General features: G+C 48.5%; 5 protein-coding genes across 11 annotated transcripts; 4 read left to right on the forward strand and 1 right to left on the reverse strand.

Annotated features, from left to right (window-relative positions):
- Positions 1-2996: 2996 nt before the first annotated feature.
- On the forward strand, positions 2997-3494 carry LOC138377902 (ribonuclease 7-like). Its single transcript, XM_069463014.1, has one exon. The coding sequence runs from the start codon at positions 3021-3023 to the stop codon at positions 3492-3494; it is 474 nt and encodes a 157-aa protein (XP_069319115.1). The 5' UTR covers positions 2997-3020.
- Positions 3495-14563: 11069 nt separating this feature from the next.
- On the forward strand, positions 14564-15120 carry LOC138377906 (ribonuclease 8-like). Its single transcript, XM_069463029.1, has one exon. The coding sequence runs from the start codon at positions 14644-14646 to the stop codon at positions 15118-15120; it is 477 nt and encodes a 158-aa protein (XP_069319130.1). The 5' UTR covers positions 14564-14643.
- A 14617-nt stretch (positions 15121-29737) lies between these two features.
- On the forward strand, positions 29738-44466 carry ARHGEF40 (Rho guanine nucleotide exchange factor 40). Its single transcript, XM_069485154.1, has 22 exons — positions 29738-30651; positions 30799-30966; positions 31098-31218; positions 31806-31902; positions 32001-32081; positions 32214-32330; positions 33660-33755; positions 33855-33970; positions 34364-34490; positions 36072-36194; positions 36297-36440; positions 36921-37531; positions 37669-37903; positions 38444-38530; positions 39125-39340; positions 40043-40213; positions 41373-41550; positions 42334-42438; positions 42665-42808; positions 43314-43444; positions 43846-43892; positions 44006-44466. The coding sequence occupies exons 1-21, from the start codon at positions 29796-29798 to the stop codon at positions 43885-43887; spliced, it is 3966 nt and encodes a 1321-aa protein (XP_069341255.1). The 5' UTR covers positions 29738-29795; the 3' UTR covers positions 43888-43892; positions 44006-44466.
- A 508-nt stretch (positions 44467-44974) lies between these two features.
- On the reverse strand, positions 44975-59313 carry ZNF219 (zinc finger protein 219). Of its 6 annotated transcripts, XM_069485178.1 has the most exons (6): positions 53192-53208; positions 52194-52272; positions 48430-48518; positions 46751-48155; positions 46311-46442; positions 44980-46038 (listed from the first exon to the last, which is right to left on the reverse strand). In XM_069485178.1, exons 3-6 carry the CDS (start codon positions 48433-48435, stop codon positions 45434-45436), a joined length of 2148 nt encoding a protein of 715 aa, XP_069341279.1. In that variant the 5' UTR covers positions 48436-48518; positions 52194-52272; positions 53192-53208; the 3' UTR covers positions 44980-45433. The 6 variants fall into 6 exon arrangements, with proteins under 6 accessions (XP_069341315.1, XP_069341305.1, XP_069341296.1 ...); XM_069485214.1 differs by lacking the exons at positions 52194-52272; positions 53192-53208 and adding an exon at positions 59105-59313 and having other exon boundaries at positions 44975-46038; XM_069485204.1 differs by lacking the exons at positions 52194-52272; positions 53192-53208 and adding an exon at positions 53694-53744 and having other exon boundaries at positions 44975-46038.
- TMEM253 (transmembrane protein 253) lies at positions 53719-58339 on the forward strand. Of its 2 annotated transcripts, XM_069485225.1 has the most exons (7): positions 55780-55820; positions 55945-56083; positions 56484-56594; positions 56688-56744; positions 57033-57143; positions 57263-57409; positions 57757-58031. In XM_069485225.1, the coding sequence occupies exons 2-7, from the start codon at positions 55976-55978 to the stop codon at positions 57823-57825; spliced, it is 603 nt and encodes a 200-aa protein (XP_069341326.1). In that variant the 5' UTR covers positions 55780-55820; positions 55945-55975; the 3' UTR covers positions 57826-58031. The 2 variants fall into 2 exon arrangements, with proteins under 2 accessions (XP_069341334.1, XP_069341326.1); XM_069485233.1 differs by lacking the exons at positions 55780-55820; positions 55945-56083 and adding an exon at positions 53719-54095 and having other exon boundaries at positions 56688-56821; positions 57757-58339.
- Positions 59314-69294: the final 9981 nt, after the last annotated feature.

Raw genomic sequence — 69294 nt, forward strand, 5'->3', positions numbered from 1 at the left:
AGCAAACAAACAACATCACCTCCCTTACCCAAATGATTGAATCAGAGCAAAGGTTTCAGCTTGAATTGTACAGATGGTAGGTTCAACTCTTCTACTTCAATTTTCATATGCCAGCCTAAACCTTTATTCTCTTTTCCCTTGGACCTGATAGAGTAGGGCCATGTTTATTTCACTTTCACGCAGTACTAAGGCAGCCTTTTGGACAGCCCAGCATAATGGAATTGAAGAGCAAACTGGGATAAGTGTAATGACAGGAAAACACAAGAGCAGAGGGCAGTTCAAATCGTGGTTTGGAAACATCTCACTTTAGGATAATGGGAAGTGGAAAGGGAACTGGGCTTGGAATTCAAATGAGCTCGCAGCTTCCCACCCAGCCTCCATTCCGGGTTAGACTGGCCCGTGCCAGCAGGCATTGGATCCACAGTCTGCTGTGGTTTAAACTGTGGATATCTCCTAACATTGGTGTTTCTACAGCAGCAGGGACACGATACTCTACCCAGAAGTTCAGTTTGCAAAGATTCAAGCACCTTAACAAAGAAGTGAACTACGGTCCCCTCAGCCAAAGCCTTGGGTGAGGGGAAACCAGAAGAGCCACAGGCCCATGTGAACTTGTTCTTGACTCTCTTTTGCCATCTAGTGGCTCTCCCCATCTCCAACACTACTTTTTCTTCTAAAGACCCTTCATCCTGACCCATGGCTATGCTCTCCATCTACTAAAATTATGTCCCCCTGGCCTCAAGACGAACCCCCATCTTCCTGACTCGAAATCCTAACTTCTGGACCAGAACATAAACCTTATGATCAAGATGGTGGTTTATGTGACCTCTCTACAATTGTAATCCACACAACAGATAGGCCCTTTACTGCTCTGCTTAGAACCCTCCCAGGGCTCCCCATTGCTCCTGGTGCCTGGAGTAAAAGTCAGAGCCCTTCTAATGGTCTCTAAGGCTTCCCATGACCTTGCCTCCGGTCCCTCTCTGAACCCCCTGCTCACCTGCTCCAGCCACACTGGACACCCTTCTGTTCCTCCAACACCACAGACATCCGTCTGCTCTAGAGCTTTTTTTTTTTTTTTAATTTTTTTTTTTTAATTTCAGCATATTACAGGGGTACAAATGTTTAGGTCACATATATTGTTATAGGGATTTTGCGGTGCTGTTCTTTTTACCTGGAACATTCTTCCTCCAGACAAACACAAATTCACTCTCTAATATTCAACTCTGTCCCAGAGTCACCTACTTCAATGACCCTACATAGAAATCACTGCCCTCCAACCCCTATCCTGTTCTACTTTTTTCCTTTCCTTACTGACTTTCCCCAATGGAATGTAAGCTCCACAAAGGCAGGGATTTTTCTCTCTTTTGCTCATTGATGGATCTCAAGTACCTTGGCACATAGTAGGTACTCAATAAATTCTTGTTAGTCAACATAGTCATATGAATGAAGCACACCTACTACTTACAGGTAAATTCTGAAAACAAAAATACTGTTCATCTCAGTTTTCCTGGCCTTCCCACCCACAATCAGCAATGCTTCTCTGCCTCAGCATGTCGGTTCTCCTGAGTGTCATATTCCAAGCTCATGGGAACCCCAGAGCAGCCTTGACCCTGACTTTCCACACAGCTGTTACCACCACAAGGAACACGGCATACAAGGTGAAGGGAGGGTTAAGGCAGGGTGTTGAAAGAAACACCAACACCTTTTTCAAACACAAACATTCAGACAGTGTTTAAGTCTTGCAACTTTCAATAAATAAAGGAGGGAAAGAATAAAGTTGAGAGGTGTTGCGTGCCTTCTCTAGGTAAAGCCAAGTGGTCTTGGTTGGCACCTGGAACTGGAGGGGCCCAGAGGAATGACTTCTTGTAGACTAACTGAGCTGTTGGGGATGTTGATGGGCATCTTGGCGGTACTGAGTCATCCACTTCCCTTGTCTCCACCATCTCCTCAGAAAGATAAGCAGTAGCCCCGGATGACAAGGAACCATACAAGGCAACTTTCTAGGCTATTCTGTCAGAGGAAAAGCAATCCTTAACACGGCAATGATTGACTCTTCCCAGTATCATGGACCAGAGGTGTATATAGGAGATAAATGACAACTCTCCCTGAAATTGATTTGGGTTGACACCTAGGTCAGGTGCTTTATTAAAGAGTCATTAAAACCATGTGGCCAGGGGCTAAATATAGGCTTTGAATGCAAGGATTCAAGCTTCCGCATTGCTGAACACATCTAGGCAGGTACAGGTATCCATAGGTATCCACTTATCTGGGACATGTAAGTGGAGAGGCATGAACCTGATTCATTTCCTGATCCAGGAATTACTGCCCGGCCCACCCCTAAACAGAAGCAGCATCACCTGGGCCAGCTCTTAAGGCCATAGGCAGTGAGAAGAGGCACTCAGAAGTCTGAGAGTCCAGCAGTGCGTGGACATAGCCTCAGCCCACTGAGCAGGAGTCACAGCACGAGGACTAAGTGAAGAGGTGCAGCTGCGGCAGGACCCAGTGAGGAGACAGGACATAGAAGGAGGGATTGGTTCTGACCAGGCGAGAGTACCCTCAGGTGAGTGATAAGATGAACAAGGAAGGGACTCCACTCAGGGGAGATGAGAACTCACATGGGGAGAGGGGAGAATGGTATTGGGGGTAGAGAAACAAAATGGCAAAAAATGGGAACACAGAGGAGATGGGATTGGGGGTGTGGAGGGGATGAGACACAGACATAAGGACATGGGGCCACAAAGGGGAGGGGACTTGAGGGAGAGGAGATGGAACAGAGCAGAAGGCAACAGGGACAGAATGAAGGGAGTAGAGCTACAAGGCCAGGGTCATGGGGCCACAGTGGATGTGCACACAGAGGGAGAGGAAGAGGCGAGAAACAGAGTAAGGAAAGGACACAGTAGGACAAGGAGATGGGTGACCCACTAGAATAATCAGGTATAGGAAGGCTGACTTCTCAACTGAACACCTCCTGCTCTCTGTCCCAGTGACCCCAGCCCTCCATTCTGACTGCTCCCCCAAGAAAGATGGCACTAGCCAGGACAGAGTTCCAGTCCCTGCTGCTGCTCCTGCTGCTGGGGCTGTGGGTGGCCGAGACCCCAGTCAGTGCCAAGCCCAGCCACATGACTTCATCTCAGTGGTTTCAAACTCAGCATGTGCAGCCCAGCCCTCAAGCATGCAACTCAGCAATGCGCAACATCAACAAGTACACAAAACATTGCAAAAACCTCAACACCTTCCTGCATGAATCCTTCTCCAGTGTGGCGACCACCTGCCAGAGCCCCAATATAGCCTGCAAGAAGAAGGGCCATAGTAACTGCCACCAGAGCCATGGGCCCGTGTCCCTAACCCTATGTGAGCTCACCTCAGGGAAGTACCCGAACTGCAGGTACAAAGAGAAGCGCCTGAACAAGGCTTACATAGTGGCCTGTGACCCTCCCCAGAAAAGGGACTCTCAGCAATTCCAGCTGGTTCCTGTGCACTTGGACAAAATCCTTTAGGTTTCCAGACTGCCTCACTCTTTGGCTGAAGCTGAATTCTCTCTCCAGGCCTCTGCACCACTCTGCCTCTCCTACACTCAGAGCATTCTCTTCCCCTCATCTCTTGGAGCTCTTCCTGGTTCAGCCTCTTCTGGGAAGCTGAGGGGGAACTAAGGCTGACACCTTGGTGGGCTGAGCTCCTGAGGATATGGTCTTTCATCTTTTTGTTGCTGTTTTCCCAAAAGCTTACCCCCCAGAGGCAATCTGAGCAGGATCAGGGGTCTGGAGTCCCTGGTCTATGCCCTTGTACATCTCTCCCCTGTCCCGTGTTATCATGGCAGCATGACAAGGGGAGGAAACAAATGGAAAAAGGGCACATGGGATTTCTGCACAGAGCTTTTCCGGTTCCTAGACTAGTAGTCTTACCCAGCTCTGACGTGGTAGTGAGGTGACCTGTGTGGAGAGAGGTGGTCAGAAGGAAAGAAGACAAAGAAATGCCACTTCATATTTACATAGAACTTCATGCTCTTCACAGTAATTGTCTAATCCCTTGTGACAAAGACTTGACAGGGATTACTCGCTTTCTTTATGGATGAGGAAACTGAGATTTCAGAAAGCTTAATTAGTTAGAGAGCTTGTCTCATTGCTTAGTAGCAGAACCGGGACTTGAACCTAGGTCTCCTTATTCTAAATGTGGTGCACTTTCTACTATACCAGTTGTACAAGAAAGGAGAGACCATTGCAGGGACAAGAGGAGAACTAGGTGAGAGTTCACACATGAAGAAATGTACCCTGAGAGCTCTGAAGAGCCAGTTAACCAGTGTTGGCTGCAATAAATGTCATTACCTCTCCAGCCAAGAGACTGTTTATGAGGTGCCCAGGGATCTTCATTCATTCATTCTCTCTCTATTTCTCTCTTCCTCTCTAACTGCCCCTCCCCCTTCTCTTGTCCACTGCTCTTTCGACCTGGGCCCTGGGCCTGGCTCTGGCTAGATCCCCTTGGCCTGAAGGCATAAGGTAAAGGGAGTGTCCCAGCTTCAACCTCCTGATCCAGGATCACATTTCCCTTGACCTTAAGGGACTTCCGTGGCTCTGAGCCTGCTTGTCACAAACAGGCTGGTGGGAGCTGCCAGAGCTTCCTTCCTCCTGATAATATCTCCCCTGCCTCAATGCTTCCCTGGCTCTCCGCTCTGGCAGTCTGCCCAGGCCTGAGGGGTTGAGATGTGAAAATGCCATCTCCTTGTGCCCCTGGGCTGCAGACACCATTACTCCCTCTCTGGTAAGCAGAGCTGGAGAAGGTCTGGCTTTGTATAGCCGAGTCCTAAAGGCCCCTCTGGCAGCACTGTCTACAACCCTGACCACCACCCTCCCCTTCTCTCTTTCTTTATGTCAGTCCCAGACAAACTGCACTGTGCCCCATGACTACCCTAATCCAGACCCCAATACATTGTCAGCCCTTCCTGCCCCTGCTGGGGATTCTATTCTACTTATCTCTTCCCACCAACTGCGGTGACCACAATCAGAGTGAGCTTTGGAGCCAGTCAGAATTAGGTACAAATCCTGGCTCAGTTGTTCCTGGCTGTGTGACCTAAAGCAAGAGGCAGATCTGTTTCCCCATAGCAAAATGAGAGTAATCTCACCTGCCAAACAGGATTGCAGGAAGATTTAGAAATGACATTTATGAAGCTCTACTCAGCCCCAGGTACTGTAGGCATTAGATAATGATAACTAGTCGGTGCTGGTAGCAGTAGTAGCAATATCCACCTTTGGAAAACACACAGACCAAGGCAAATGCCCCACTCAAGTCTCTAGTTCTGTTCTGCTGGATGGGTGTTCATGCCTGGACTAGGGGACAAGCCTGCAAGCAGAGTCCTGCCAGGGCAGCCGGGTTGTTTGAGATGATGAGGGGAGAAGGTAGGGAAAAGATGATCAAAAGAAAGGGGAGCAGATCATTGAGCAATTCAAACAGAATGTGGGCCAGTAAGTTGATGAGGTGGCCATCACAGAGGCTTGAAAATAGAGGAACACTAAAAGCATGTTGTGGCCAAATGCCAAATGACTGCATGTAAAGATAAGTATTCCCTGGAAACAGAACATTGCCATCATAGAATTGACTTCTGGGATACTCAAATAAATCTGAAGTTTTATCCAAAATCTGAATGTGTTTGGAACTCCTGTGGTCACCATACTATACATTTGCCTTCTAAATAGATGATTTTCGACTGAGGTGCATGGAAAAGCAAGATGCTTGGGGGTAGCTGATTTTTCTCTTCACTTTATTCTTTTTTCAAAACTCTTTATTTTCTTTATTGGTGACTTTTCTTATGGATATTATGGTTTTAGATACAATCTCTTCACAAAATTTGAAATGGATAAAATTATGCCTTTAATGCATCCTCCAAAATAAGAATTTCCAAATGGGACTTTTTCTTGAAAGACTTGACCTAAATAACACTAAATACCTAAAAAGTTCTAAAGTAATCTGTGGTGATAAAGGTCAGAATAGTTGTAGCCTTGGGGAAGTACTAACTGCAAAGGGGTCTTGGGGAGCCTTCTGAGGGTTTGGAAATGTTCTATTCTCCGTCTATATATGTTTACTGTGTGAAAACTCATTGAACTATACACTTAAGACTTATGTGATTTGCTATATATAAGTTACACCTCAATTTTTAAAAATCTTCCAAAAAAGTATTCTTCTTAAGGATTATTTTATTTACATGATAAATAATAATACACCAATCAATTCTAAAAACAATATGATATAATTAATCATAGACAGAACTATGATATAATCTAATTTCTATTGTTCTGCCTTACACTATTTGCTAAATTAAATAGTACTGGTACCATTTATTAAATTGTCATAAATACTTTGGGCTTAAAAAGTATAGTTGACCCTTGAATAACATGGGGGGTTGGGGCACTGACCCCTTGTGCAATCAAAAACCTAAGTATAACTTTGACTCCTCCAAGGCTTAACTACTAATAGCCTATTATTGACTGGCTATTTATTAACACATATTTTGTAAATTAAGTATATTATATACTGTGTTCTTACAATAAAGTAAGCTAGAGGAAAGGAAATGTTATTAAGAAAATCATAGGGAAGGGAAAAAATATTTACTCCACAAAGTGGAAGTGGATCATCATAAAGGTCTTCATCCTCATCGTCTTCATATTGAGTAGGTTGAGGAGGGGGAGGAAAAGGGGGGGGTTGGTCTTACTGTCTTAGGGGTAGCAGAGGTGGGAGAAAATCCACATATTAAGTGGACCTGCACAATTCAAACCCATGTTGTTCCAGGGTCAACTGTATATAACGTTTTTCCTGTGTATAAGGTTTTTCCTGACTAACACATTCTCTCCTATTATTTATATTACCTGTCAATTAATTTTCCTATTTTTTAGCTATGTGAAAATTCTTATTAATAACTGTTTTATATGTAATATTATAAGCTTTCACAACCATTCATTGTGGCATTTTTCTTAAAGTATTTAGTATGCATTTGTATGTCCACTGACTAATAGAATTTCACATTTTTAAAAGTTCATAAGGCCAGGCATGGTGGCTCAAGCCTGTAATCCTAGCACTCTGGGAGGCCAAGGTGGGAAGATTGCTTGAGCTCAAGAGTTGAGACCAGCCTGAGCAAGAGCGAGACCCTGTCTCTACTAAAATTAGAAAAAATTAGCCAGGTTTGGTGGCACGTGCTTGTAGTCCCAGGCACTCGAGAGGCTGAGACAAGAAGATTGCTTGAGCCCAGGAGTTTGAGGTTGCTGTGAGCTAGGCTGATGCCACAGCACTCTAACCTGGGAAACAGAGCAAGACTGTGTCTCAAAAATAAATAAATAAATATAAAAGTTCATAAGGAAAATTTTATTCCAAGTTACATCTAGAATGCTTATCAATATTTGAAAGTGACTATTCAGATATTAACAATGAATCCAAATGACCTGCCTTGTTCTCATTACTGATGCTTTAACTGATTAGACTTGACAGTCACTCATTCCTTCACATGGTCTTGATCACAGCCAAGTTCAGGGATGCCAGGACTAATGTTGAAATAGACATTTGACTATTCAAGCCTTCCAAAAGCCAAAGCTGAGTCCAAGATGGTAATAATTTAGGCCAAATACCAAAGCTGACTGAACCATGATGAATTCCTACCTGAAAGTTGAAGAATGGGAAAAGAAAACCAATCAGTTATGAGAGATTTCTGTTGCTGGGTCTGAGAGCTTGGAGAGAGGAGGAGGGTGTCCAGGGGAACACTGCCTAGCTTTGTGTAGATGGCTTTAAACATGGACCTAAGGAGCAGAAATGGAGTCCAGTAAAGAAAGTCACCCCAAGAACTGGAGCTAGGTTGAGCCGGCTTTCCTAGGAGTGAGGTAGATTAGGTAGGAGATTTTTGCACATGACTCTGGTTCCCAGAAGTCTCCACACAGTATAATAAATGAGCCTATGAAGAAGGCCAACAGAATGAACGTGAAGAAAATTTCTGATCTCCAGGGCATTTCCTCTTCCTACCTACACCCTGCCCTTGAGATCAGAACCCTTTGGGCCTCTTCATAGTGTCTAGGGCTCTACGAAATAACCCTAGAGCTACGGCCCCCAAAAACGTAGCTGTAGCCACAACACCCAGGGAGCCTTCTCTTTGGGAGAGACTTGCCCCACTTCATTACATTTCTCCTGTACTCCTGCACAGCTGGGCTTCCCAAAGTGCTTCAAAAACTTCAGAACCTCATTTTAAAGTCCTCTTCCTCCCCCCACCCCACAATGGAGGGGCAGAAAGAAGAGCAGTTATAGCTCTTACCAGGATGTTTACCTGTGCGGGACCCCAAAGCCAGTAAGCTTGGGAGCATTCGTGGAGCCATAGGGACATGAGAAAGCCCACATTGCTGATGAGACCTTGTAAGAGGTCCACAGTTCATAAGAGGAGAGGTAAGGAAAGCTGTCTGCCCATGACAGAAATACACACTATGATAGAAAGGCCTCTTAACTCAGGGAGGCGGGAGTTTCCTCACCTATGTGAAGGTACTTACTTCATAGGCATACTATGTGGATTAAATGTGACAATACATATAAAGCACTTAGTACAGTGGCTAGCACGCAGGGAAAGTTTGAGAGATGTTAGCACTTGTATTTATTATTGTGGTGTCAAATGTTGAGCGGCCAAACCTGTGATGAATAGAGCAGGCCTGACTTCCTTTACAGAAGAACAAAGGATTTAAACAGAAGCCAAACTCCTCCTCATCCTCCTCTTGCCAAAAAGCTCCTAGCCAAGAGTAAATAAGGTAAGGTTCAAGGTCAGACGAAAAGGACAATATGCATTAATTTCTCTAGATAACATAATTTGAGGGGAGTAGAAGAGTGCTTTCAATCGGAAGGGAAAGAAGGCTATCAAGAATTTCTGTTAAGACTACTTAAGGGAGGTTTGTCTAATCTCTACCCTCCATGAATCCAAAGATATGAAAATAAGTTGGAGAATTTAGGGCCACTAACTTTTGAGGGTGCCCTCTGTATCCCTTCAAATCTAAAGTATTCAATTATCACAGCAATTGATGGCTCTCGTGACATTTCCAACTTCCCCTCCTGAGATATTTAAACCAGTCCTTAGATAAGCTTACTATCCTTTCATCTCCATCACGGAAATCTCTTATATTTTTCCCACCCTCCGATTCAGCTCCATTTCCTAGTTCATCTTCCATTACTCAAAACCTCCACCAATGCCCATGGCTCGTGTCCAATGAACTGGTAATAGTGGGAAAACATTATGGTCACTACTTTCTCTGGCCTTTGCATAGAAACTTAGTTGAATTTATACATGTAAAACATAAACTGACCCTGGTATGAATGAGTACAGATGCTTGTGCCATGGCATTTAGCACAAGATGAAACTTCACATCTACATGGCTTTAGGGCTCTTTCAGTAGATAGTCATAAAATTATAATGCTGCAGGACTTCTTGTCCAATTATCTCAGAGACCATCCAGTCCTGCCTTCTTCATTTTGCAAATAAGAAAAATAAGACTCAGAGGGCTTAAACACTTTGCCCAAGACCACATGGCTAGTTTAGGCAAGAATTCAGGTTTTTAAAAAGAGTCCAGTGTTCTTTCCAAACTGGCACTCCAATTAATGGTCCCAAATTGATCTCAGGCATTTTTCAAGGTCAAATTCACCATACATAAACTGGCAAATCAATCTGCAAATGGACAGACTCCTGGATGTGAGACAAAAGCATTTTCATCCAAAAGAGTGTTTAGTGCACAAGATCCTGACCATTTGCATTTCTGCCATTCATCTGAATGCACATATTGTAACAGTGAGATAGAGAAAAAAAAAAATAGTACCCAAGAACTTGATGGTAAACTAGTCAAGCATGTCCCTGGCTATGCCATTGGCTGTTGGAAACATAAATAAGGACAGGCATCAAGAAAAGAAGGCCTTAGGCTGGGCGCGGTGGCTCACGCCTGTAATCCTAGCACCCTGGGAGGCAGAAGCGGGAAGATCTCTCAAGGTCAGGAGTTCGAGACCAGCCTGAGCAAGAGTGAGACCCCCGTCTTTACTAAAAATAGAAAGAAATTAGCTGGACAACTAAAAACATATATATATAAAAAAATTAGCCGGGTATGGTGGCATATGCCTGTAGTCCCAGCTACTTGGGAGGCTGAGGCAGAAGGATTGCTTGAGCCCAGGAGTTTGAGGTTGCTGTGAGCTAGGCTGATGCCACAGCACTCTAGCCCGGGCAACAGAGTGAGACTCTGTCTCAAAAAAAGAAAGAAAGAAAGAAGAAAGAAAGGAAGGAAGGAAGGAAGGAAGGAAGGAAGGAAGGAAGGAAAGAAAGAAAAGAAAGAAAGAAAAGACGGCCTTGATCTCCCATTTGCTATTTGGGACCAGGGTGAAAACATTATAGAGATCCTTTGGTGGAGCTCTAGGTGGGCCAGAGACATTCCAAAGCATTTATCATTGGTAAGGGTGACCATTCTCTGCCGTCAAAGTTGGCACATCCAGAAATGGATCTTTATGACCAACTAGAGCCTGCAGAGCAGTGCTTCCCAGACTTTCCCCTGAAGTGCTAGTAACTGCAGAAGAGAATTAATTATAATAAAACACCCCAAGTAGTGCCCAACGAGTTTGAGCTTTCTCTGATGTCTCCTTCTTTCACTTAACTAATATTTATAAAATAGCCATGTGTATGGATGTTTTATATGCTATCTTAAAATTTCATTTGTGGTAATGACAGATCAATGTTAATTTCCTGGTGTTGATGGCTGTATTCTGGCTATGCAGGCAAAGGTACTTGTAATTAGGAAATTGTCACTGAAGTATTAGGGAGTAATGGGCAGCATGTCTGTACCTTGTTCTCAAATAGCTCAGCAATATTAACAATTGGGGAATCTGGGTGAAGCAGATAGGGGAGTTCTGTGTACTATTTCTGAAACTTTTATGTAATTTTGAAATTATTTCCAAGTAAAAATATTTTAAGTTATTTTAAAAATGTAATTCATTTAAATTTTTCCATCATACAATTTTATTTTCTGTAAAAATAATGCCTTAAATTAATCCATCACCATGCCCAAAAACATAGTTTTAGTAAAATTAGGAAAGAAGATATTTATCTTGTGACTTTGAGCACCCCCTGCATACATCTGCATACTGCTTAGGGTAGGAGTATGCTGGCCTTAACTTGCTCTCTGTGGGTTCCCATCTCTGACCAGTGTTTGTCTTCAAGAACTAGGTGAGGAAGGTAGGATAGTCATGAAGCCAGAGCAGTAGGAAGGTCCTTACGTGCTGAAAAATGAGAAAATCAACCCAGCACTAGGAACAGTGGCTGGGACACAGAAAACCCTCAGTAAACATTAGCTATGATTGTTTTTGTCATCCCTGGGAGGTCTGAAGACTGCACGCAGGCTTGTTGTGGTAAGTCAAAGGTCATGTGAGGGGAGCCACATGCCTCAGCTCTGGCTGGGTTGAAGACTGCATCCTCTCCCTCATGAGGACAAATCTGGGAGTCAGGAACAAAGGGAGACAGTCCACCCACAGAGGCAAGATCATGGTGCAAATGGGCACCCTAAGCCCCAAAACCATTTGTTGGGAATGTTATAGAGAATATACCTCTGGTCAGTGCAAGAGATGGGGTTCCATGAACTCCGAAGTGCCTTCCAGCTTTGGTATTCTATGAAACTGGGTCCATGTAAAGTTGAAGTGCCTTGCACAAGATCATGCAGCTAATTAGTGACAGAAGTGGGGTGAGAATTTGGGGTTAATAGTGTGTAATTTGGGGAAATTGGCTATTTTTGTATATACAATCATACACAAAGCACAATGCCTTGGCACATGAAGCACTTTTAAAATGATAGCTATTATTTTTAACAAAGCAGCTAGCACTGCGCCAAGCACATATTAGATGTTCATTAAATAGTGGTTGGTAGCATCCTTTCTTCCTGTTGATGTTGTACAGCCCTGTGCTGACCAGAACCTTGAGTAATGTGGTGTATGTTATCCTGCCTGCCTTTAGTAAAATAGTTAATATTACACTCTATATACTATACTCCTAGGCATTTTAATATTCACCACACCATATGAAATATGTAAAATATATATTCCTCGTATAATATCATTTTTGCAGAAATGTATCTGAAAAGATTTTTAAAGTTTTACATTTGAAATTATTTGACTGTAAGTAAGTTGTGATTGGCACTGTTTTTTCTGCAATCATGGTACTTGGAAATTCCTGTAAAATGAGAAAGTCTAACCTAAGATTGTTTTCCAATGTAATGAACCTTTTATGTGTGCCAAATTTCAAAATAAGTGAAATAAACTCTATGTCACTTTGGTAGCAAGTAAGTACGTTTTTCTTTAAAGACAGGTTCTTGCTCTGTTGCCCAAGCTAGAGTGTAGTGGTGCAATCATAGTTCACTGTAACCTCAAATCTCTGGGCTTAAGCAATCCTCCTGCCTCAGCCTCCCAAAGCACTGGGATTATAGGTGTGAGCCACTGTACCCAGCCAGTAAATATTTTTAATTTGATTCTGCATTTGACTTTTCCTGTATTGGAGCCTATATGTATATATATATATATATATATTTTTTTTTTTTTTTGGTCTCAAATAGGCACTTGAAAACTTCCCAGGCCCTAGGCACTGAGCCTCTAGTGCTTAATGGATAAAACAGCCCTGAGAGTGTGGCAGTTAGGAAAACTCATGACGAATTACTAGGCTCAAAATACACAATCAAAGGAACCCCTTCCCCAGGCTTCCCTGAATGAGGCTAGCCAGCTGCAGGGCCAGTACCTACTTGAGGGAAAGCATGTTTGCAACTTAATTGGATTCAGAGCTCACGAAGTCTCTGGTCAGTCATCTTGGTCAGGAGGAAATGTTTAGGCCAGGCCTGGGCTCCTGCTGCCATCCCCACTCTCTCACTTTAAAGCCTTGCAGCTTGGGGTCTGCCACTGTTAATGAATAATCACTTGGCAATCCTTCCATCCCAATGGGAGAGGCTCAGATGAGGGCCTCAAGAGAGAAATGACTTCCTGGGGGAAAAAAAAAAGATTTGCTCCCTGCTGCCCAAGTTAACTGCTTTCTGGGTAATGTTTTCCTGGGTTCAAAAATCAATGTTTTGTTTGCTTTGTGGGGAGGAGTGCATGAAGGGATCCCCACGGCAGAAAGGGTGAGTTCTGTTGGTGAACAGGGCTCCACCTTAGGGCAGAGGGACAAACATCTCAGAAATTTTACTTTCAGAAATGCAGATACTAGGAGGCTTAGTGATTTTTTGCCACTTTGGGGAGCATTTTATCTCAAAGGCAGAGAAGTCACACAAATCCCAGAGGTTTAGATGCTGGGTGGGGCCCAACACACGAACACAGACCTGAGAAACTGCAGTTCAGAGTAAGTTCCCCCAGCTGCAGTCATTTGCTTTATTACTTTACAGTTTTTGCAATATCTTCTTACCACCAGTATTATAATTTGCTAAATATATATTTGCTCATTTAATTGACATAATTATTTGAAAATGAAACTGTGTAATACCATCTTTCAAAGAATACTAGCGTTAATAAATAGAATTTAAAAATAAATACAATGAATGTCATCCAATTTTTTAAAATTGTATCCAGATACTGTTTTCAGCTGAAGACTCAGCCTGAGGCCTGTTACCTCTATTGTAAAGGAGAAACAAACATTAGAAAGAATAAAAGAATTTACCTTCTTGCTCTAAGAGGAGACTTTCTCCTAAATGTTATCAGAAGAGTTAGAAGACAATTACTCAAGGCAATGTTCATGTACCACCTAAAACCACAGAGACACACTCACTATGCTCTGCCTCTATGGGAAACTTTTTCTCCTTCCCTTCTCAGGTTGGCAGGAGCCAAAAGGGATGGGTTGAAAGTCAGGAAGCTCTTAACCCCAGCTCTGCCTCTCACTCAGTAGCCTTGGGAAGGGAGCTTGCCCTTTCAGCGACTTGCGCTCCTTCATCTGTAAAATGAGGGAGTCAACAGAGGTGATCTCTAAGGTCTCTCCCAGCTGTGACCCTCTATCATTCCAAGACCCTCTCCTGCAGGGCAAAACGTCAGGCTCTGTGGAAAGAACCCAACTCCCCACGCTGCTTTGCCAGCTGTAGCAGCGATTCCCTTACAAGGAGCAACTGTTTTTCCTAACTTCAGTGAGAAACTGGGCCACAGAATGGAGAGGAATTAATTTGACTCCACAACTTTAATGTCAACTCTTTCAGGAACAACGAAGCTAGTCTAGGCAAGTGGGGTATGGACCCTTGGCATATTTTTCTTCAAAGTTCAGTTTCTCTTTTTGTGAGACCACCTCAGAGTTTCCAAAAAAGACATGAGCGTGTGGAAAGAATAGGAGTTTTGGAAGCTGAGCAGTCTTGATTAAAAATGGGGAATTTCCTTGGCTTTCCTGAGTCTCACTTTGTTCATATATATAATCATATCCCATAACTACTGGGAAAGATAAACAATATAAGCATTTATTAGAGACATAAAAAGGCACACTATTTGCTGGGACTGAACAATAGACTGCCAGTGGCGTTCTTAAATATCTTGGACTGCAGATTACCCTTAACAACTGACTGAGGGCAGGAAATTCTTAGAAGGACTAGGGCTCCCCCATGATGACCCATTCACACACCTACCCTTCCTCTCTGTTCCACTGCCCCTTTAGGAGAGATGGTACCAGCCAAGACAGAGTTCCAGTCCCTGCTGCTGCTGCTGCTCCTGCTGCTGGGGCTGTGGGTGGCCGAGACCCCAGTCAGTGCCAAGCCCAGCCACATGACTTCATCTCAGTGGTTTCAAACTCAGCATGTGCAGCCCAGCCCTCAAGCATGCAACTCAGCAATGCGCAACATCAACAAGTACACAAAACATTGCAAAAACCTCAACACCTTCCTGCATGAATCCTTTTCCAGTGTTGCGGCCACCTGCCAGAGCCCCAATATAGCCTGCAAGAATGGCCATAAAAACTGCCACCAGAGCCAAGAGCCCGTGTCCCTTACCAGGTGTGAGCATACCTCGGGGAGGTACCCAGACTGCAGGTACAAAGAGAAACAACTGGATGCATTCTTCATTGTGGCCTGTGACCCCCCACAACAGGAGGATGACCTGGGGTACCCACTGGTTCCTGTGCACTTGGATAATGTTGTCTAAGGCCTGATGCTCATCCCACCTCACCCCCAAGCTCTGTAGACGCTATGTTGCTGCTGCATTTCCGCCCTTGAGTTATTTATTAATCTTTACCCGCTTTGCAAATGCCATTTCCCTCCCACATGTCCAACCTCACATACTCTTGGTTCCTTAGGGGCGTTTATGGGTGCTCCAAATGATGAGGGAAGATGGGACAGTCTCTTTAGCCTGTCAGTGCTGCTTACTTTGTGTTCTCAGTTTCTGATACTGTGTGCCCCTTCCAGAGTCAAGCACTCAGGATCTCAGCAGGGACGATTCAAGTTTTTTGGGCCTTATGGCTTATATAATTTTGGAGACTCTTTTAAAGAAAAAGAATAAAAACTTATGAGTCCGATTTTGCTGTAATAAAAGACTTTGCTGTTCCTGATGGAGTGTGTGTTCCTCTCTAGGGCTAACTAGGGAAATCTGGAGCTCCCGTTCAGAGGCCTGGAAGTACCTTCTCAGCCTCGTCAGTCATCAGCTTCACATGCCCTGCAGGCCGGCGGGAGGGCAGCACCTTGAGCAGGTGCAGTCTTGGAAGCTGGGCCTTGATCCTGTCATCCACCCGCGGGAGGGCTGTCTGGTGGTCCCATCTCACATGAAGGGAGAAAGAACAGGAAGAGCAGGCTGAGCCCCAGGATGCTAGTCAGACCTGAGTCCTGACCTCCTCGCTTGTGCTCAAGACCCAAGTTCACACTTCATCGACAGAACTCAGAGCAGGAGCCTCAGCCTTCTGAAGTGAATCTTTCTCCCTTGGGAATTTCTGAATCAGGACCTACCTACCAAGAATCTTGATCTGGTCTTAATCAGTGCTTCTCTAACTAACTGTGGTGAAGGAGCAGTTTTATATGCAACCTGCCATAGACCAATACTTTCATAAAATACAATAAGATGAAGCCGGGCAAGGTCACTCATGCCTGTAATCCTAGCACTCTGGGAGGCCGAAGTGGTAGGATCGCTTGAGGTCAAGAGTTTGAGACCAGCCTGAGCAAGAGCGAGACCTCATCTCTACTAAAATTAGAAAAAATTAGCCAGGTGTGGTGGCACATGCCTGTAGTCACAGCTACTCAGGAGGCTGAGACAGGAGGATCGCTTGAGCCCAGGAGTTTGAGGTTGCTGTGAGCTAGGCTGACACCATGGCACTCTAGCCTGGGCAACAGAGCAAGATTCTGTCTCAAAAAAAAAAAAAAAAAAAAAAATATATATATATAAAATACAATACAATAAGAAGAATTACTAGAAAATGAAATAGAACATACAGAAAATACAAGCCAATTTTTTTTATTACTAAATTCAATTAACATAAAATCAGTCTGTCAAAGTGCCGTAAAGTTTCTTAATGCTTCCTCTCAATTTCAGTACTTGTCTTGATAGATATTCACACAGAGAAAATATACACATATTATATGCATATATACACATACATACTAACATAAGACACACATACATATACACCCGTGTTCATATACATACACAGGGATTCATACCTACACATATGCACCTATGTGCACAACACATACACGTACACATATACTCACGCTCAACAATAAGACACTCCCTCTCCTTCCCTCTACCATCTCTGCTTCCTCCTCACACCTCCCATCCCATATTTGGACAAAGATTTTACCACACAGATTAAGATTCAGAATAAGAAAAGGATGTTTGGTGAAACATGAAGTGGCAGGGAAAACAGAGAATCCAGAAATTCCAACTCCCAGCCCTCCCCCATGCCTTCTAAAACCAGAGCTCACTGCAGCCTACCACACCCACACCACCCCACACCAAGTGGAGTTTCCGCACAGCACCCAGGGCCCTCCACACCATGCTCTGCCCATCACTACCGCTATGTTTTCCACCCTTGTGCTTATGACCAGAAAAGACATACTGGAAGTGAGAGAGAAACAACATTCTTCCACCCCTCTGGCTTCTTCCCAGTGTCGTGGGCAGGCTCCACTTCCTGTGGTTGCACCTTAAATGATAGTGTTTCTCAGGGTCCTATTCTGAGCTCTGTTTTCTTCTCTTGAGTGTCTTGATACACTTCCATGGCTCCAGCCACCACTTACCTGCTCCCAAAGGCATACCTCCAGCCCAGAGCTCCCAAGGCCCAGGCACACTTGTCCATCTCCCCACTGTTACTAGCCCCCTGTGTGTGAAATGCCCCCACAGCATTTCAATCAAAAACACTCAGAACTAAGCTCATGATCTGCCTGGCTTCCAGACTTGCCCCTCCTCCTGCAATCTCTTAGTCTTAGTTAATGGAAACATCATACCCAATCATTCAAGGTCCTAATCTAAGAGACATCTGTGTCAACTCATGCTTGTTTGTTTATTTCTCCAGTAATTATCCACCTTATCCCAGTACTGCCTCCAGAGGGCACAAAAGTTCTTGGGTTTTCTTTTATTTTCTTTTTTCCAAATAGCACTGGGTTCCTAACATACATTATGGCCTTGGAAGGGGCTATAATTTGGAGCTAGGCAAGCACACCTAGGTTGTTGCCATCACAGACTCACTAACTTGTTTAGGAGGCAAGATTAAATAATACATATGGAACTGTCAAGCAATAAGACAGAAGTGAAGAGTACATCAAATATATTCTGTAATATTTTTCTCCCACCTCCCCTAGGGTTTCATTCACCTTGACCTAAAGTTCATCCTCTATTTAATGTCAATCTTCATGTTGCATATCTCTTTCTGGCCTAATATCAGGTTTTAACTAGAGTCAGACTACACCAAGAGAAATTCAACCATTCAATATTTGTAAGAGTTGTGATCCCAGAAGCTGGGAAGAATGTGGAAAGAATACAGAATAGAATGAATCCTTAAGCAGACTAATTATATCCAAACAAGTGGTGTAGCAACCCAGGTAGGAGTTTCTGACTTCCGTGTGTAGGCTGAAGAATTAGATGGAGTGTAACTTGAACCTACGGGTCATGGGCTGTAAAACTGGCCAATTCAGACAGTAATGATGCAGCACCCATAAAACAGGGCTCAGAGGAGCAGCCAGGGCCAGAGAACACTGCCCAAAATGCTGGGACAAAATCTCTAATAGGTATGCTCTCTGGGACCCTGAGAACATGTTTCTAGAAAAGTAACCTGGGAAGGGGCTCTCCAGCCATTTGGGACAACATAAGTCTTTCCTGGTGGGTAAGTATATTTTAATGTCCAGAAATTTTAGAATTAAGGATAGAAATATTTAAAAGAATCAAAAGCATAGATAGCATTAAGATGTTTAAGGAAACTGTATTAGATCTGTAATTCTAATTTAAGATGTACATGATTTGAAATGGAACTTTCCTTTAAAATCAGTTTTGGAACATTTAAGAAAACATAGGAATTGAATCATCCTACTTATAAATTTTTAGATTTATGAGGGTTTTTAGGCATTCAGGAATGTTTTGTTGGTTATCTCAGATGACCAAATTACTTTATAAGGACATGGAATATATTAAGTTTATAAAATATATATTTTGATGGCTAAGGAGTTTCATTAACTCTTTATAACTGGGACCAAATAATCAACAAATACAATCTTTTAAAGTGATTATTAGAATTTACTTCTTTGTAAAAGTTGAAGGAAGAACTGGGCTTCTGATTTGCGACTTTAATATAGGGAACATAAATTTTATTTATTTATTTATTTTTTAAGAAACAGGGTCTTACTCTGTCACCCAGGCTGGAGTGCAGTGGCCTTATCATAGGTCACTGCTACCTTGAATTCCCGGGCTCAAGCAATCCTCCTGCCTCAGCTTCCTGAGTAGTTAGCACTGCAGGTGCATGCCACCATGTCCAGCTAATTTTTCTATTTTTTGTAGAGATGGGGTCTCACTATGTTGCCCAGGCTGGTTGCAAACTCCTGGCCTCAAGCGATTCTCTCACATTGGCCTCCCAAAGTACTGGGATTACAGATGTGAGCCATTGCACCCAGCCTGGAACATAAATTTTAAAAGGCAAGTGGCCCTCTGCATATTCTTTGCTGAGCACAAAGAAACATTTTTAAAAACTCACATTGACAATGCAAGACTAGTCCATTTTCTGTGATATTTTCATCTACACTGCACAGTGGGCTTTGGTGATTATATTTTCTGGTGTTCACGTGTTTGTTGATTTTACTGGGCCTTTTAGAAGAGAGGGAGGCCATTGATGATGCAGTAGCCAAGGCTCAGGCTCAAGGGCATGCAGATGGCAGTGGTACCACCAGAATTGAACCTGGACCTCTATCTCTCCTCAGCATTCCCCTCCCTCTGCACTGTGCTGCCTCCAGTGAGTTATTCGTCTCACGTGGGGAGCGTCTCCCATTGCATTCTGGAAAAACTGAGAAAGGGGAGCATGGCTTCCCTGAGTGTGGTGGTGGGCAGGGGATTTCAGTAAAGTATACTCCAAGAAAAAGTAAAACTCAGAAACTATACTTGGGTCTCCATCCTTACTAGAGACTTTTCCTCCTTGGCCAAACTTGGAGTTTTGAGATTACATTTTACCAAGTAAAGTGGCTTAAAAACAAAACAGAACAAAACAGATTAAGCAACCAGTTCCTTCAATAAATCAGAGCGCTTGCCTGCAAGTGAGGGGTGTGTGTGTGTGCGTGTGTGTATAAACACACATGTGCTCATGGTGAGGAGGTGAAGTTATGTTAGTGGAACTAAGAGTGCTATATTCCACCAATACAGATTCTTTGGGGTTCCAAACTTCTCATTTGAAGTGCAAGTATCCTTTGGCAGAAATAAAACAAGACCACGTAACAATGGAATCAATCACTGTGGTGCTGGGTTTGGCTTGGGAGCATTTGGAGGCATGGCACAGCATATAGGAGGTTTCATACTGGGGGTCTTATGAGTAGGTTAAACGTGGGCAGAGGCTTGGAGGTAGACAATGAGCACAGAAAAAGAGATATCAAGGAACTGGAGACAAACTTTTACCCACCTGCTTGGCAGTTCTAAAGATTGGCAGAAGTTGGTGACTACATGCTGTTATAATTCCCAGATTGCCTGCTCCAGGGGACTCTGATTCTACTGGGAGTTTGCCAGTTGAGGGCTCAGGGCCACGGTTAGATATAACTGGCACAGGTTCTGTCTTAATGAATATTCATTTAACAAAATTTGTATTTGGAGCAAAGGACTGGGGCTAGGAAAATATACAGATCACAAATCTGGAAAGTTTATAAAACAATTTCTTTAAAAACTCTCATTATGCTTAAAATTTTTCAGTGAGGGAGAATTTCCTGCCTACAGAAACAGCTTGTCCCATTTTCAGGCAGCTCTAAATATTTAAAACTCCCTCACATAGAATCTAATCTTCTTCTATAATTCACTGATGCCCTACCACTTTGAGCCCTTCAGAATCAGTCCAATTCCTCTTCACAATCAACCTGTTAAATATTTTAAGATATTTAATGATCTCTGCCCTCCAAATATTGCCTCATCTGGCAATAACAAAAGCTCTAAAATGGTTCCTATTGTGTGACCCAAGAATTCCCTTTTGTAAAATATACCAAATGGGAATAATTCAAAGTGGAGAGGAGTAAATATGTATAAATCTGTTTATACCTTTTCTTTGTATAGCAGAGAAAACTTAAAAATAATACAAATTCTCTGAAATTGAGAGTAACTAAATGAATGATGGACAACTATTGATACTTTAACTGAAGACAACATATGCAAAAATTATAGTCATGCATGGAAATGTATACAGGCAATGCTACATGAAGAAAACAGAACATAAAACTATATTTTCAAATGGGTTACAATTATATAAATGAGTTTCTGTATTTGTACATCAACAAAGTCCGTAAGTGAATTTGGAGTCTTTCCAGAAGTCCCCCTCCAAACCATCCTTCCTCCTGATTCTCCCAGTACAATGAACCTACATCTGATCCATATGATGCTCCACGTTTGTTTTAAATTCTGTTCTGTGTATCATCTACTTGCAAATATCCTCTGATGCTGTGGTCCCCAACCCCTAGGCCATGGACCAGTAGCAGACCAGCAGGAGAGGAGCAGTGGGCAAGCAGCGAAGCTTCATCTGCATTTACAACTGGGCCCCATGGCTCACATCAGGGCCTGAGCTCCGCCTCCTGTCAGGTCACCAGCAGCATTAGATTCTCACAGGAGCGCAAACCCTAATGTGAACTGTACATGTCAAGGATCTGGGTTGCACATTCCTTATGAGAATCTAATGCCTGATGGTCTGAGATGGAACTGAGGCAGTGATGCTAGCACTGGGGAGTGGCTGCAAATACAGATTATCATCAGCAGAGGGGTTTGACTGCACAATAAATGTAATGTGCTTGAATCATCCTGAAACCATCCCCCCAACCCCCACCTGTGTAAAAACTATCTTCCGTGAAACTGGCTCCTGGTGCCAAAAAGGTTGGGCACCACTACTGTAACGGACAAAAATAAATAAATAATTTTTGAGGGCTGGGTCCAGGAAGACAGGAAAGCTGAGCAGCTGACTGAAAGCCTCCTCTCTCCTTACAGTCTTCACTTTAATTGACAATATCTTTTGGGACCTGGTCAGACACTAGCTAAGAAACAGCAGTGACAAAATAAACAAGATGCCTCACTTCATATAGTTTATTTTTAAATTATATGTGATGGTAGGGGAGAGTCTGTGATAAAAGACAGAAATTAAATATATACCTAATCAAACAGTGATAAATGTTGTGAAGAAAATAAAACCAGGTAACATCATTGGGACAGATGATGAATAAGAGATCACTTTAGACAGGGTTGTCAGGGAAGACCTTTGAGACTATAATACTTTAGCTAAGATCTAAAAGATAAGAGCCAGCCACAGAATTGTGAAAAGAAGGCTGCAGGCAGAAGAAAAAGAGAGCAAAAAGGTACCAAATTAAGAATAAGCGAGGCATGCTTAAAGAACTGAAAGCAGGTCACTGTGGCTGGAGGGTCACTAGAAACTTAGCCTATCAGGATCTTGGTAAGAGAGGAGACTGGAGAGATAGGCAGAAAAGTAGTCACGATGCAAATGGGAAGCCATTAGAAGGAGTTGACAGATCCTACTTAGATTTTTCAAAGAGCATCCTGGCTATGGTGCAGAGAATGGCTTACCAATAGGGAAGAGTGAAGTGGGTAAACCAGTATGGAAACTAATGCACTAGCACAGGCAAGTTGTTAGTGTTGTGGACTTTGATGATACCTAGTTCAGAGAGGACAAGTTGGAATGTTACCAATCAAATAAAACCAAAACTGATGGGAAATCAAACTGCAAATAGAATTGACATATATTTATATTTTATGCAGATTTCTTGCCCTAAAATAACTAATGTTTAGTGTACCACAACACCCACCCCCATTTCCTTGGAAGGCACAGCTAATGAGACCATGTTCTATCAAGTCTGTCCCTAAAATTCCCCTTTCTGGCCCCTCATTAATTCCCCCTTAACTTGAGGCATGGGACTGAGGCAGAGCCCTAGTCACTGCTGCTCTCCAGGTGGATAAATAGTGAGCAGCTTAAAGCCCCAACCGTACATAGGATGGGGCTTACAGCTCTTGGTGTGTGTAAACCAGGCAATAAACGTTACAGACACAGATGCTTCTTCGGCCTTCCCCCATGTTAGGATAACACTACTTTTACATAAGAACCACTCTGGAAATTTCTTGGGAATTATTTTAACTATTATTTACTCTAGAATAAGTCTAAGAAAAAAAGCAGTTTTTCTGCTCTGATCCAGAGGGACATATCTATATCACTTTTAGAAACTCTTTCAGTGCTGGCTACTATAAAAACAAAGTTAACATTTTTTAACGTGATGGTTAGGCGGTAGAAAAGGTGATGTGGTATTCAAAGCTCTTCTTTTATGAACTTTGATAGCTTAGATGAAGCCCTGTAACTTACTAAGTGAGAGGGAAGGCTCTAGAGTCAGACAGCCTGAGTTCAAGTTCTGGTTTCTCCACTTACTGTATATCTTACAGCAAGTTTCTTAACTTCAATAAGCCAGAATTTCATCTGTAAAACAGGAGTTTGATAGCCCCAAAGAATCTTAAATCGGTGAAATATGGTGAGAACTATTTGTGAATGGAAGAGAGGGCTTCTAAGCCTGGTCTATTCTCAACCTCTAATTTCTCCACTATGATCTTACTCCCTCATATTCTCCACCAAAACACACATATCAACACACACTCCCTATTGTGTGCACACACTTTTAGGTTAAGAACCTACATTCTGGCCGGGCGCGGTGGCTCATGCCTATAATCCTAGCGCTCTGGGAGGCCGAGGTGGGTGGATTGTTTCAGCTCAGGAGTTCGAGACCAGCCTGAGCAAGAGTGAGACCCCGTCTCTACTAAAAATAGAAAGAAAATTAGCTGGACAACTAAAAAATATATGGAAAAAATTAGCCAGGCATGGCGGCGCATGCCTGTAGTCCCAGCTACTCAGGAGGCTGAGGCAGGAGGATTGCTTGAACCCAGGAGTTTGAGGTTGCTGTGAGCTAGGCTGACGCCAAGGCACTGTAGCCTGGGCAACAGAGTGAGACTCTGTCTCAAAAAAAAAATAAATAAATAAATAAATTAAAAAAAAAAAAAGGTTTAAGAACCTACATTCTTTGCAGAAAGTGGTATTTAACCATTGCAATCACATACGTCACTTACTTAAAATAAACCTTTGTAATTTAGCACAGATTTTAAAACTCCAGGAAGAAAGCAGACCTGCATCCCAGACCCTGTGTCCAAACTCCCTCACACCACCAGCTCAGAAACCTTCAGTGGCTCCCCATTTTTCCATGGGAAAAAAAAATCCACTCCTTTTTTCCAGGAGTTCATGAACCCCCAATAGCCAGTTTAATTTATATTCCACTACCTAATGGTAATGAATCTTGGAATCCGGTGGAGCCTTGGACTCTACCAAGTGTCCTCCAAACAATTTGCTTGAGTATAAGGAATGTAAGATCTGATAAGGGAAAGGTCAGATTCTCTCAACACTGAGAATGCATGAACTGAGTTTAAGACAAATGAGCAGGTTCATAAAACATCCTCTAAGAAAGTTTTCTAAGTGCTGGCCGCTATAACCTACTACTGGGCAGTATTTACCGAGTGGACACAAGGGGGTAGCAAAATCTCACTCTCCTAGCTCTCGGGCACTAATTATAATGAAGCTGGAGAGCCTCGGTGACTCTGAGTGTCCCTTAACCGGTTGTTGGAATGAGCTCCAACTCCAATGTTCTAACTTTGCTGGGAAGATGGTCACTGGGGTTTGCTGCCCTAAATTCTGTTTTTGACGTTATGGAGCAGAGGGCTCTTCTCGCCTCTAAGAAGGATGAACATTTTTTCTCTTCTCCTTTACTAGATCCAGCGGACCGAAGAAAAAGGTGGAATTTAGCGTCCTGAGGAGGTGAGAGAAGTGCAAGTCACTTTGGCGACGCTCCCGCCTACTCTTCCGCTGTTCCAACAACTGCCCAGAGGCGCCAGCCTCCCGGCCTCAAAGGAACTGCATCCAAGGCAGGACGTTTTCTAAACGTCACCCCCCAACTGCAGAGGCACATGCCTTTACGCCTCTCTCTGGAGACTATTTGGCTTTCCACTCTTCTTTAAAATGGCCACCCTTTGGAAGGGCCCACCGTGCTGCAGGGCTTCCCGGTGGGTGCCTGCTCGCGGCGGGCAAGTAATCTCCCTGCCGTGCCTATGTCTTCCTTGGCCCCCTGGGAGACCCTCACCAGACTTTCATTTCCCATCCAAACACGGTGGGGATGCTCGGAGTTTGGTGAGGCAGAGAGAGGGAAGCTAGAACTTTCTTAACTAGCCTACCCCCTTTGTCTACTACTGCGTCTGATACCCATCCCCATCGCCGTGAGCCCTAGCGTCCCTCGGAGGCTCTCTATCGCCACCCACAAAAAGAGAGGTTCTGGCATCCAGTATCCAATCTGACTGGGGCCCTGGTGCCTTCTCTGCTCCAGCCAAAGAAGGAGAAAGCTAGGGGATGCAGAGGGGAAGGGCTACTTAGGAGAGGACTCCGAAACTCCACAAAGTGCACGCCCCTCAGGAGGATCTTGATCCGGGGACCCTGCCGCCCTCCACCACGATATCCACCCGCATCCCAAGACTTCGCGGCTCCCTAATTCCCCCACGCTCCCGCCTTCCCCAGGCAGCACAGAGGAGCCCATTGTCCTAGCCCAGAGGCTCGAGGCCCGAGGAGATGGGAGGGAAAGAAGGAGGGCGGGCAAGCCCCTGGGGGATTGGGAGGAATCCCTTAATTTCTCGGTCCTCCGGTCCTCCGCTCTACCCTAGGCGGGTATAGGGGCCTGAGGGTCCCTTCTGAACCCCAGGTCCTGCCAAAGTCTGGAAACTGAGGGGAGAAGAGGATCTCAGGCGAGTTAGAGACAGGAGGCTTCCAGCAGCGGGAAGACCCCAGTCCTAGGCAGGGGACCCCAAGGGAATTCACGCCCGCCCCAGCCTTTGGAGCGTCCCTTGCAGAGGCTGAACTGATGCCGCGGGGCAGAGAGGAGACGGCGGGAAGAGGGGCATTCTCGGTGGGGCGGGCCTCCGAGGGTCAGAGTCGGGGCTACCCACTGGAGGGCGGGGCGGAGAAAGAAGAGGGTGAACCGGACGGATTGGCTGAGGACGTCGAGGGAGCAGTGGAGAGGCTCGGCGCGGGAGCTGGAGTCCCGGCAAGGGGTCCCGCGCGGAGGCGGGGGCAGGCGCTGAAGGGCGGGGCGGGGAGGGGCGGCCGTCTCGGCCCTCCCTGGCGGGGCCCCGCGGCCTGGAAGCCGGAGCGGGCCGAGCCGCCACCGCGGCCGGAGCTGTCCCTTAGCCAGACCCGGCGAGACACGAGCGGCGGGAGGGAGGAGGTGGCGCGCCCGGCCCCGCCCGCCCGCCCGAGCGTCGGACGCGGCCCGGCGCCGAGCCATGGTGAGTCCAGCGTCGCAGCCCCTGAGGCCCCTCGGCCTCCGCGCAGCTCGCTCCGCGTCCCCAGTCCCCAGCCCCTTGCCTCCTGCGACTACCTTGGACTGTTCAGCGCTCCTGGGACTCTCCTCCCTCCCATCCCCCATTCTTCGATCTGTATGTCCGTCTGTCCCACTATCTGGTTCTGTCCCCACCGGGTATTGCCCTCACTCTTTCTTTCTTCCCCCCTATTCTCCGCCTCCTCCCCCATTCTCCCTTTGGTCCCTAATCCACACACCTCCCATTTGTCCCCCGCCCTCCTCTGTCCTGACCTGTGCCTTCCTTTGCTGGATCTTCCTTCCCCCTCCCGGTCCCAGTTTCTTACCCACGGGAGACCCCTGCGGGTTGGTCCAATAGTGGTTCTGGAAGGGGCTCGGCCTCGGGGTCGTGAGAACTGACCCGACTGGAACCACCATTTTCCATCCCAGTCCCAACCCAGTGAGGCAGGCCCACCCATCCGGCCCTGGGGGACCGACCACAGCTGTGGCTGGGCTGAGGCCAGGGGTATGGCCAAAGAGGGAAATTCCCGCAGAGAAAAAGGGGCTGCCTCAGGATAGTGGACGAGGGGGGGAGTGTCACCGTACCAGGAGATGTGACGCTGCCAGAGCAGACCAGAGGTTGGGGGGAAGTGCCCCAGAGCTCACGCTGCAGGGAACAGAAGCGCTGCCTTTGAGCACTCCTGCAGAAGGGAACGAGCATGGGCAGGAGCTCCCTGCAGAGGGTTGGGGGCCCTGGCTTCGGCAACTCAGGGCACAGGAAGCAGGACGATAGTGTTAAGGGGAAGCCCACACCAACAGGAATGAACACTGTCCTGGGAACTTTCACTCCATAAGTACTCTCTAAAGAACCATTCCAAGAGTGGGCACTGCCTGGGAGAGCGCCCACTGTGAGGGGGTCACGGCCAAGGGGGCGCTCACTGCAGAGTGGAGGAGGGGGAGAGGCCTTGCCAGGGGGCGCTCACTGCAGGGAGTGGAGGAGGGGAAGGAGCACTACAGGGGCCGCTCCTCTATGAAGGGAAGGGCACCCCCTGGCAGGGAGGCTGGAGCAAGAAGAAAGAGGAACTGGGCCAGGGAGAGCTGACTCAGTCTCTCTGGTCTCCTCTTTGGTCCCGGTAGGCAGGAGGCCCCATCTCTGTGCTCCCGCCCGCCGCCTCCAGTCCCAGACCCCTCCTCCCCTCCTGCCGCTGCTGTTTCCTGTGGCTGAGACTCTCTCTCAGCCATGAGCTCACCGCCCCTAATGGGTTGCAGCTGCTTCGCTGCTGAAGCCCTAGCTCCCCTCCTCCCGGCCTTGGAGCTGACGGCCCACTCTGCCTCACCCCCGCCCTTCTCCACCTTCCCCCACCCACGCGCACAGCGCCTGCCGGTCCCCGCCGGGTCCCGGGAACACTGGGGGTCTGTCTGTTCGCCCACACACCTTGGGGCCGGGTCTGTGTGCTGACGCACTGAATGTACGTCTCTGGAGTAGCTGCCTCAGCTTCGCAGACGGTCGGGACCAACCGGCAACTCTGGCTGGAGGGACTCAGAGAAAAATATGCACTTTTGTCTTGGGGCAAACGCAGGGCGCGAGGGGGAGGGGCTGGTAGAAAACTAGGTAAAGGCCGCATTGAGCATCCCCCTCCTCATTTACAGCAAAGAAATCTAGTAAACGGAACTTCAAAGGCTATCTTGAAAGAAAAAGATTTGCAAAGGGATAGCCCAAGGGGTGGTTGTTTAGGGTGTGGGTTGGAGAAAGATGTCCCATTGATTCACTTAGGGAGGCGGGTCTGGATGAAGCAAGGCTAAGTCTTTTGAGAGGTTAGCTCCTGCTCGAGGTTGGCAGAGAGAGGTCGCACTGGAATCAGAAAAGATTTCAACCCCAAATGCATACCATCAAGGCCTCCTCCTCCGTTCCCCACACGTTCCTTTTGTGACTTTTTCATCTTTCAGCTGCCCCCACCCAGTTCTTTGTAACCCAGTCCCATGTGTTCTAGGATGGGTGATTGCTTTAGATCTACTCTGGGGGATGGGAGAGGGGTGCTAGAAAGACCCAAGACTGTCACGGTCAGTCTTTCCATCCCCCTCCTTCGCATCAAACGACCATCTTTAGCATATAGTTCCAGGTGGTGGCACCTCCACCTAAGATGGGGTCTCTGGATGATGGGTCCTGTGAGAAGGGATTTGCAGGATGGCTGTGTAGAGGAATCTTCTTTCTCTTAAGGAGGGTCTATGCAATCACCCAAATTTGCAAACATCAGGAACAGTTCTGGTCAAAGGCATTCTCACCAAACTCTCCCTGGATCTCCAAAGCTAAGGTCTTGGAGCTTGGAGTGTGGAGTGTACTGCTAGGCTTGTGCATTCTTACTGGCCCAGCTCCACTCCCATCTGGGCTGTCAACCAGCATTTCCTGAGTGCCCACTTTTTGCACACATTGTACAATTGGGGCCCTGGAGGACACAGCCACCCCTAGACCAGTGCTGCCCCCAAGGAGCCATGCTTGGGTGATTCCCTAGGGTTCTATATCCTGGTCCTTCTCTCCCAGGAGCCTGAGCCAGTGGAGGACTGTGTACAGAGCACACTTGCCGCCCTGTACCCACCCTTTGAGGCCACGGCCCCCACCCTGTTGGGCCAGGTGTTCCAGGTGGTGGAGAGGACTTACCGGGAGGACGCACTGAGATACACGCTGGACTTCCTGGTACCAGCCAAGCACCTGCTTGCGAAGGTCCAGCAGGAAGCCTGTGTAAGTGGCCATGCATCCCTGTTCTACCTCCCCTAAGATGTATTGCCTCACTCTAAAGACTAGCCAGGTTGACTAATTCCTTCCTGCTACACCTAGAGACACAGCCTCCTCTAATACTGATCCCCCCAGAGGCACTTAAGCCTCATTTGCTGACCTCCCACAAACTTTGACCCTCATAGGTACTGACCACTCAGATACTAACACATATACATGCACACTCATCTTCCCCAAATATTGACCCCTAGAAACATTGACTCCCAAACAAAGACCTGACCCTCCAGACCCAATTCCAGACATTTTCTCTCCTTATATGAATTTCTCAAGACACTGACTCCCCCAGACATGACTCAACAGAGATCCTTTGCTTCTACGGATATAAAGACCTCCTAAGAGTCTTTGATTCTTTCAAGACAATGGCATCTGCTGACCATGTCTTTGTAAAGATTCAGTTCTTACCCTCCCACACATGGAACTAGCTTCCTACCACCAGAAGACTGATCCATCCCAATCCCTTCCTCTGTGCCATGTGGAATACCCTAAAATCTCCCCCCTCTGCTCCCCTGGGATTATAAGCCCCAGGCATAAAGCCAGTCCTGCCTAGGGTGGGCCCATTCTACCTGACCCCTCCTGCTGATTTCTTCAGCAGAGGCTTGAGTGCAGACTCCCATCTCTCTCCCCAGGCCCAATACAGTGGATTCCTCTTCTTCCATGAGGGCTGGCCCCTCTGCCTGCATGAGCAGGTGGTGGTGCAGCTAGCAGCCCTACCCTGGCAGCTGCTGCGCCCAGGAGACTTCTACCTACAAGTGGTACCCTCAGCAGCCCAAGCACCCCGTCTGGCACTCAAGTGTCTGGCCCCAGGGGGTGGGCGGGTACAGGAGCTTCCGGTGCCCAATGAGGCTTGTGCCTACCTATTCACACCTGAGTGGTTACAAGGGATCAACAAGGACCGGCCAACAGGCCGCCTCAGTACCTGCCTACTGTCTGCACCCTCTGGGATTCAGCGGCTGCCCTGGGCTGAACTCATCTGCCCACGATTTGTGCACAAAGAGGGCCTCATGGTTGGACATGGGCCAAGTACACTACCCCCAGAACTGCCCTCTGGACCCCCAGGGCTTCCCAGCCCTCCGCTCCCTGAGGAGGCCCTGGGCACCCGGAGTCCTGGGGATGGGCACAATGCCCCTGCTGAAGGACCTGAGGGCGAGTATGTGGAGCTGTTGGAGGTGACACTGCCTGTGAGGGGGAGCCCCACAGATGCTGAGGGCTCCTCGGGCCTCTCCAGGACCCGGACGGTACCCACCCGCAAGGGTGCTGGAGGGAAGGGCCGGCACCGGAGACACCGGGCCTGGATGCACCACAAGGGCCTGGGGCCTCGAGACCAGGGTGGGACTCGCCCACCCGGTGAGGGGAGCAGCACCAGAGCCTCCCCTGGGTCTCCCCCGGAGGTTGAGACTCTCCCAGAGGCAGTTTTGGAGGTGTCTGAGCCCCCAACAGAGGCTGCCAAGGAAGACTCTGAATCTTGCCCCCTGAGGCCAGGGGAGGTTGGAGGAGGAGCAGGACAGGGGGCTGAAGAGCCACCTGGTACCCCTCGGAGAACAGGCAAAGGAAACAGGAGAAAGAAGAGAGCTGCAGGAAGAGGGGCTCTTAGCCGAGGAGGGGACAGTGCCCCACTGAGCCCTGGAAACAAGGAAGAGACCAGCCACCAGGAAGCCCTTGTCAATCTGCCCTCACCAAATGAGCATGAGCTTCCAGAATGCAGCCTGGTTAAGGAGGAGCATGAAGGCTCTGGGAAGCCAGAAACTGAACCACAGGAGGAGCTCAAACCAGCGGACAAGAAAGAGCCTCAGCCCCCAGAAGCCTGTGGGCCTACAGAAGAAAGGGCCAGCGAGAGAGAGCAAGAGGGCTGTATAACAGGTGAGATGACACCGAGGCCCATGGGGCAAGAACCAGGGCAGGCTGGCCTGGGGGAGGGGGCTGGAGGAGAAGCAGGGGTTAGGATGGGAACAGAAGAGCCAGACCCATCCTCATTTTGGGTCCATAGCTCTGCCTGTGTCTGTTCAGGACACACAGGCCCAGAGGGGCTTCTGTCTGACCCACCAACACCACCCCTGGAGACTACGCAGGAAGGAAGAGGGGACAGCATCCCAGAAGAGGCCCCTCCAGCCTCCATCTCTGATGACCCTGATGTAGCTTGGGACCTGATGGCATCTGGATTCCTCATCCTGACTGGTCAGTGGGCATCAGTGGGAGAAGGGAAAGGGGATCAGGGTTGGGGTGGGCTTGGGGAGGGAGATAGGGTGGGAGGGAGGTAGCCAAGGACTGCTCCCAGCCAGGACAGCCTGGCCATTTTGTGTCTTCAGGAGGGGTGGACCAGAGTGGGCGAGCTCTGCTGACCATTACCCCACCGTGTGCTCCTGAGGAGCCCCCACCCTCCCGAGACATGCTGAGCACTGCTCTTCATTACCTCCACTCATTGCTCAGGTAACTGAGGCCCAGTGCTGGCACCCTGGACACTAACCTCCCAAGTCATAAGGACCCTGACTTTCTGACCTCTAAGATACCTACTTCTTCAACCTTCCGATTTTCAAGTCATTGACCTCTGAGCTTACTGCCTCTTAACCTCCAGGATAATGTCTTCATTGATCCTCAAAATCAACACTGTTGACTTTCAATATCCTATGACACTACCTAGATTATCAGGACATTGGGTCACTCATTCAACAAATATTTATTGAGCACCAAGTACCTATTAGGTACCATACTACAGGATGACATTGAATTTATACCATCCAGAACATAGAATTCTTAACTTTCCTGACCTTGATCCCTTGGCTTGAGGGATATAGGGCCATATAAATATAGACAACCAATTGCCAGGTCACTGCCTCTTGCACACACATCCCAGACTTTGGCCTTTGCCCCTTGCTCCCCAAATGTACCAGAACTAACTTCTCCTGAAGACTGTTAACACTAAAACCAGACCCTGTATCTCTGTGCTGTCCTATCTGATATCTCCTCAACACACATACACACACACTGCAGCCTCTTGGCTCTTCCTACCCCAACAGGCCTGATCTACAGATATTGGGGCTGTCCGTCCTGCTGGACCTTCGCAAGTCACCCTCACTGCCTCCAGCACTCATTCCTGTCCTGAGTCAACTTCAGGTAACCACCCTTTGAGATAGGCAGTTTCCCTAGATCCTAACTCTTCCTTACTGGCCATTCCAGGCCCACAGTTTAGGATTGTTCTTCTCTGCCCTCAGGACTCAGGAGACCCTCCCCTCATTCAGAGGCTGTTGATTCTCACTCATCATGACCTTTCAACTGAACTGTGTGGATTTCAGGTTTGAGCCCTTCACTCCCACCTAGACCCCCTTCAGTAGTGAAGACAGGAGAAGAGGCTGGCTGAAGCCCCAGGCTGGTCTCTGAATCCCTGGGTGCCCAGGCAGAAATCCCCTGCCTTCGCATGTCTACAGGGTGCTGAGTTGCTGTCAGAGAATGATCTGAAAAGAGTGGCCAAGCCAGAGGAGCTACAATGGGACTTAGGAGGTCACAGGGACCCCTCTCCCAGCCACTGGGTAGAGATACACCGGGTAAGCTTCCCCTCTACCACCAAGGACACTAGGAGCTAGGAATGACCTAGCTGAGGATATTCTAGGAAAGAGGACAGATCCAAGACACACCATGGGGTTGCAAAAAAGTGGTTTCCATTCCATTCAATTCAACAAGTATTTATGGCTCACAGATCACGAGCAAAATATTGTGCATTGTGCCATGGGCTACTGGGGAGATGGGAGGAATATGTCAAATAAATTCTTAATATGACGGTAAGTGGCCGGGCGCGGTGGCTCACGCCTGTAATCCTAGCACTCTGGGAGGCCGAGGCGGGTGGATCGCTCGAGGTCAGGAGTTCGAGACCAGCCTGAGCAAGAGTGAGACCCCGTCTCTACTAAAAATAGAAAGAAATTATATGGACAACTAAAATATATATATACAAAAAAAATTAGCCGGGCATGGTGGCGCATGCCTGTAGTCCCTGCTACTCGGGAGGCTGAGGCAGTAGGATCGCTTAAGCCCAGGAGTCTGAGGTTGCTGTGAGCTAGACTGACGCCACGGCACTCACTCTAGCCCGGGCAACAGAGCGAGACTCTGTCTCAAAAAAAAAAAAAAAAAAAATATGACGGTAAGTATATGACTTTTGGTGGAAGATAAGTCATGGTGGAAGATAAGAGAAGAGTATAAGATAGTGTCAATTGGGTTTCTGGAAAGCGCTGAGAACAGCACTGAGGCTGGTTCTTGTTCCATGTCACCTTGAACAAGTTATTTTACCTCACTTCTGGAGATGGTGCCCTTTCTGTACTTTCTCCTTGCACCAACATCCAGGCCTCAGGATCCTCGTCAGCAAAGTGCAGCAATTGTAATATAATCTCTAAACGTGCATTCAGCACTTACCTTCCATGATTCTATGAACTTAAGTGCTGTGCATATTCAAGAAGAGAGGAATAAACATGATCTGAGCTGAGCATAAAAAGGGTTTGTATCGTGGTCTCTAAACTTCCCCTTTAGTATCAAAGGGGAAGTAGATCTGAATAGGCAGAGAGGAGGGTTGGCAGGGTAAAGCCCCAGCGCAAAGGGAAAGGAGTCTCATAGTTACCAAGCTGTACAATGTGCCAGACCCATGCTAGATACTGAGCTGGCACCATCTCTTTAAAACTCACAAAATCTTGTCTTATCCTGACTTTACAGTTGAGGAAACAGAGGTTCAGGAAGGTTTCTGAACCTGCCCTATGTCATACAATTAGTAAGCAGCAAACTCAGGAACTGAACTCAACATTGCCTCCATAAAAGTATCCAAGGTGGCCTCACCCCCTCTCTTATCCTAAATTCTGACCCTCAACTCCAACCCTGCATGTGGGTTTCAGGAAGTGGTAAGGCTATGCCGCCTGTGCCGAGGTGTGCTGGGCTCTGTTCAGCAGGCCATCAAGGAGCTGGAAGGAGCAGCGGAGCCAGAGGGAGAGGTATGAAGTGAGATGGGACAATAGCGGATGGAGGATGGGATAGGGATGGGGCCAGGGTGGGGACTTCCTGGTGGAACCCCAACTGCTCCCCATCCCCAGGAGGCAGAGGGAATGCCTGAGCCCCTGCAGAAGGTGCTGGCAGATCCCCGGCTGACAGCACTGCAGAGGGATGGGGGAGCAATCCTGATGAAGCTGCGCTCTACTCACAGCAGCAAGTACGAAGGATGGGTGTGCGGGGGCAGGTGGAAGTGGGAGGTGGAGTCACAGCCTGTGGCTGCCAACAAACCTTAGCTGCCAGATCATTCTTAACTATGCATGTATCTGAGCAACATATGCTTGTACTCTTACTGTCTCACAACACTCAAAACATCTCTGTGTGCTAGTTACAATTACAAATGAGGATGTGGAGGGTCAGAAATGTTAAATGTCTTGGCTAAGGCCAGTCAATAAGGAGTTAGGATTCAAATCAAGGCAGTCAGAGAGTCTAGCCCATTGTCTGACCCATGATGCTATGCCACCTCTCATGTTTGCATCCCTTGGAGGGATGCAAGGACAGAACTGAGAGGCCTGACGAAGGCAGTGGTTCATTCTGCACCCCCCTTCCCCAGGCTGGAGGACCCAGGCCCAGCTACACTATATCAGGAGGTGGACGAGGCCATTCACCAGCTTGTGCGCCTCTCCAACCTGCACGTGCAGCAGCAGGAGCAGCGGCAGCGCCTGCGCCGACTCCAGCAGGTGAGCCAGGACCCCTGAACCCTCCTTCCTCAGCCTGGGAGCTGGCCTCCAGTGCCTGCTTTCCGCTGATACTTATAGTTGATGGTGTTCTTCTGGCCTGACATGGCCTAATGCCCCTCCCTCTCTCCTCACCTCCCCTGGAGGTTGGTTGTGGTCAGTGCGAGAGTCAACAAGAGGATGGGAACATCAGCACCAGGAAAGAAGATAAGCCAGGTCTCCCCCTCCCCACTGTTTATGCTTGATCAAGGATCCTTACAGATTGTGAGAGGTGCTTGGGCGCCCTAGGGGATTCTGGAAAGAGCTGATTGACTCTGGAGTGCCTACCTCCTTAGCTTAAAAATAATAAATGTTGATACCCACTCTTTAGCTACACTGCCACACATGCTCCCTTACCTTCTTATGCAATGTCATCCCTCAAACCTGAGGCTGGAACGGTCCTACCTCTCCCCACCTTGGAAGGAGAGGGCATTGGAAGCCCCTAAGGGGACCCACAGGCCTCCTTGTGGGGAAGATTCAGGAATAAGCCTGGCTTCTCTCAAACTTGATTCTTCTCTCCTGGGGTTAAGAGCCCCATAAGGATTTGTTCTCCACCCTACCATGTAGGGTAGAGGGCTTTGAAATCTGATTGTTCCTCCTTAGCCAGGCATGGTGAGGGAACACCTCATGGACCTGTATGTGTGCATCAGGGAAGGGTCATCGCAGGGTCAGTGCTACAGGGGAGCCAGGACTTTCTGGTTCCTCTGCCCCAACATCCAAGGGGTTTCACCCACTACTGTTTGTTGGCTTGCCGGCTTATTAGCTGTTTTCCCCTCTGCTTAAAAACAGGATTTACAGTGTAAAGTGCTCAGCCTGAGTTCTCGCTCTACTATGTGTAAAATATTGGACAAGTCAGGGAGCTCCTCTGAATTCACAAGTCCTCATTGTAGAATGGGGATAATAATAATTCACTCACAAGGCAGTTAGGGAGATCGAGTGAATTCAGCAATCCTCATTTGAATGGCACCGGCTATTAGAAACTGTCTCAGACTCCTCGTCCTCGGGCTATTCCACCCCAGCTTCCAGCCTTCAGAGAATACAATTACCATCCCTTTTTGGTCAAATACCTCAGTTCCAGCCTGAGAGTTCGTATGGCCCCATAATAGGCAACTAGAGCTGGACACACGCGCGCGCGCGCGCACACACACACACACACACACACACACACAGGTATCCACCTTCTGGGCTGTCACTCCAGGCCTGGTTCCTGGGACCTCTGCCCACCAGTCGCCAGGGCTCGGTGAAGGCCCTCAGTGGTCTAAGTGACCCTCATCCTGCCTTTGGTTCACAGCAGCTTTATCTATTTCACCCTCAGGCATAGCCCTGGAACCCTAACCCACCTCCCTCACTGCCAGCCTAGCTTCCCCCTCATGTGGCACTTTGCTAAAGATTTCTTATCCAGTTTCTCACTTGACCCCTGTGGAAACTATTAGCACACACTGTTATCATTCCCATGCAGCAGATGAGATGCAGTAGTTCACCCAAGGATTGGGGTGGTGCCTTTTCTCTCCACGGCACCCTCCTCTCCCACCCCATCTGCCTCAGGTGTTGCAGTGGCTCTCAGGCCCAGGGGAGGAACAGCTGGCGAGCTTTGCTGTGCCTGGGGACACCCTGTCTGCCCTGCAGGAGACAGAGCTGCGATTCCGGGCGTTCAGCGCTGAGGTCCAGGTGAGAAGGGGAAGAAGGGCAGGCAGGAGAAGACATGCAGGGAGGCAGGAGGAAACTACCTGGGACTGAGGGCCAGGTCTCAGCACAGCCTTCCTGCTCCAGGAGCGCCTGGCCCAGGCACAGGAGGCCCTGGCTCTGGAAGAGGATGCTGTCTCTCAGAAGGTTCTGGATATCTTTGAACAGCGGCTGGAGCAGGTTGAGAGTGGCCTGCATCGGGCCCTGCGGCTACAGCGCTTCTTCCAGCAGGTGCGTGCAGAGCCTCTTCCTTCAGTGCCCACCATTTTCATTTCTTTCGTTTCTCCCTAGAGAAGTTAATCAGGTTAAAAGCAGGAACTCAGAGCTCATCTCCTTGATTTTAACTCTTAGCTCTGCCACCTCCTTGCTGAATGACCTGGGACAAGGTGTACTAAACTCGAATGTGCTTTCATAGACCTACTTCACAGAGCTGCTGAAGGGATTACATGAGGCAATATATAAAAGCACTTGGTACAGAGTCTGTCACTTACAAACTCTGTTTAAGTATTAGCTATTCTTTTACCTAGGCTACTCCATCTCCACACCAACTGAGTGACATAGGCAGTGATGCTGGAATACTGAGAGAACGAAGAGGGTGATGGGCATTGGAAAGCCATGGGCACGAAGACAAGAGCTGCGATTGGGTGGCATTTGGGAGTAGCACGGGGCCTCACCCTTTCTCTCCCATCCCCAACCCCTTTGGCTTTGTAGGCACACGAGTGGGTGGATGAGGGCTTTGCGCGGCTGGCAGGAGCTGGGCTCGGTCGGGAGGCCGTGCTGGCGACACTAGCCCTGCGGCGGGCCCCAGAGCCCAGCGCCGGCACCTTCCAGGAGATGCGGGCCCTGGCCCTGGACCTGGGCAGCCCAGCAGCCCTGCGAGAATGGGGCCGCTGCCGGGCCCGCTGCCAAGAGCTGGAGAGGAGGATTCAGCAACAGCTGGGAGAGGAAGCGAGTCCCCGGGGCCACAGGCGACGACGGGCAGACAGTACCAGCAGTGGAGGGGCCCAACGGGGCCCCCATAGTCCCTCACCCAGCCTCAGTTCCCTGCTGCTCCCCAGCAGCCCTGGGCCACGGGCAGCCCCATCCCATTGCTCCTTGGCCCCATGTGGAGAGGACTGTGAGGAGGAGGGCCCTGAGCTGGCTCCTGAAGCAGAGGGCAGGCCCCCAAGAGCGGTGCTGATCCGAGGCCTGGAGGTCACCAGTACCGAGGTGGTAGACAGGACATGCTCACCACGGGAACATGTGCTGCTGGGCCGGGCCGGGGTTCCAGACGGACCCTGGGGAGTAGGCACCCCCCGGATGGAGCGCAAGCGAAGCATCAGGTGAGACCTCAGCCCAGTTGGTGCTCAAGAGGCAGATCCAGCTGCCCAGCAGGAAAAGCATATAATGTTGTTGGGGGTAGTGGCTCCTTCCCATGCCCCGGGTGACACCTCCTTTGCCACTCTTGTTGTACCTGTAGCGCCCAGCAGCGTCTGGTGTCTGAGCTGATTGCCTGTGAGCAGGAGTATGTGGCCACTTTGAGTGAGCCAGTGCCACCCCCTGGGCCTGAGCTGACCCCTGAACTTCGTGGCACCTGGGCTGCTGCCCTGAGTGCCAGGGAGAGGCTTCGCAGCTTCCACCGGACACACTTTCTACGGGAGCTTCAAGGCTGTGCAGCTCACCCCCTGCGCATTGGGGCCTGCTTCCTTCGCCACGTGAGTGATCCTCTAGAACTGCGGTCCTCAACCCCCTGGGCCGAGGCCCTGTACCCATCCATGGCCTGTAAGGAAACAGGCCTCACATCATTGCCTGAGCTCCGCACCACACCCACACCCACCACAACACCCCACATCCCACCCCCGGAAAAATTGTCTTCCATGAAACCAGTCCCTGTTGCCAAAAAGGTTGGGGACCACTGCTCTAAAACTTCTTCCAAGTCCTCTGTCCCTTCCCATGTGCCAACCTCATCCATCTGTCCTTCCTTCTCAGTATCTACTGCTGCCTACCTCCATGTGTGGTCCATTACTCTGGGGCCCAGCCCCATTCTGTAGGCCCCTCTGCCTCTACTCAGCCTCTGTGTCCCTGCTTGAGGACTTTACTCTCTTCACAGGGAGCCCTTCATTCCCTAGCAGGCTGAGTGCTCCCTGGTGACCTGTCCCTCCTTTGAGCTTCAGTGAAGATGGGAAGGGGGAAGGGGAGAGGTTTGTCTGCTGAGACCTCACCAGGGATACCTTATCTCTCCTCTATTGGTTCAGGGAGACCAGTTCAGCCTTTACGCCCAGTATGTGAAGCATCGACACAAACTGGAGAATGGTCTGGCTGCGCTCAGCTCCCCAACCAAGGTAATATTTTCTCCATCCCCCATGAGAAGAGAAGAGGGGCCAGGAAGACCTAAAAACCCACCCAACCTCAAAATCCTTCAGGGAAAAAAAGCTTTCCTGAATGTTCTCAGGAACGTGACCTACTAATAATCTCCCAGGATTGCACACCGGACTGGGAGCCAGGTGAAGCTGGGTTCTTATCCAGTCCACCTGGGGGACCTTGGGCAAGACTCTTGATTCCTCTGGGCCTCTATTTCTACATCTGGTAAATGGGGGCAATATTCACTCTATCTAACTCACAGGGAAGCTCTGAGGATAAAAAGAGCTCACATCAAAAGATATGCAAGTGATTTCAAAAGTTAAAAGCCAGAGAGTATAAGGGATTATTATTTAGATACCTCTTCCATTCCCTTCAAGATATAGAGGACAATTATACCTCCTGCAGGTCGCCTACCTGCTTTTCTTCCAGGGAGGTTTTCTGCTTTCCTTTGGGAATACCTGGGCTTCATCTACATCCAAAAGCCTAAAGTACCACCCACCTCCCCCACCAACCCAAGAGCTTGGCCCTCAGATGCTCCAGCCGCTCCCCTCATCTCTGTCTCCTCCCCAACCTAGGGTTCCCTGGAGGCTGGCCCTTACCTACCTCGGGCCCTGCAGCAGCCCCTGGAGCAGCTGGCTCGGTATGGGCGGCTCCTGGAGGAGCTCCTAAGGGAAGCTGGACCTGAGCTGAGTTCCGAGCGCCAGGCCCTTGGGGCTGCTGTGCAGCTGCTCCGGGAACAAGAGGTCCATGGGAGAGACCTGCTGGCCGTGGAGGCGGTTCGTGGCTGTGAGGTGAGGCCGTGGCTCTAGTCACTCCCGATCAAACTGCTTAGCCCTGTTCCCTCAGAGGCAGTGTGGGCTGGTGATAAGAGAACCAGACTCCAGGTCAGAGGGCCCCAGGCTCTAATTTCTAACTATCTGGGTGGCCTTGGTTGAGTCACTGAACTTCACTGACCCCCAGTTTCCTCATATGCAAATAAAGAAGCTATGTCCTGTCAACATCCCATGTTCCAACATCTGCCTTGTACTCTCTCCTATTCCTTTCCTAATTCTTATCTTTCCCTACCTACCCTACACTTCCTCCTGCATCTTAACATCCAAAATATACCTTATTCTCTACCTAGTCTTTTTCCAGCCCTGAGGCTCCAGAATAGGTTGGAATCCTGTATCCTTCTGTAGAGTAGACCTATTTCCCCTCCAATTATTTGCTGATTCTCTTCCTGGGTCCTCAACACTCAAAGGCTTCCCCATGGGACGCTATAAACCCTGCTGTGCAATGCACCTTCCCATCTTCACAGGCACCTAGTGCAGCTAGACCAGGTGTGCTGTGCATAATGACCAGTGGCTGGATTCCAGGCTGAGGCTTCCTTGATTTCCTGACTCTGCCTGAGAACCAGTGCATTAGGCCTCTTGCCCTATACATCTATTTTTACTCCCCATAAAATATGCACAAAGGGCCCCTGGGCCAACCACCTTTCCTTTTCCTTTTCTCAGATAGATCTGAAGGAGCAGGGACAGCTCTTGCATCGGGACCCCTTCACTGTCATCTGTGGCCGAAAGAAGTGCCTTCGTCATGTCTTTCTCTTTGAGCATCTCCTCCTGTTCAGCAAGCTCAAGGGCCCTGAGGGGGGGCCAGAGACTTTCGTCTACAAGCAGGCGTTTAAGGTACAATGCCCAAGGCCAGGCGCGGTGGCTCACTCCTGTAATCCTAGCACTCTGAGAGGCCAAGGCGGGAGGATCGCTCAAGGTCAGGAGTTCGAGACCTGCCTGAGCAAGAGCGAGACCCCCGTCTCTACTAACAATAGAAAGAAATTACCTCGACAACTAAAAATATATATAGAAAAAATTAGCCGGGCATGGTGGCACATGCCTGTAGTCCCAGCTACTCAGGAGGCTGAGGCAGGAGGATTGCTTGAGCCCAGGAGTTTGAGGTTGCTGTGAGCTAAGCTGACGCCACAGCACTCTAGCCCAGGCAACAGAGCGAGACTCTGTCTCACAATAAATAAATAAATAAAAGGTACAATGCCCGGAGTGGCGAGGAGGACACACAGTCATGCTGTTCTCTAGAACTCAGGATGTTCTGGAAATTCAACCCCCAACCCATGTTCAGAATCTGCATCATCTAGAATAGGCTTTGGCCTGTAATCAACCATCAAGTTAGGGTCTTAGGGAATGTTAGAAATCCCTGTCATTGGTCTCCCTCATGGGGTTTTCCTTATCAGTCATGCAGGAGACTTGTAAGGCATTCTAAGCCAAAATGGAAGGGGACCTTTCCCAATAAGGACACATGTACCTTTTGAGTTAGGGGTGGTTACTGGGGCATGAGGAGAAAGGACACTATATGTAGCTGACCTTGACTGAACCAAAGAACCTAAGAAGGCCCTTTAGGGAAACAGCCTTGGTATTCAGATAGATAAATGTTTGTAGCAACCTATGGTCCTGGATCAGGCAGTGTGGAATGGATTCTAAGGGTTTCTAGACTTTGTCCCCCTACACTAGTTCCAGCTCTTCAGAGGGGGAGTATAGCATGGAGAAAAAGGCCTAGGTTTGGAATAACATAGATACTGGCTCATATTCTGGCTCTAATAAGCTATCATAAGCCCTTGGGCAAGTTGCTTCATGTCTCTGGGCCTCATTTCCCCTTCTATAAATTATGGTTGTTATGAATACTAAATATAGAGCACTTTGCTTATGTTGGGTGTTGAACAAATGTTTACCGAACATCTTCCAGATGCCAGGCTGAGCATAGAGCTTGCCCATGTGTAGCTTGCCCACCTCGCCAGGACTCACTCCATCTTCACCCACTCCCCCTGTTCTTCCTCAGACTGCTGACATGGGGCTGACAGAAAACATCGGGGACAGTGGACTCTGCTTTGAGCTGTGGTTTCGGCGGCGGCGTGCACGAGAGGCATACACTCTGCAGGCAGCCTCACCAGAGATCAAACTCAAGTGGACGAGTTCCATTGCCCAGCTGCTGTGGAGACAGGCAGCCCACAACAAGGGTACTGGGCAGAGCTAAGGGAGTGTGTGCTTGCAATCAGGGTTATAGCAGGAAGTTTTCTGGAGAGCATGGAGACTGCTTGGGAAAATAGGGTATAGGATAAAGAAGGAATGACTTGTAAGAATGTTCAAGATCTGGCTTGAGAGAGATTGCTGAGATACAAGTGAGCCTAACATGTTCCAAAGGGAAAGAGAAAACTAGCAAATTTCTGGGAGGAAAGAGCAAATGGCTGGGTGAAAGAAGACGAGAAACTGCCCACTGGACTTGGGTTTTTGAACTGGTGCTGCTCACTTGCTGTGTGACCTGGACTCGTTGTTTATTGGTTGGTTTGGTTTTCATTTTTGCTGGGTTTTGCTTTGGTTTTAATTCTCTGAATCTCATTCCACTCACTGAAAAATTAAATAGTAATATCTTCATCTTAGTGTGATAGGGAGGATTAAGTAAGGCGACATATATATGGGAGGACTTTGTAAACTGTAAAGGTATATAAAAATGTGAGTTTTGCTCTGAATGCCCAAGACACAAAGAAGTGAGTAGTGGAAGCGAAGTCAGGCAGCTGGGATGCACAATGGGCAGGATGCAACATATGGGAGACAAGAGACAATTGCCTGAGGAGGAAGTCAAACCACCATCGCCATCCATGTTTTGACAGTGGACAGGAAGAATAACAAGAGATACCAGAGGAATGAGAGTTGGGAAGGAGCAGAAAGAAGAGCTAAGCATGATGTGTGAGGGCTGGAACAGAGGGCAGGAAGAAGTTGGTAACAGGGTCTCTGTTCCCTAGAGCTCCGAGTGCAGCAGATGGTCTCCATGGGCATTGGGAACAAACCCTTCCTGGACATCAAAGCCCTTGGGGAGCGGACTCTGAGTGCCTTGCTCACTGGAAGAGGTGAGAGCCAGGGTGCTGGGGGGTGGCCCCCAGAAGTCAAGACCTTGTCAATGAGGATACGATGGGGAGGTGTGGTGGAAAGTCAGAAAGGGTAATGAGTGGGCATCTCTTCCCAAAATCTGTGGGACTGTCTGGGCAGCCTTCTGTGAGACTGAGGGTTGTCCCAAGGAGCCATGAGGGCTTTCCCACACTACCACCCCACCACCCCACTCCCCACTCTCTGCAGCCGCCCGCACCCGGGCCTCCGTGGCCGTGTCATCCTTTGAGCATGCCGGCCCCTCCCTTCCCGGCCTCTCGCCGGGAGCCTGCTCCCTGCCTGCCCGCGTCGAGGAGGAGGCCTGGGATCTGGACGTCAAGCAAATTTCCCTGGGTGAGGCACCTCTCAAGGGGTGGCTCCCAACAGCTGGGTCATCATGGTGATGTTCAGGCTGCTTGCTGCTGAGCAATTCCTTTTTCTAGCCAAGTAGCCCAGTTGCCATGACAATTATGTACAGCTTCCCCATTGCTAAAAGAGCCTTCCATCTTGTTGCTAGGGTGATGCTTACAACAGCCTGTTGCTAAGAAGCACTTCCTCTGTACCTCTCTCTCTAGCTCTCCTTGGGTTTCTATGGAAACTGCCTCAGCTTCCTGTTGTATCCTCCTGGTTCACCACGGCAATCCTTATAGTTTCCTGTCGCTTCTTCCCTGGTTGCTCTAATGATGCTGCTGACAATTTCCTGCCTCTTGGTAGGGGGGTTCTCTTGGAACTGGATTGCTATGGTGACTCACAGCTTCCTGTTGCTATGGAGCTTTTTCTTCCTTGACGGAGCAGCTTGGTTGCTTAAGGTAATCTGGAGGGGTTCTATACCCTGCTCTCACCCTAGCTTCCCCTTCAGCCCCAGAAACACTTGACTCTTCTGGAGATGTGTCCCCAGGACCAAGAAACAGCCCCAGCCTGCAACCCCCCCACCCTGGGAGCAGCACTCCCACCCTGGCCAGTGGAGGGATCTTAGGGCTATCCCGGCAGGTAAGTCCCTGCAATAAGGCTGGGAATGGGGTGATCTCTTCAGCTACTTTCCGGGAAGGCTTTTCTGATCATTCAACCCATGGGGCTGGGGGAAGGAGCAGGAGGAAACAGTGATCTTGTGCTCCCAGCTGAGGCTACAGATTGAATTTATTGTCCAGGCTAACTCCTCTCCCCCAGGACTAGCTGAGAGGCCTAAAGGCCAGAGGTGAAAAGGAATTTTTAATACGGAGCATAGTGGATGGAAAGGGGAGAATGCCAATGGCCTGATTTGTACTTGGGTTAAAATAGCAAAATTCAGGAACTTTGGGGAAGAGAGATGAATTGACAGACTTGGGGGGTCAGGAGAAGACAGAATATGACTATGTCCCTAAATTCACTGCAGCTTCTCTTTCTCCCCTCAGAGTCATGCCCGAGCTCTGAGTGACCCCACCACGCCTCTGTGACCTGGGTGAGTCCAACATTTCTTCCTTCTTGCATGTACCTTCCTTCCTCTCCCCAGATGCTTGGGAACCAGCTTCTTCCCTCTCCCGATCCATCTCTCTCTCCTCTCCTGCCTCTTAGAGAAGATCCAGAACTTGGCTGCAGCCCCTCCTCTCAGCATATTTTGGGCTGGGATGGAAGTGGGACATAATGGAAGACTGGGCAAGCACTGAATTTCTTCCCTCTGCTTCTTGGACATAGAGGAGGTCTAAGGACCAGAGCATCACTCTGCTACTGCTATCTCTAGTCTCCCCAGCTTGGTGCCTTCTCCTGCAGGAACCAGGGTGGCCACATTGCTTGCCTTCAGACCCTGGAGGCAGGGAAATTATCTCTCTTCCAGTCCTTCCCCATCCTCAGCCATTGTATCCAGGACAGCACTCCCATGCTGGCCCTCCCCTGCCAGCCTGTGTTCTCTTCTCACCCCACCAACTCTCCCTGAGAAGACTCATCTCTGCCAGGTCAACTGGAGTTCCTGGTGACTCCATTCTGGGGGTCACAGGAAATGGAGCTATGCAAGCCATTATAGGAGGATGGGGTGGGGAATTGCAGACTTTATATATGTAATTACTATTGTTATATTAAATGTATGTACTCACACTTTTGCCTCTGAGGAGCTAGAGTAGTCCTCTAGATAAAGGTGATCCAAATAACTTGAGCACTTCCCCTCAACCAACCCTTAATGACAACACAGAAAATAGGACCAAGGCTAGAAGGTACCCTCCACCTCTTAGTGACCCAAAGCCGACTGTATGAGCCTGGAAGAATGTGGCTACCAGAGGCTCATTGCACTCTTTGAAGTTCCTCCCCCCACATGTGGTCCAGCAATTCTCAAAATGAAGCCCTCAGGCCACAATACATGAGAACCCCCAGACTACCCCTTAAATGGTAATTCTTGGGCCCCACCCAGAGCTACTGCATCAGAAGCCTAGGGGTAAAGCCCAAGATTCTGCATTTCTTATCAAATTCTTTGGGTAATAAGTGTGTGGAAAGATGATTATTTCCTGGACATAAGAGCCCAAGGAGGGGAATAGGACATAGACAGACACAGGGCCTGTGCCTCACGACACCTGTTTATTGGGGACACGACTCTGCGACAGGGATGACAGGAATCGTACCAAAAATAGCGACGTCTACAGGGCCCCTGATGGGGCAAGAAGAGTACAGTGCCCCCCACCCCCACCCCTTGTACAAAAATAAACTCTCACGCCTATGGACCAGCAAAGACTGGCAGAGTGGCTCCTCAACAGGGACACAGCCTTCTCTGCCAGCCCTGGGACCCCGTTCTTTGACCCTCACCTCTGCCACTTCTAAGGCACTGTGACTCCCTTGGGCTGGGTGGGTACCGCCCGCCCACCTTCCTACGCCCACCGCCCCCTCCACCTCTGGTCCGCCTGGGGCTGGGATATGGGTCCCACGCTGCCCCCTGCTGGCTGCTCTACCAACTACCTCTAGCGCTCCCCGGCTCCGGCGGGGTAAACTCACTAAGCTAATCGCCCCTAAGAGGGCTCCCTACCGTTCTTGCCCCGCCAGCCCCGCCTCTCCCGATCTCGACAGCCCGGGGCCCTCCTCCCCTTCCTGCAAGGGACTGGGAGGGGTCGATCCTGATGGTGCTCGGGTATAGGGAGGGGACGCGTCAGCCTGTGGTGGCCGGCGGCCCCGAGCCCGGCGGCTGTGGTGCACTTGAAGGTGCAAGGCCATGAGCTCGGGGGCTCCAGTGGCAAAGGGGCAAAAGAGGCAACGGTGGAGGGCACCCCCCGGCCCGGCCTCGCCTCCTGGCCCGGCCCGCAGGGACAGGTCCAGGGGTTCGGCCTCACCGCCTCGCCCGTTGCGCAGGGTCCTCCCGGGACTGGCGGGTTTCCGACGGGACCCCGGCCCGGCACCACTGGAAGGAGGCCGGGGGCTTGCAGTGCCCTCGACCCAGGTTGCAGGTTGCGGAGCCGACTTGGCTCCAGACGGCGGGGCCGAACCCCGCTGGGAAGGGGGAGGTGGCTCTGGGGGTGGCCCGGGGCCTGCCCCGCTCCTCTGCTCCCGGTGATGACGCTGTAGGTGATACTTGAGCGAGCCGGATTGGGTGCCCGCGTAGTCGCAGTGCGGACACTTGTAGGGGCGCTCACCTGAGGAGAGTGGGTGGGATAGGGTCACGAGGTTATGATCACTGCACACCCCCACCGGCATTTCGCTCAATTTACAGACCTTATTCTCAGGACCAGGAAAAAAAAAGCTGCCTCTCCCTCCCGTTTTGATTTAATAAGGGGAGATTTCCTCAACTGATCTCTGGCCAATTCGAAGGCTTCCGAACGAAGGTCACCTCTCGGCGATTCCCGTAGCCCTCACCTTTCTTCCTGCACTCCAGTCCCCTCCCCAAGCCAGAGGATGCCTCCCTCACCTGTGTGCACTCGCAGGTGCACTTTGAGGTGATGCGCTGAGCGGAAAGATTTTCCACAGAATGGACAATCCTTGCCGGTGGCCCCCCGGCCCCCTTCAGGCCGGGTCCCTCCAACCAACAGCCCGTTCTCTTCTGCAATACACACGTCAAGAAGTAAGAGTGGCCCTTCGTCCGGTCTGGGCCACGCGCTCCCACCACCCCCATAAGACTGCTTCCCCTCGGGGACCAGGAGGAAACAGCGGGTTGAGGGGACCCTTAAGTGTTGAATTTGTTGTGAGTTAAGAATCAGTGTCCTCAGAAGATGGCGAAGCCTGGGGGGGGGGGGGGAATCTCGGAAGAAATAAAAGGTCCTTTCTAAAAGGAAGCTACAGGAGGAGAGTGGTGGCGTCAGAGTTCGCCAAGGATGAGGGATACCCGGAGAGAGGAAGGTCCCTACGTACCCTGCGTGGTGGTCGATCTTGCCTGGGCCCCCGTAGCAGGCGTAGAGTGCCCTGGCCCCTCGCCTGGGCGCGGGTGCAGGGAAGCCAGAGGGCCCAGCGACCTGCCCCGAGCCCAGGTCTCCTCCTCGGCCTCCACCACCTCCTCTTCCTCCTCCGGCTCCTCCGTGCGGTGCCGCCGAGCCCGTGCCGGGAGAGCAGAGGGCAGTGGGCGGAAGCCTCCAAAGCTGCGGCCGGTGCCAGGCTCCGCACCCTCACCATTGGGCCGGCCTTCGCCAGCTCGCAGGCTCAGGTAGCCCAAGAGGCTCGGGGGCTCACGGCGCTCAGCAGGGGTGGGTGCCGGGGCCAAGAGGAGGGCTGGGCCCAAAGGCTCATAGGCCAGTAGGCCCAGATCAGGAGGCTGGGGGGCCCGGGCAGGCCCGGAACCGGGCCCCGGGGCACGCAGTGGACCCAGCTTGCTGGCGTGCACCTTCATGTGGTTCTTAAGGAACCAGGGCTCCTTGAAGCAGCGGCCACACACGGGACACGCATGATCGAAGGAAGCCTTGTGCTTGCGCATGTGGCCCTTGAGAAACCAGGACTGTGTAAAGCTCTGGCCGCACACTTGGCAGCGGAACTCCGGAGGTGCGGGAGGCTCCTCGGGAGCGGCAGGAGTGGCGGCCGGGGTTGCCTCACGTTCGGGCTCGGGCTCCGGCTCAGGGACTGATCTAGGTTCAGGCTGGGGTGGAGGCTGGGGCTGGGGCGCAGCGGAGGTAGCCGCCAGGGGGCGCTCGGGAGCCCCGTGGGCCGTCAGGCTGTGGTGCAGCAGCTCCTCCTCCTGGCTGGAGCCGAAACTGCACAGGCCGCACTTCCAGGGCCTGTGCAGGATGTGCAGATGGCGCTCCCGCTCCGCCGAGGTGCGAAACTTGCCTTTGCAGTAGGGGCAACGGAAGGCGGACGATGGAGCCTGGGGCGGCGCCAGACCCTCAGTGGCAGGGGTGGTCTGCATGCCCCCTGAGCTTCGGGCTCTCCCCAATCGGGCCTCGCGCAGTAGCGCGCGCTCCTCCAACTCCAGCAACAGGCGTGCAGCGGGGCTACGTGGACGTTCAGGCTGGTGCGTGCGCAGGTGGGAGCGCAGCAGAGCCCGCTGCGCTGCGCGGTGGCCGCAATGTGGGCACTGGAAGGCCTGGGAGCCGGGATGCGCCCGCAGGTGCAAAGCCAGGATGGAGTTGAACCTGAAGCGCTTCCCGCAAACAGGGCAGGGGAAGCGCCTTTCGCCTGCACGACTCTCAGACCAGGTCACTGCTCCCATCCCGGGCGACCCTGCGCTCACGCCTGGCCCGTTGGAGTAGCGCTGCAGATCCAGCTCGCCGTCGAAAGCCGGCGGCGACGGCGCTAAGTGGCCGCCCGGGGCACGGGGACGTGAGCCCTGTGGAGAAAGATGGAAGTAGAGCAAAGGGTGGAAAACGGAGAGCTGTGGAGGAAGCAAGGGGATCGAGGACCAGAACACGAGGGAAAGTGGACTGGGGCCTGAACCAGGAACGCTGGGTGCCACTCACCTCGGGAAGTTGGGGGATGGATGGGAATTGAGATGTTGGAGCCAAGAAGATAATTTCTAATAATGGGAGGTCAAAGAAAGAGGTAGGCAGGGGAGGAGTATGCAGTTATAAGTACTTGTAAGTTGAGGCCAGAGCTTCACTCACCTCCATGGACCCCCTTCACATTCTTTGGTTCTGGGGAGTGCAGGGAAGAGGAGGAAAAGCTGCTAATGAAGGCAACAGGTGCTGAGGAGCTAAAGCAAGAGAGACAGATTTGGAGGAAAAGATGAGCCCTGATTTTCAGCAGTGGAAAGTCACCCTCTACTCCAGAATCTTAGCACCCTGTATTCCTAAAACCTATCCCTTCTCCCTACTTGCATCTGAGGCACAGGAGGCAGCTGTACTAAAAAACTGTACCCCTTGATTTGCCAAGCCCACGAGGCTCCCTAATATCCCAGGTTTCTTCCCCAAATTAGACATTTTAAATGTCTGGTCCAGAACCACCACTACCATCCCACCCCCTGGTGGTAGGGAAACCATCACAGTATACCCCTCTCCCATTTGGGTTGGGCTGCACAGTGTTATGAACAAATGGGGTGGGCCTGCCATGCTCCCCAGTTATCCAGGTGGGACCAGTTGCTCTCAGACCCTTAAATGACCAGCCAACCAAACATCCTTCCAGGTTCCAATGCTTCCTTCTGCCCTTACCCTGTCTTTCTGTCTTTTCCCCCCTCATTCTCCCTCCCTCCGCCTGGATTCCTGATCCATTCATTTCCATTCATTACAGAGACTCATTCATGCATGGGAGAGAAACACCTCCCAGCAGCAGAGAGTCTGAAGACAGACAGAGGGGGAGGGGCATGAAGGGGGAGAGAGCCAGAGGGAGAGGGAATGAAGAGAGAGTTGGGGGAGGAGTGGAAGTTAAGGGGCACGGCCAGCCTGGGGAAAGGGTTAAAAACGGCAAATACCGTATAGGATTCATCCCCTTGTTTCAAACCTTGGAGCCTGTGGTATGATGGGGCATCTGAGCCCCTTTGTCCAGGGCTGTTCCGAGGCAGGCTTTCCTCCTCTCTGCAGGGGAGAGGCTCCCTCACACAAGAGGAGGATTACACTGGCTCTGAGCTCAAGAGGCTGGAGTGAGGGATGGGGGGCGGGGCTGGGCCATCTGCACAGATAGGGGCTCAGCACATGCTCTGAGCAGGAAGGGGTTAAAATTCTCCAGGCTAAAATTCCCTAGGCCTGGGACGTGCAGACCTCCAGTGCTAGGGAAGGAGAGGAGCACTGAGAGGAAGAGGATGGGGTAGGGGTATTCCTGATTCTAAGCTGCAGAGGAGATCAGCATTAGGACTTAGAAGCAACCCCAGAATTAAGATTCATGGAAATAGGCCTGAGAGGATGACCAGAAGTCATCCAGTCTACCTTTTTGCCTCCATGTAGAATTGTATCTGGTCAAGGCTAAATGCATGTGGGCCTAACCTATTTTTTTGCCTAAGATAGAAAGAATATTTGAGATATAAAGAACTTCCTTACAAAAGGCATTATGAAACTGAAATGGGTTACTAAGAAAGAAAAGGATTCAAGCATTATTTAGCTTAAGGATCTTTAATAGAAGAGAACTGGGCCAAGAGTCAGCCCTGCTTATCAGCAGAGAGAAAAGGCTCTGGAGGTCCAAGACTTCTTTAATTTTCAACATTTAGTGGATGTGGTAAGACTGCATGAAGCAGAAGGAACCTGTTACATGTGGAATCTGGGCTATAGTAGTATTATTAGCAGAAGGTTAATTAACAAAGTGTCCTTGTCAAAGGGTCACTAGATGACCTCCACTACCATTTAATATGTGTGTTTCTATAGCTCCAAACTAGGGCACCCACTCTCATCCTCTGGATTCTCCAAATAAACTCCTTTCCTGGGACTAAGAGACTAGCTGGGCTCACTGAATAGTGTCACGAAAGGTGAGTTATAATAGGTCTGAGGGGTACAAGGCTATTGTGGGCCCAGTCTGACCATTAATAGCCCTACAACCTTCAGTAAATCACTTAACCTCCCAGTTTACTCATCTGTAAAATAAGGGGGTTGGACTAATTTATACTGATAGTCCCTTCCAACTAGAAGAAAGTTTTGTGGTTCTAAGTCACAGGACCCTTCTGGACCCCAGAGAGATGTTAAAATAAATGGTCATTCCTTCAGTACCATGGAGAGTGCAGTGGGCTACCAAGGAAGCCACTTTGGCCACCTCAGTACCATAGATAGAGCTATGAAGGGATAGAGGGACCTCGTTTGCCATTTTAGCATCACAGATGAGGCACTGAGAAAAGCTAAAGATTTTTTTTTTTTTTTTTTTTTAATTCCTATCTGGGAACCATAGGAAAAAAAAAAAAAACAGTGGTACCAGAGGGATTATTTAGGCCTTTTGGATATCACTGAAAATAGACAGAGGTAATAGAAAATAGATGTAACTAGAAGAATTTTAATTAGCTATAAGGAGTGTCCTGACAGTCACAGTTTGTACATCCTGGAATGAGTTACTGAGGCATCATATTTGGGTCCATCACATTCTGTTGCTCTCCTGGGGATTCCCGGAACATCCTGGTGTACAGCCAATCTGGTATATTCAGAGGAAGCAGATGGCGGGGAGACGGGGAGCTGGGAATACTGCATGGTCATAGCTGACTAACCTATGCGCACATACTCTGATTCTGAGAAGATTCCAGGGCCCCTAAAACTGTCTTAGGATAGCAAGCAAAATTACTTCATGGGAAGCTGGCCTCAGATCCGAGGCAAGAAAAGTAGGAAGAGGGCAAAGCTTCCCTCCCAAAACAAAACAACAACAAAAAACCACTTTGCACATAACAAGTTACAGGATGGAAATACAGTAATATACAAGAAGGCCCAAACTGAAGCTGAATTCCCCAGCAGGGAAAGTTTTCCCAGAAGATGGCCTAACATCAACAAAACTCACTGAGAGATTTTCCTAGGCTCGGTCAAGCTCTCCCGAATCATCTCCACACCAAACCAGGTTCCAAGTGTCTAGCCCATGATTTTTTCTCAATAGAGGAAAGCACTGACAGGGACTGGGATTCTATGAACTGCCTTGGAACCTAGGTCATGCATGTATTGCCAGAGGACAATAATCACAGAGTTTTCTATGGTTGGCCCTTAAACACTGCCATGAGACTTGGCCAGACAGTAGCACTGACCTACTTTCCACCCCCACTGGGAATCAGGGGTTATCTTGCCCTTATTTAGATTCCATAGGGATGCAGGGCCTGGGATAGGGATCAGAAATCTTTTAAAAGCAACAGGCCAATTATTCTTACATGCTAGGACAGCACTGGTGGGGAAGGGGTGTGGACCATCAAACCTTACTGAATAGAGAAGGATGGAATGGTTGGTAAAAAGACTTAGAAACGACTGGTATATAGAAGCATCGGCTAAATGGACCACAAAGATTGTCCCTCAAGCTTTGTGGTTCAAAAGTTTTTAGGGTCAAAGTGTAAGGGGCAGGGGTTCAGGACTTTTGGGATTTGGCTGTAACTAGGCCTCTGTCTCTGGTCATCTTTAATACTTGATGTTTTTCCCTCTGTTGAGAAACCTACACCTCCCAAGTCTGCTAACAATTATGATTGCCACTGCACTAGATGGGGTTAAAAGGAAAGGGAGCTTCTTAGGTGGTCCAAAGTCAAGACTACCTTGATCACATAGAAGTGCCAGTTGTTCACTTTTATGGTCTCCTCCCCAGGCCCTCTGAATCTCACTGCTCAGATAGCTGCTTCAAATCTACCCCACTCCAGAGTTTGCCTGCCTTTTACACCTAGTTCTTGGTAAAGCCTCCGTCCTTCCATCCTCACTCTCCTCAGTCCGGGGCATGGAACCTCAGTCATGGACTCCAAACAGAGAGCAGAAAGCAAGGGAAAGGTACACCTGCTCACCTGCTGCCAACCCACCACGATGAATCTTATCCCAGAGGCATGTCCTAACATGACCCCGATTCTGAAAGTTCTGGAGGACCTGGATTGGGGGAAGGGGGGTATGTAGCCAGCCCTAACTCCCCTTAACTGAAGCTGACCCTAGAAAAGTCAGTCTTAGCACCCACAGGAGCTTCAGTCCTCAGACTGGGAAGTGGGGGAGGTGGGGGGGGTGGGCAAAAGAGCCTCTGGGAAAATCCCCCTCCCAGAAATAGGTTGGCAAGTAGGGTATGACCTGTGATCCCACAGGAGAGGTTTTCCCAGCAACACCTCAGACCCCTCCCGGGAAATATAAGCCAGAAGGATAATGGGGGGCAGGGCTGGGAGATAGGGAGGCCAGGGCTCAGCTACCCCTGGCCAGGAGAACAAAAGCTGAGTTACAGCCGCCTCCGCTGCAGCCGCGGGCCGAGCTCTTTGTGACACTTTGTTTGGGACGCAGAGAGAGAGGCACCCCCCATCCTTTCCCCTCCTCCTACCCCACCCCCCCGCCCCGACTCCCGGAGAGTTTGGGTTCCTTCCCCCTCCCCCACCAGCCCTACCTGGGCCGGGGGGGCGCGCATCCACTCAGGCTCGCGACTCAGCAGCCCCGCACCCCCCAGGCCCCTCGCGCCCTGCCTTCGGGCCCCTACAAAGACACTCGCCACCCCCGCCCCCACTCCACCCCCGTTGGCCCTTCCCCTTTGGTGTCCGCTCCCCCGGCTCTTCCACCTGGCCCCCCCTCTCTCGGGGCCCCCCTAGCTCTCCAGGCTTCTGAGGCCGCCACCCCCATCCCGCCCCCCCAGGAGCTCTGGGCGAAGTTTGCTTGGGGCCGAGCCGGCGCCCCTCCCCCGCCCCCGCCCCCTGCACCTGCTCCGAGTCCGGCGCGCGGAGCGGCCCCCCCTCCGGGAGGGGGGGAGGGGGCCGGGGGCGGGGGCCGGGTGGCGGACGCGGGGGGGCCGGGAGTGGGGGGAGCGGCTACTCACGAGCCCCGGGCGGGCGGCGGCGGAGCGGGCGGCGGCGGCAGCGGCGGCGGCGGCGGGCGGCGGGCCGGCGGCGCGGGCGTCAGCGTTACGTGGGGCCGGGGGAGATGCGCCGGGCCCCGGCCCCCCCGCCCCCGGCCCGGCCCCCGCCCCCTCCCCGGTCCCCCGCCCCCGGCCCTGGCCCGCATTGTGTGCGGCGGGAGGCGGCCCGGCCATTAGCATGCGGGGGGCGGCGCGGCGGGGCTGGGAGCCGCGCGGGAGCTGGGTTCTGGCTCCGGGGACAGGGAGCAGGGGACCCCGGGAGCCGCGAGAAGCCGCCGCCAGGGGCGGGGTGCGGGCAGTTTGGAGACTGGGGGCGCTGTCGGAGGGAGGGAGAAAGGGAGGGAGCGGGGGTGGGGCGCACAGACGATTCCAACAGGAGACTGGAAGAGATTTTGAAAGGTCATCTCGTCCTTCCCCCAGCCTCCAAGCAGCACTGCCCCTCCCACCCTAAACCCGGACATACCAGGGAAGGAGTTGGCTCTGCCGCTCTTTCTGCCCCAACATGCACAGACTCGGGAAGTTCTTCCTGGGGTTTTATCTCAAAGCCTCTCCCTTACAATTTCTGTCTCTCTTTGGGGGGAGGAGGAGGGGCGATTATAGAGATAGTTAATGTCGGCCGTATAAGAAACATTATTAAAGTTACTCTTCGGCCCTTTCTGTTCTTTATAAACAATTCCCTCTCCTTCCTCTAGAATTCTATTTTCCATTCCTCAAGTCACTTTAATGGCCCTTCAATACAACAAATATTTACTGAGTGCTTACTAAGTACCAGGCACTGTACTCAGCGCTGTAGGGGATGCACAGAGGAGAAGGATGTGCTACCTTCCTTCCAGGAGATTGTAGTCTAGACGGAGGCTACAAACTTGTAAGTAGTATATTCATATTAAGTCAATATTTACTGAATGCATGTTCACATATTTAATGGCATATAATCCTTACAATGACTCTCTATAATATAATTAGTCCTAAGTTACAGGTAGGGAAAATGAGGCTCAAGGAGTCTCTTTCTCCACTGGCCTGCAAACTCAGGGATCCTCAATGCAAGCCCAACATCTCACATCACCACCAAACAAAATTAATGCACATGAGGATTGAGGAGGGAGGAGTGAACAAACAACAGTTCTCAGAATCCCTTTAAAATGTGATTCGAACTCCCCAGGAAAGAAAAGATCAGATACAGTGCTTCAGTGATGTTGGCTCAGCACTGGGTAGGGCAGAAGTGACTTATAAAGAAGGCCATTTGCCTCCCAGAACCCTGCCTCTTGGTACTTACTCCCAGGGGTCTTCTGGCTCAGTCTTCTTCTATTATCAATAATAATAAATGATGATGATGATAGCCACTAACATTTATTGAGCACTTACAGTACCAGGTGCAAGGCTAAACTGGTTCATATGAGTTTTCTCTTTTAATGCTCAAGGCAACCCCTTGAGATTGGTATTATAAACTTCCCTTTATAGGTAAGGAAACAGAGAGATTAAGCAACTTGCCCAAGGGCACCCATGTAGAACTGAGATTTGTACGAAGGTCTGGTTGTCTCCAGACTTCAGGCTCTGCCCCAAGATGGGCCTTTCCTATCTTTGATCTATAGAGTATGTATTTGGGCTCAGCTTGTTTTGCTTCCTACTGTAGAAATAAATGTCCCTAGCTTAGCTTCTGAATAAGCCTTTTAGTATGTGGGCATCTGTGTGACCTCATCAACAGCACTAATGGTTATTAAGCACTTGCTGTGAATTAACAACCCTTTACAGTCATATCGTTAGCTCCCATTTGTCAGAGAGCAAACTGAGGTTCAAATAGGTAGAATAATGTGTCCTAGGTCACACAGCTAGGAAAGTGGCAGAGCTAAGATTCTAGTCCAGGCCTATCTGCCTGCAAGGCAACTTCTCTCTCAAAAATATTAATTGTTGCAATAGTATCCTTCCCAAGACTGACCATTTAAGGACCATCTTCCATATATGTCTAGCTGCAGGTTATCACTGAGTCAAAAACAATCACCACCATAAACAAGGCTCCCCATCTATTATTCAATTATTCAGTTCAGAATAAATACTTCAAGAAAGGAAGGAGAAAGAAGAAAGTGTCCAGACAGTGAGAAACATGAAAGTCAGTAGAAGTAAACCATACCTGGTCTGGGGACAAAGCTGCAAGTGGTAATGACAGGGGACCGATCCAGACAAAAAGTAGGATCTCTCCAGGGAAGAGCAAGTAATTTGAGGAGGAAGCCAAAGAAATGAGAAAGATTAGATGGAAATGAGGGGAAATTAAGGTCCAAGGCTGATAGTGTCCATGGGGATGAGGTGAGTAAAACCAGAAGAGGAAGCCGGGATGGACAGAAATGGGGACAAGGGGAAATGGGAACAGAGTGAGGCAGGGCTGGGCGTCTTGTGGAGTGAACTGAGGCTGCTGTCTACCCAGGGCCACTCCCTGGATCCTTAGGCCTTCACAGGGACCTTTGCCCTACCACACCCCAGCCCTGACAGCCTTTCTCTGCCAGGAGAAGTTTGTCCGTCTGCTCTGAGCTACCAAGCTCCTCAGGAGTCCTAGGACCCAGCTGTGTCCCAACCTTTTGGAGTAGTTGCTTCAGATTAGGTATGTGTGAGGCCCTGGGCTTCAACTCCCTGGATATTGGGAGAGGGCAGAGGGGTAGCTGAAAATGATGTTGTTGCATGTCCTGTTTCCTGATAGGACCCATAATGCATTTTTCCCAACCTAGGAAGCACCCAGCTCTTGTGGTCAAGGGCCCCATGGAGGAGAGAACAGGACAGCGAGAGGAGGAGAGATGCAGCCTCCGTCTGAAAAAGCTACAGCACTGGGCAAGGCACAGGCAAAGTGGGCACCTCTTGGTGCTGGCGGTGAGGCCAAGCTGCCCCACCCCAGTTCTCAGCATATCCACTTATACCCAATTCAATTTCTTCCATCCATGTTTAGTGAGCACCTACCATGTGCCAGAAACTGTGCTAGGCTCTGAGTGGGAGGAGGGTGGAGGAAACAGAAATAAACAAGGCAAGACCCTTAATCTCCAAGTAGCTTCTATCATGTGGGGAAAATATACAGGTAAGTAACTAAACTACAACATGAGGCAGAAAAAAAATGATATTTACTTTTTAATTATCACCTCCTTCACTGCCCTTGGTTGACTACTTTCCTCCAGGTACATTCATCCCAACTGCCAAGCTCTAGAAAAGGTAGGGGTTGGGAGGAGGGAAAGGAATCTCTGACAGTGCCCTCTCAACTACCTGTCCTGTCCCCCAGGTGAGTCAGCTATGGCTGGCAGTGACTGTGGTGCCCTTTGCTGTCGCCGTTGCCTGCCTGAACTCTGATTGTCACATGGCCACAGCACTACCTCTTGGACCCGGGGCCTCAGTAAGATCCACTGCAAAGGAGGGTGGAAGGAAGGCCCTGGAGGCCCTTCCCTGATAGGGCCAGAGCTCAACACTTGCCCTTCTCACCATTCAGGGTCTCCTCACTGGGATTGTCACCCTTGAGCTTCGCAGAGCACCCCGTCTCTGGAAGGTGAGAGGGGGGAAAAGAATGCAGTATTGTGCTCTTACCCTGCAAAACAGACACACATACACCCCTCAGCCCAGGAAGTGACTCTAAGTGTTGACTCATCCACTTAGCTGTCCAACACTGGCTGGCCTAAAAGACTGATGAGGGAGAGCAAGAAAGTTAGAGGATGATGGCCCTGTTTGGAGGTGGAGAAGCAGGAGCCAAGTTTTGTTTTCAGCTAGGCTGTAGGTGGGGCTTGAGGTTGGAATGAGTCTCCTAGGCTGGGCAGGGCTGAGCTGGCTCAACTGGCAGGTGCGGGCCATGATGATATTCAACACCTTCAACCTGATCTTGGGTTTCATCGTGGTGGTGGTCGAGGTGATGAAGACAGCCTTGGGGTCAGCCCCAACTGCACCCTCCCAGGTATGGGTGAATGAAGGAAAAGGGGGGAGAATGAGGAGGCAAGAGGAGGTGGAGAGGCAAAAGGGCAAACCAAACAAGTGCTGGGTCCCTGCAGCATCTTCAGCCCTGTCTACCTGCAGCTGGCTGGCTTGCTGGTGCTGGAGCTCAGCACTGAGGCCTTCACCCTAGCGGGAGTGCTGATCTCAGTGTATGCCCTATTCCTGCTGAGCCAGAGGAAGCCAGGATGCTGCAGGAGCCAGAGTCTGCACTACCAGGAGCTGCAGGAGGTATTGCGGGCAGGGAGGAAAGCAGCTAGCTGCCAGCCAATTTTTCCACAGGCTATTCTGGTCAGTGGCACTTAAGGGAAAACAATTGGGCAGGAGGAAATTAAGAGGTCCTAGAATGAAACTAATTGGCTTTCTGGCTTTGGACATTTCCCCCCTAATGGTGGGTAAGAGGTGGGTATCTAAATGATTGGGGATAGAAGAGTAGGAAAGCATTAGGAAGCTGCCTAAATATTGGAAGGGCTTTGGGAAACATGAGAAAAAATGGAGAAGGAGGAAGCAGTTGCTTCTCTCTGTGGTTTCTCCTTTCTTACCCCTACAGTTTGCTTACACCTCTGTCTGGTTTTCAGGGCCTCTCTGAGTTGGAGGAGGTTCCTAGTTTGGAGAGCGGTCCCACGGTGGCCAGCACAGGAAACTGAACAAGTGAGAGAATGGGCAAGGGGGAGCAGACAGCTGTTGCTCTCCTGCTACCCTGAGGGAGCGCTCTCCAGACATTCCTGCATCCCACCCTACCGAACTCAGAAGCTAGCTGGACTCCCTTGATGTTATCTGGTGGGGAGCCTTCAGTCCTTACTCAGAGCGGGACCCTTTCCCTACCCGTCCCCGTTAGGGGAAAATATACCTGCACGACAGTCCTCCCTCACCTCACCGCCCTGAAAAGCTGCTTCCTCCCTTGCATCCCTATCCTCCCTCCCCGCTGCCTTTCCATACAGCTTCACATCTGCCTTATTTCACTATTCTCTTCTGTCCACCTTTCACAATTCCATTCACTCCAAGCCCGGGTTCCCACCTACGCCAACTCTGAATCCAATTCAGGGATGCTCCAGTTTCCCCTTCGATCCAGTCTCTTTCTACTCTAGCGGAGACTACAAGTCCCAGGACACCCCGCTACCCCGTGACCTGCTGGAAAATAAAGAGCCTTCCCTCCGCGGTGGGGGCGCTGTGCATCTGCTGAGTGACGCGAGGCGCTGGAAGTCAGGGCCTAGCCGAGTTTCCTCGGACGCGACCACTGGCCCCGTGTTCGGGGAGGAGCTGGGCAGACAGTCCTGCGCGGGGGCGCCGCTACCCCAGCCACGGCAACTGAGAGCTGACTCTGGATCTACATCCCTGTCGCCGGCAGCTTCACAGACCGGCGAGAGCTAGAGGCTGGCGCTTAGCAGAGCTGGGGGTTCCCAGAAGCTGTCGCTGCACCCCCTCGCACGAGTGCCCAGGTCCAAAGTCCTGAGACTTGGAGTGCGCGCGAGAAAGGGGTTGGAAATGATGAGTCAGAAGCGCGGGCCCTTTCTTGTCCCCCTCCCCCGGGGCCTGGGCGTCGGTGAGGACAAGCTCGCTGGGCAGATGGGTGGACAGGGCAGGCGGAGGGAGGGACGCTGCCACCCGACCTAACACTTTCCCGCCTCTTGCAAGCACGCTGGTGTAGCGAGCCCGCGCTGCCGCCACCCTTTCTCTCCAAGGCGGGAGCGAGACTGCGCAGGCTCGGCCTCTTGGCAGCCCCGCCGACCTTTGATCCTGTCTGCGGACGCGTTGCTGAAGCTCTTCGTTGCGCTCAAACCGCACTGTTTATTACCTGTGCAAGTGTGCTCGGGTGGGCTTGGGAAAAGCCCAGGAAAACTGGGAGCCCCGCTAGCACCAGCCGGGCAGTTTACTAGCCGCTAAAAACTAGAGATTGGCCAGAGCTGGAGTACTAGGAGAACTCACCCCAAATTCACACAGTGCCCAGGATGGGTGTTCGCCTTACACTCATTTTTGTTCCCATTTGAGAAAGCTTCTTTCCCTAGAGACCACTGCTTCTCCCGGCTTAGTCAAGCCCAGCCACCAGTGAGGATAGGGCGCAGCCTGGCTGCCTTGCCTTGACATTGCAGTGGCGCCCGCTGCAGCTCCGTTCTGTTGTGATACCTAAGGAGTGGTAATAGTCTGTCTTACTGTGACAATAGTGGGTGGGGACAGTTTTGCAATCAGGCTGTGGAATGGAGAAAAGATCTGGGCCTCCCTCATTTCTTCCTCCTTCTAATCTAACTGCCAGAATAATGGGAAGCCAATAATGAAGGGCCCTGAGAAAATTATTTTTTTCAAAGTCAGAAGGTGGTGGTAGATGAGGAAGCTGAGGGAAGCAAATCAACAATTTGGTCTGTCCTCCAGCTTTTAATGATGTGGTCAGAAGTCTAGATATTACATTCCAGTTCCTAAAGAAGCTCAGTGACCATCCAAATGAACCTGGTATTAATCAGGTTTCAGGGGTGGGGAACCTGTGGCCTCAAGGCTGCATGTGGCTCCTGGGTTAGGTTATGCTGTGGTAAATGCCAAAACCTCAGTGATTTAAAGCCACAGAGGTTGATTTCTCATATGCATGTCCAAAGTAGGCTGGCAAAAGGTTCTGCTCGGGTACCCAAGCTGATGGAGCTCCACCATTTTGAGATCCTACCGTGTCACCATGAGGCTTAAGGTTAGTCACCTCAGAATGTGAAATAAGCATGAAAATTGTTCTTGGGCTCTTAAATGCTTCTGCCCTGAAGGGATAAATGTCACTTCTACTCGTTGGTCAAAGCAAGTCATATAGTCACACTCAATACCAAGGAGGCAGGAAGGGCAATTTTACTTGTATGCCTAGAAGGTGAGAGAAAGCAGAAACACTTCATTAAAAGAAAAAGGATTAATCATTTGTGGTGATTCTTGAACAGCTTAGCAGTTGAAACTCATCTGTTCCAGCAGATATGCCCATATCTACTCAAAAAATAATGAGACTGGGAATCAGGAAATCTAGATTCTGATTCTGTTGCTCAGGAAAGTCAAACCTCTCTGAACTACATTTTGCTCACATGGAGGTTATAATAATATTTATCCTCTACTGGAGTAGCAAGGCTAAAATAAAATCACACATGGAAAAGTACTTTAAAACTGTAAAGCACTTCAGGAATTGAAAATAAATTGCCTACAGAGGCAAGAAGTGGTTGGAATGAGTGAAGCAGATTGGGTTTGAGGTAATAGGGAGTGGTAGGAACTGTGGCAAACAGAGAGCACACATTCTATTTAAAGACTTTACCCCGACTCAACTCCACCCAATGTATTACCATGTGGAACTGTAGACTTGGTAGCACCATAGCTCCAATTTTCCTATAGAAGTCAGAAATTCTGACTTTTTAAATGTGAAATCTTCTGATTTTAGAATGTTGATAATGTTTTAAAAATCAAGAGCCAGATTCAGCCTATAGTCCTTCAGTTATCAATCTCTGCATTATACAAGCATACGGTAGGAATTCACATTTTGGATATCCAATACAGTTCATGTAGACCGTGTGAAATACAAGTGTCTTGGAAAGATTAAACATCTTAAGTTCTTAAAACCTTTTTTAAAATCATATCCCTCTAGGGCATTGGTTCTTAGGGAGGGGTCATTTTGTCCCCCCAGAGGATATTTTGCAATGTCTGGAGACATTTTTGGTAGTCACAACTGGGGAGTAGGGGTCAAGGGACTATGTAACGGCACATTAGATGAGAAGTCAGATTTGGCACTTAATCCCAATGCTTCTAATGCCCCTTTCCTCTGCCAGCTGCAGGCGAAGACTCTGAGACTTGCCCTGTGTTTCTCATTATTCCCCCCTCCACACTGCCTATTGCCAGAGCCCCTGGCTGCTCCATGACATCATTCTGCTTTGCGGCGGTGCTTCCCAGCAACCACTGTCTCTGCCCCTTTCTTCATCAGTTTGGCAGCCTCTGTGGAGGTCACCCATTTTACTTGAATTGGAACTTCGCAGAAAGAATTGTGACAAGGTTCCCGCTGACGTCAGTTTTTAAAGGCCGTGACTCCCATCTCTTGTTTCAAGCCTCGGAGAACTCCAGTTCATGATATGTGGCTTCATATGCAGCTGAATTATGTGTTGGTTGGGAAATTTTTCATGCTGATTAATTTTACCCTCATTCCTTAGAAATTCAGTCATTTATTCTGTTTTTGAATACATGATGATAGACAACTGACGATATTTCGCAGACGAATTCTCTTCCGTTTCTGGATCTGCTTTTTGGCAAGATGGCTCAGGTTGTGTGTCCCAGGCTGTGTCCTCTGCTGCCATCTCGTGGCCTTTTGGCTGACCGGGTGGGAGCCATTACCCCTAAGGTAATGGCGTTTGCCCGTGGCTTACTTGGGGAAAGAATCTCCTCTGCACGTTGTGGGGCGCTCCCCAAATCCTTCCCCTGGAACAGGTCCCCGAGGGCAGCAGCAGACGCGGCCTGGCGAGAAACCAGGGCCTTACGATGAGATAGGAGCCGCGGGGCCCCTCCTGGACGTCCGCACCCCCTTGGGCCTCGTTGTCTGTTATGCAATGCTGGCCGCGAGCCACAGAAATCAGTGAACTCAACTGCCCAGGAGTAATTGGAGCTGACCTGGCCTGCTTGGTGAGACTGATGAATGCAGCCTCTCGCCGCTTGCCACCTGGGGCTGGGATGCTCTTCATCTCAGTAAGAAATGAAGACTAACCCGTCGGGTTTCTGGATTCTGTTTTCTTGTCTAGGCCCATTTTTATGTTGCTCTGTGTCCATGCCCTTCACCTTGGCGGGCCCAGCCGGTGCTGCCTCAAATTCGACATTTGCTTGATGGGCTGAGCAGGATAATGGCAGCGGTGTGATCACGTACTTCCTATAAATATGACAGGAACTAGGCACTGTAGTGATCAGAGGTCCATCTTCAGGGGACAGGGAATGTGGGGGACTGGTGAGCTGCTGGTGACTGAGCAGTGGCTTAGCACTGAAGGGAAGGCAGGAAAACATTTTTTTTTTAAGATGGTGCTTTTTTTATTATAATAATACATATATATATGTATATATATGCAGTTAAAAATCTTCCAGTTGGTACTGGAGTCCCCAGTTAGCCCCTCCCCTGACTCTCCCCAGCCCCCATAACCCCTAACCCTACCCTTCTCCAACAAGAAAAAGAGGGGGAGGAGAGGCAGAGAGGAAAAGGAAGAGGACTGCCTTTGGTGTTTGTTTTAACCTGCCTTCATCCATTATAATAATTCAGAAGAAAGGGCCTACCTGTATTAATATAATTTCCTAGGCCCTCAGGTGGGAGATAGCCATACTTAGAGGTAAATTGCTATTAAGCTGGTGTAGCTTTTCCTTAAAATTCAGATGCTATTTACTTAATGGGACTCATCTTCTGTTTCTTTTACATTTTTTCTTTTTTGCCTAGTGTTTTTTTCTTGCCGTATTTCATTTACATTTTGTGTTGCATGTTTTTCTTGAATCCACTTAATCATCTGAATCATTGGTTTATTTTTCTTGTCAGAAACTTTTCCTAAGTTCTGTCCAGAGTTAAGGAATTTTCTTTATTGATTCTTGCCGTTGTAAAGTTTTTGTGTTTAAAATGGCTTTCCCCAAGTCCAAGCTCCCAAGACATTTAATTTGCTTTGCCTCTTTATCTTTATGAGTTCTCTTTATGTATAAAGAAGATGCTTTGTGACGACTCTTATTCTTTAGGTAAAACTAAAGTTATGGTATAGGAGAAATAGAATTTATGCCTTTATAAACCTCAAAGTGATTATGATGAAGAGAAATTGTTCTTTGTGAATCTAAGAAGTGAAACCGAGTCCAATGGTTACTTGTTATAGAGAGGCCAATTTTAGAGCAAAAAAGAAAGGAAACCAAAGACCTTTCCAAAGAGGAGCTGTCTTGAAGTTGGGTTTTCAACCTCTGGATATGTTAGAGGTGTTTTGTGCAATGAATTTTCTCATGCACTGGTAGGTTATTGAAGCAAATATTCAAGTATTACCTGAATGGTAGAGTCAGATAACTTTTAATTTCTCTTCCAGCACTCAGATTCCATTGGTTTCTCAAGAGTGGTTATGTTTTTTAATTGATCCATCCATACTCTCCAATGTCTGACCCTGGGCAAAACTGTGGGCACTACTGGTATCAGGCCAGATTCTTTGTTATGGAAGCCTGTTCTGTACATTGTATTAATAGAATGTTGAGCAGCATCCCTGGCCTCTACCCACTTGATGCCATTAGAGCACCCCTCCCTCTAGTTGTGACAACCAAAAATGTTTCTACACATTGCCAGATGTCCCCTGGGGAGCAAAATCACCCCTCCCTTGAAAAACAATGCCCTAGGACAGTGGTCCCCAGCCTTTTTGGCACCAAGAGACTGGTTTCATGGAAGACGGTATAGGGAGACAGAGCTCAGGTGGTGATGCAAGTGATGGGAACAGCTGTAAATACAGACGAAGCTTCGCTGGCTGGCCCATTGCTCACCTCCTGCTTGCACCCCCTCCTTCCTAAGTTTCATGGAAGACAATTTTTCCACAGATAGGGGTGGGAGGTGGTGGGGAGTGGGGGTGCTGGTGCAGAGCTCTGTGGCTGGCTCCTTAACAGGCCGCAGACTGGTACCAGTGGTTGGGGACCACAGTGCTACAAGGAAATGATAAGAAAGACTTTAAGAACTTAATGTTTAACTTCTCAAGATCCTTATATTTGAAAAGAAGAGACCTACAAAGACTTATAAGAACCAAATGGCATATCCAAAATCTGAATTCCTCTCCTAGTGTTTGCCCCCTACTCCCCTTTCTGAATTTCCTATTTTGTGTTATCACTCAGTCACAAGCTGAGTGAATGACTTCTTTCCTTCATTTCCTCTAACCAAATGCTCACTCCCACATTCTATAGAGTTTCCTCCTGCTCTTGAATCAGTCGTCTTCTCCCATCACCATCACAAGCCTCCCAACCAGTTCGTATGCCTCCAGGCTCGTCCTCCTCAGACACATCTTTCACATAGCCACGTAAATGTGACCACTTGGCTTCCCTGCTTAAAAGCCCTTCTATCCTCCCCATAACCCACAAGATCAAATCCAACTTTCAAAATGGTACATTGACCTCTGTGCTCTGGCTTCTGCCCGCCCTACCAGTGTCATCTCCCATGTCCCCTCCCTTGCACTTCATTGTTCAATGACAGCAATTTGAGGAAGGTGGTATTGATGTACAGCTTTGCAAAAAGCATTTTTTAAATTATTAATTAATATATGTGAGAAACTCCTCCACCCTGTCCTTGAGCTTTACCCTCTCCCTCTCTCTCCTTTTTTTTTCTTTTTGATTAGCCCAAGGATGATGATGATGACAGCACTGACTCAGTGATGGGCTGGGTGAAGGTCAGGGCTGTTTGTTGCACGCATTAGTTAGATGTCAAAAAAGAACACAAAAAACATTAGTGGGAAGTCAAAGTCATATCATGTCAAAATAGCCGAGTCAAAAATTCTCACTTTGGCATGTATAAAATATGTCTTACTTCCATGCCTATTCAAACTGCTATATCCAGTCCCGGCCCCCATCAGCCCCAAGTGTTGCTGACTGCTCCCTGTCCTTCAAGACTCTATCTGCTCAGTCTGCACCCACTTTGGGAAGCTTCTCTGGACTCTCCCACCACCACCATGATTATGGTCTTCAATACTCCCTAAGTGCTCTGTATACAGTTCTATACTTATAACATTTTATTGAAATTATCATCTATGTGTTGACCTTTGAAGGAGGGGCTGTGTTTTATTCATCTTTATAGCCCCAGAACCCAGCCAAGTAAATGGCATATAGGAGACATTTGATAAATGTTTGCTGAATGAATGAATAAATAGACTAAGTTGGAAGGAACCTGCTATGGTTTGAATGTATGTGTCCTTCCAAAATTCATATGTTGGAACTTAAATGCCAAGGTGATGGTATTAAAAGGTGGGGCCTTTAGGGAGGTGATTAGGTCCCTTCAGGACCTTTCAGATTAGTGCCCTTATAAAAAGGCTCAAGGGAGCTAGCTAGTCCGTGGCCTTGAGCCACACGAGGACACAATGTTCCTCCCCTTCGGAGTATGCAGCAATAAGGCACCGTCTTGGAAACACAGAGCAGGCCCTCACAAGCATCAAACCTGCTGGCTCCTTGATCTTGGACCTTCTGGCCTCCAAAACTGTGAGAAATAAATTTCTCTTGTTTATAAATCACCCAATCTCATGTATTTTGTTAAAGCAGCACAAACAGACTAAAACAGAGATATTCTACTCAACATAGAACAACACTTGGTCATCTAGTCTCTGCTTAAATGTTGACAATAATAGTGCATCTGGAGAAAATTACTCAAACAAGGCAGCTGTGGCCACAACAAATTTGTGATCTTAAACTGCAGCTAGATCTTAAAAGGTACACCATAATACACTATTAGGAATTCTTAATTTCCGTAGCTGCTACTTCAAGTTTCTTTTACCTTGTTCTCAATAGTTATTCTAAAGTGAATCAAGAAGAATAAAGAAAAGATAAAAACTAAAATGAAGAAAAACCCCCAATGAGAAGAGTAATAAGGTAAGACTTGGTCCCTCAGCTATTAATGTCATTATAAAGATTTTAAAAATTACAACAGCATGGTATTGGCACCAGAATACACAGATGGATGAATGGAACAGGACAGAGAGTCCACAAAAGAGCTCAAATATATACAAAGATTAAATATGTTTTAATGGGACTATTTCATGTCAGTCAGTTAATGGTAGACTGATTTTTTTTTTTTTTTTTTTTTTTTTTTTTGAGACAGAATCTCACTCTGTTGCTCAGGCTAGAGTGCCATGGCGTCAGCCTAGCTCACAGCAACCTCAAACTCCTGGGCTCAAGCAATCCTCCTGCCTCAGCCTCCCAAGTAGCTGGGACTACAGGCATGTGCCATCATGCCCAGCTAATTTTATTATATATGTTTTTAGTTGTCCATATAATTTCTTTCTATTTTTAGTAGAGACAGGGTCTCGCTCTTGCTCAGGTTGGTCTCGAACTCCTGAGCTCAAACGATCCACCTGCCTCGGCCTCTCAGAGTGCTAGGATTACAGGCATGAGCCACTGCGCCCAGCCATGGTAGACTGATTTTTAAAAAAATAAATGATATTGGAACAACTAGATAACTAGTTACAAATAAAGTTACATTTCTATTATACATAATAAACCAAAGCAAATTCTAGATGATTAAATGAATAAATCAAAACCATAAAAATATGAGAAAAATAGAGATAAATATTTATATAATCTGGGGACAAATGAGATCTTTCTAAGTATAACACTAGTGGTAGAGACTAAAACATAAAAGATCCACAGATTTTTACATTAAAAATTTTAAACTTTCTATGCCAAAAAAAAATCACAATAAAGTTCAAATGAAAAGTTGAAGAAGGAAGAATGACAGAGAGTAACATACAGCTAAAAGATTGTTAGTAGCCAGGCATGGTGGCATGTGCCTATAGTCTCAGCTACTCAGGAGGCTGAGGCAGGAGGATCCCTTGAACCCAGGAGTCTGAGGTTGCAATGAGCTATGATGATGCCACTGCACTCCAGCCTGGCCAACCTGGGTGAAAGATCAAGACCCTGTCTCAAAAAAAAAAAAAAAAAAAGAAAAGAAAAGAAAAAAAAGAAAAGAAAAAGAAAAAGATTGTTAATTTTGAAAAGAATAGAAAAATTGATAAACACAGCCAATTTACTAAAAAGAAATAAATTTAAATGGCCAATAAATCTATGAAGGATGATTTATATTCAAGTAAATGCAACTTAAAACAATAAGGCCAGTGCAGTGGCTCAGGCCTATAATCCCAGCACTCTGGGAGGCTGAGGCATGAGAATCACTTAAGGTTTGAGCCTAGCCTGGGCAACTTGCAAGATGCTGTCTCTAAAAAAAAACAAAACAAAATTAAACACAGTGAGATGCCAATCAGATAATTATTATTTTTATATACATAAAATCCATTGTTGATGTGTATATAAGGAAATGGGCACTTTCTTATACACCTGGTGGGACTGTAACTTGGTGTAACCATAATGGAAAGCAATTTAACAACGTGTAGCTATAGATTAAGAATCATCTACTGCTGACCCAGCAATTCTGCTTCTAAGAATTTTTCTCAGGAATAACCTTGGAGTTGGTTCAAGGTTGGTTCAGTACTCCTTGGTTCAAGGAGTTACTTACTAAAATGTTCATTATGGCATTAATTTTGAAGTTTAAAATTGTAAACAGTCTAAATCTCCAACAGTACAGTCACTGATTTTTTTTTAAGTATAATAAACCTAGAGAATTAAATATTGTGCCACATTATACTGGCATTAAAATGATAGAAAATATCCATGGTATATTTTTTTTTTTTTTTTTTTTTTTTTTTTTTTTTTGAGACAGAGTCTCACTCTGTTGCCCAGGCTAGAGTGAGTGCCGTGGCGTCAGCCTAGCTCACAGCAACCTCAAACTCCTGAGCTCAAGCGATCCTACTGTCTCAGCCTCCCGAGTAGCTGGGACTACAGGCATGCACCACCATGCCCGGCTAATTTTTTCTATATATATATATTTTTTAGCTGTCCATATAATTTTTTTCTATTTTTAGTAGAGATGGGGTCTCGCTCTTGCTCAGGCTGGTCTCGAACTCCTGAGCTCAAACGATCCGCCCACCTCGGCCTCCCAGAGTGCTAGGATTACAGGCGTGAGCCACCGCGCCCGGCCGCCATGGTATATTTTTAAGTAAAAAAAAAAAAAATAAAAAGCATATAGCACCCAATTTTTAAATGGGCAAAGGATTTGAATAGACATTTTTCCAAAGAAGATATACAAATGGCCAAAAAGCACAGGAAAATGATGTTGAGTGGGGAAATGCAATTCAAATGTACAATGAGAAACTACTTTACCACTTTACACCCACTCAGATCACTATCTAAAAAAAAAAAAAAAGCAAAATAACAAATGTAGGCAAGCCACATATTATATGATTCCATTTATATGAAATATCCAGAACAGGCAAATCCATAGAAATAGAAAGCATATTAGTGGTTAGCAGAAGCTAGGGGGAGGAAAGAATGAGGAGTGACTGCTTAGTGGCCAACAGGCTTTCTTTTTTTAGAGGTTTTCTTTTGAAATGATAAAATACTCTCCAACTATAGTAGATAATGGTGATGGTTGCACAACATTGTAAATACTAAATGCCACACAGAATTGAACACTGTTTAAAATGATAAAATGGTGAATTTTATATTATGTGAATTATACCACAGTGAAAAAAAAGGCATATTACAAAATCGTATATAGAGTTGGTTTTTCTAGAAGTATATGCACAGAATAAAAGTATGGAAACTGTGGAAAGATAAATATCTAATTACCCTGGTCCATGGATGGTCATTTAGGACTAATGTTCCAATTTTTCTGCAGTAATCCTGGATAACTTGAGTCCCTTTAAAACATGTTATAGAATAATATTTACTGAAATAGGGGAAGCGTTCATCACATGTTTATATATTATTAAACCAAAACACTAACTTTGAGTGATCCCAATTTCATTGTAAAAACACACATATTGCATAGAAAAAAACCTACTGGAAGAACATATGCCAACATATTACTAGTGGTTATGTTTCAGTGGGGTGATTAGTTTACTTTTTAAAAATATATTTTCAAAATTCCTCCAGTGAATATGTATTACCTCTATAATCTGAGTTTTAAATATTTTTAAAAGGTTTTTCTTATACTGAGCCCAAAACTCTACTTATTAATTAAATGAAAGCTTTAGTTGGGAGGAAATTGAAAGATAGAGTTTTAAAGATAAATAACACCAAACAATCTGGAAACTATTAAAAGGAAGGAGGAAGTCGGAGGAGGAGGAGAATGTTCAGAGACCAGTAAGCATGTGCTAAGAAATTTTTTAAAAATCTCTTGCATGGCTAACTGGCAGAGTCAAAGATATTATTGCAGAGGAGAAGTACCTTTCAAAAATGGAAAGGCAAATAAAGAAAAGAGAACAAGGACATCGCAAAACCATATTAAGAGGTACAGACTAAAAGTTGTTTTGCAATACCTTGTAACACAGAGTGCCAGGAAGTTTAAAAAGAACTCAGCCAAGGAATTAGAAAACCACCGT

Source organism: Eulemur rufifrons, chromosome 2 (genome assembly GCF_041146395.1).
Source record: "Eulemur rufifrons isolate Redbay chromosome 2, OSU_ERuf_1, whole genome shotgun sequence".
NCBI lineage: Eukaryota > Metazoa > Chordata > Mammalia > Primates > Lemuridae > Eulemur > Eulemur rufifrons.

Coding starts and splice junctions, on each gene's coding strand:
- TMEM253 (XM_069485225.1), top strand. CDS start 55,976: ATGGAGGAGAGAACAGGACAGCGAGAGGAGGAGAGATGCAGCCTCCGT. Junction 56,595..56,687: donor CTCTTGGACCCGGGGCCTCA/GTAAGATCCACT, acceptor CTCACCATTCAG/GGTCTCCTCACTGGGATTGT. Junction 57,144..57,262: donor CCCCAACTGCACCCTCCCAG/GTATGGGTGAAT, acceptor GTCTACCTGCAG/CTGGCTGGCTTGCTGGTGCT.
- LOC138377902 (XM_069463014.1), top strand. CDS start 3,021: ATGGCACTAGCCAGGACAGAGTTCCAGTCCCTGCTGCTGCTCCTGCTG.
- LOC138377906 (XM_069463029.1), top strand. CDS start 14,644: ATGGTACCAGCCAAGACAGAGTTCCAGTCCCTGCTGCTGCTGCTGCTC.
- ZNF219 (XM_069485214.1), bottom strand. Junction 46,443..46,750: donor AAGATCGACCACCACGCAGG/GTACGTAGGGAC, acceptor TGTGTATTGCAG/AAGAGAACGGGCTGTTGGTT. Junction 46,039..46,310: donor GCACCTGCGAGTGCACACAG/GTGAGGGAGGCA, acceptor CACTCTCCTCAG/GTGAGCGCCCCTACAAGTGT.
- ARHGEF40 (XM_069485154.1), top strand. CDS start 29,796: ATGGTTGGACATGGGCCAAGTACACTACCCCCAGAACTGCCCTCTGGA. Junction 32,331..33,659: donor ACTGGGTAGAGATACACCGG/GTAAGCTTCCCC, acceptor TGTGGGTTTCAG/GAAGTGGTAAGGCTATGCCG. Junction 33,971..34,363: donor CGCTCTACTCACAGCAGCAA/GTACGAAGGATG, acceptor CCCCTTCCCCAG/GCTGGAGGACCCAGGCCCAG.